At 32.8% G+C, this 72089-nt stretch overlaps 6 protein-coding genes and 1 pseudogene across 6 annotated transcripts; 2 read left to right on the top strand and 5 right to left on the bottom strand.

The window, feature by feature from the left end:
* Nucleotides 1-1418: 1418 nt before the first annotated feature.
* Nucleotides 1419-3486, top strand: LOC123206757 (glycosyltransferase BC10-like). Its single transcript, XM_044623983.1, has 2 exons — nucleotides 1419-1961; nucleotides 2834-3486. Exons 1-2 carry the CDS (start codon nucleotides 1419-1421, stop codon nucleotides 3473-3475), a joined length of 1185 nt encoding a protein of 394 aa, XP_044479918.1. The 3' UTR covers nucleotides 3476-3486.
* A 615-nt stretch (nucleotides 3487-4101) lies between these two features.
* On the bottom strand, nucleotides 4102-8137 carry LOC123206746 (probable leucine-rich repeat receptor-like protein kinase At1g68400). The gene is made up of 2 exons (XM_044623971.1): nucleotides 6646-8137; nucleotides 4102-4929 (listed from the first exon to the last, which is right to left on the bottom strand). The coding sequence occupies exons 1-2, from the start codon at nucleotides 7985-7987 to the stop codon at nucleotides 4253-4255; spliced, it is 2019 nt and encodes a 672-aa protein (XP_044479906.1). The 5' UTR covers nucleotides 7988-8137; the 3' UTR covers nucleotides 4102-4252.
* Nucleotides 8138-16235: 8098 nt separating this feature from the next.
* On the bottom strand, nucleotides 16236-18146 carry LOC123206739 (non-functional NADPH-dependent codeinone reductase 2-like). Its single transcript, XM_044623964.1, has 3 exons — nucleotides 17838-18146; nucleotides 17513-17758; nucleotides 16236-16640 (listed from the first exon to the last, which is right to left on the bottom strand). The coding sequence occupies exons 1-3, from the start codon at nucleotides 18144-18146 to the stop codon at nucleotides 16236-16238; spliced, it is 960 nt and encodes a 319-aa protein (XP_044479899.1).
* A 7902-nt stretch (nucleotides 18147-26048) lies between these two features.
* LOC123206763 (non-functional NADPH-dependent codeinone reductase 2-like) lies at nucleotides 26049-28958 on the bottom strand. Its single transcript, XM_044623992.1, has 4 exons — nucleotides 28611-28958; nucleotides 28188-28434; nucleotides 27795-27974; nucleotides 26049-26431 (listed from the first exon to the last, which is right to left on the bottom strand). Exons 1-4 carry the CDS (start codon nucleotides 28922-28924, stop codon nucleotides 26207-26209), a joined length of 966 nt encoding a protein of 321 aa, XP_044479927.1. The 5' UTR covers nucleotides 28925-28958; the 3' UTR covers nucleotides 26049-26206.
* Nucleotides 28959-45661: 16703 nt separating this feature from the next.
* On the bottom strand, nucleotides 45662-50015 carry LOC123206742 (probable protein phosphatase 2C 15). Its single transcript, XM_044623969.1, has 8 exons — nucleotides 48977-50015; nucleotides 48503-48674; nucleotides 48246-48399; nucleotides 48106-48169; nucleotides 47870-47977; nucleotides 47608-47733; nucleotides 47249-47481; nucleotides 45662-46169 (listed from the first exon to the last, which is right to left on the bottom strand). Exons 1-8 carry the CDS (start codon nucleotides 49199-49201, stop codon nucleotides 45950-45952), a joined length of 1302 nt encoding a protein of 433 aa, XP_044479904.1. The 5' UTR covers nucleotides 49202-50015; the 3' UTR covers nucleotides 45662-45949.
* Nucleotides 50016-64086: 14071 nt separating this feature from the next.
* Nucleotides 64087-65187, top strand: LOC123206744 (PR5-like receptor kinase). Its single transcript, XM_044623970.1, has one exon. The coding sequence runs from the start codon at nucleotides 64136-64138 to the stop codon at nucleotides 65123-65125; it is 990 nt and encodes a 329-aa protein (XP_044479905.1). The 5' UTR covers nucleotides 64087-64135; the 3' UTR covers nucleotides 65126-65187.
* A 646-nt stretch (nucleotides 65188-65833) lies between these two features.
* LOC123206745 lies at nucleotides 65834-71739 on the bottom strand (annotated as a pseudogene).
* Between the last annotated feature and the right edge of the window lie 350 nt (nucleotides 71740-72089).

Here is a 72089-nt window from a genome sequence, read left to right as displayed (position 1 = left end):
TTTAATATTATTTATAAAAAGAAATATACAATATAAAAAATAAAGTTTTTGATAACGATATGAAAGATGATTCAATTACTATAGTTGTAGATTTTTGGGTATACAAATTTGTTGTCAATTGGCATCTTTTATCACCAAAGAAAAGAAGTCTTCACCCTCCCCCTTTTTCATGTATAGAATCATTGTTCCATTTTTTTAAAAAGCTTTCCGAATTGAAATACAAAATGAAAATTATATTTCTATGTATTTTAAATGTGTAAGAGGTAGAATACATGTGATAACACATAATACAAAATAAAAGAAAAAAGAAAAAACAAATATGAAGGCAGAACAACCATACAATAATCATACAAATAATGTTTACACCGCCACAAAGTCGAAGTGATAACATTAAACTGGCTTGGGCAATTATGTCCGATGCATATTTTGACATTCTAAAAGGTAAACCTTAACCAACTTTCACTAAGAATCTTTACTCAAAAAACTTTATGAAAAGGACATAAAAGTCTTACTTTGAAGCTTTTGAGAAGAAATGCACCATCCAAAGAAAGTATTGAAGGTGTTGAAGACTTTCTCGTGCATATTAGAGTTTATCGAAACGCATGGTTTGAACAATTTTTTATAAACATTTTGAGAAAAAGCGAAAAGTGATCTAAACTATTTAAAACAATACTACGAAACGTGTCAACTATCTAACTATAAACACAAGACATAACCTACTTAATATCACAAGATTCTAAATTGACTCAATAAGTACATAATTCATACATGCGACACAATAAATGTTTGGTACCTATGACTATATTTGCCGTTGTAGAATCATGATTATTTATATGGTGTTCATTTGTGTATAAGAGGCGAAAAGTTTTTGTAGCACCAACCGCACTCTAGAAAACAAGGGCATTGTTACATGGTCAAAATTTTTTCTCAATTAAACTCATGGGTGTGACTTCCTAGTGGTGATTAGTAACTAATAGACAATCATCACTCTAGCCCATTAAGAGAAGCCTCTAGTAGGACATAATTTCCTCCAGAAGCCATTAAACATGAAATAAGAACCAAATCCACCATAACTTTCGTAATCCATCAAACATTAAATAATTATTTCCTATGGTAAGAGAGTCACCACCTATTGTTTGTATGGTGTTTTTTCATATTTTTCTATCAGAGTTCACTTGGATTTAGCATATTTCAAGTCGGTGCAAATTTTGACTCCAATGGAAAAAAATTCATAATAGAGAGGAGTCCAATAACATACCACATTAGACTAACCATCTAAGGTAAGATGTTCTAGGATGGTAACTTACCATAATCTAACAAATAATGGTAACAATTTTATTGCAGAAGAAAAAAATACTATACTCCTGAATCAAATATAAAGGCTTAAACTAAAAGTCCAAAACTTTGTCTCCAATATGATGAAGAACCAACAGAGCCAATCCCAAAAAGCCATGTTTGGCTCATTCACAAATCTCTTCAATGCAGAGTTTCAAATTCTCAATCTCCTTTCTCTTTTTCTCTTCTTTGGGTGCGGCGTCATTTTTGGAATCATTCTTGGTTTTTCTCTTAAAGACTTTTCTTTTAATCTTAAAATCACACAACTCTCTCAGCCTCCTTCTTCTTCTTCTTCTCCTTCTCCATCTTTGCCGCCTGGTTTTAGTCGCGTGTGGCTGAGAGAGTACTTAAAGGTTCCGAATATAAAGCATGACATGGAAGAAGAGGAGCTTTTATGGAGAGCTTCACTGAGTCCAAAGATTCACGAGTATCCATTTGAGAGAGTTCCCAAGGTTGCATTTTTGTTCTTGGTGAAAGGTCCTGTGTTATTGGCTCCGTTATGGGAAAAATTCTTCAAAGGGTATGAAGATCTGTATTCAATTTACGTGCATTCAAGTCCATCTTTCAATGAAGCACAAGGAGAGCCTCCAGGTTCTGTGTTTTACGGCAGAAGAATTCCCCGCAAGGTCAGTTCATTTGTTGATTTGATTAATTTGTAATATATATGAAAAAAAATTATTGATAATAGATTCCATCCAAACTGAATCTAAAAAATACAGTTCGACACCAGGACCCCTCTTAGCTTTAAAAAATAAAATTATTTTAATATATATAAAATATCAATATAATCCTTCAAACTAATAATTTTTTATAAATTTCTTATTAAGCAAGATTCTCTTTTTGATTTGGGATTTAACTTTAACAAAATTGTGAAAGAATTTTAACTGACATTGATATATAACAGTCGGGTCAGATTTATCTCAGTATGTTTTTACTTAATTGATAGTGAAGGCAAACTATTGCAATTGTTTCAACACCAAAACTTAATTGATGCACTTGTTTCTGGATTCAAAAGAGTCACATATATCAGATTAATTGTATGCAGAGAAGAGAACTAGGTTATTGTTGTTACGATTAAGCCTTTTTTAAGTTTTACGTATTTCTATTTCATCTTGTCTGATTTAAGAATTGTTAATTCCAGAACTTTATTTTATTAGAAATGTTAAGTTCTTCTCCCTCAGCTTTTAGCCATGGAATCAAGTTAGAGTTTGTGAAGCTCATAATATATTAGCTGTTATACTACCTAAATTATAGTTCAAGAACATGATAATCTTTAAGCATGAGAATTTTTCCCTCACTCATTAAATGTAAATAGGATATTCAAAGGATTTAGCAATGGTGTTTGACTTATTTTCTTTTTAATTTTAATTTTTTGTGGGTGGACCTACGGGTTTTGTTTTAGAAATGTAAAACTTTATGTGTGATTGTTTCTTTTTAATTTTGATTTTTTGCACGGGAGAACTCAACCCACCTGTGAAAATTGCATTTACTAATGTAGGAAGTTCAATGGGGAGACGTGAACATGATTGAAGCTGAGCGTCGCCTCTTAGCCAATGCACTTTTGGATTTCTCAAATGAGCGTTTTGTTCTCCTCTCAGAATCCTGTATTCCACTCTTCAACTTCACCACCATATACTCTTACCTCATGAACTCGACTCAAAACTTCGTGGAGGTCAAGGACGTTGAAGGTTCAGTTGGCCGTGGCCGATACATTCGTAAAATGGGTTCAAAAATCACCCTCAATCAATGGAGAAAAGGCTCACAATGGTTCCAGATTGACAGGGAACTTGCCTTTGAAATGGTCTCGGACAAAACTTACTTTCCACTGTTTCAGAAGTATTGTAAGGGAAGATGCTATTCGGATGAACATTACTTGCCAACATTTGTGCACATTAAATTTCCGGAGAAGAGTGCCAACAGGACGTTAACTTGGGTTGACTGGTCTTATGGCGGCGCTCACCCTAGAAAATTTATCAGAACGGGCGTCACAGTTGAGCTTCTGCGGGATTTGAGAGGTGGATACACTTGTCAATACAATGGAAATTCAACCAACGTTTGTTACTTGTTTGCAAGAAAGTTCATGCCTAACACTGTGGACAGACTGTTGAGATATGCAGCAAAAGAATTGCACATCAGATAACACTGAATAAAGTTTTCACCAAGAGGGGAAAAGATCATCATTCTTTATTTACTTGAAAATTTTTTCGGATAGAATTCTATATATTTTTTTATTGTAATGGTTTGAAGAATGGAAGGAGGAGGTTCGGGGCAATGGCTGCCACTCTGTTGTTTCATGTATGCCCGCACGGCCACCCCAACATGTACCTAAGATCAGCTTTGCTTTGATAAGAGTTGTTTTAATGCAAATCAGACTGTAAGTGGCTTTGCGAGGAAGGGTTTCAGAATTTAGAGCTGGAAAGTGGAAACTCACGTCACATGGGTTAACTAAAGTCAGAATTCAATACTTTGGCAAAAACCAATAAGTTATGGTCAAAAGCCTGTCACATATGAAACCTTTTCCGGCTGTCCTGATTGTTCAAAACTTTAGCTAAAAAGTTTAGATCTAAAACGCAATCTTTAATCTCGAATTGCTAAATTCCAAGCAAAACAGACAGAAAAAACAGATTAATTTGATTTTATCAAGCATTCTATAATGAGTTTGCTTTGCTTTCCGAGGAATGATTGATGAAATCAAGTTTAAGTTAATTATCGTATTTGTTTTCATAAAGTAAACCAAAAGAATCATCTCCAATTCTCTGCAAAAACTGTTTCCGGTACTAACACATTACTTCCACTATCCATCCATTTCCATATCCATAGCCTGTTTAAAAATAAACAAAATACAAGGAAGGAAACCCCATTAATTACAATAATAACAACTATTCTATTCTATTCTATTCAACCAAACTCAACTCCCTCACTGACTCACTCCCCCCATCGTCTCCTCAGACAAACAAGGTGAGTCAGATACCGACTCAAAGTTCTCATGACACGGCGACACCTCCACTCCGCGTATCTCCTCTATCATCTTCGCCACCTGTCCCATGCTCGGCCGTTGATCAGAGGACGCCGCCGTACAAGACATTGCAACTTGCAGCAATCCCACCATCTCCTCCTCTATGTCCTTGTATCTCATCAACTCCAAATCGAATACCTCCGCTGTCCATTCCTCCCTCACCACCGACTGAACCCACCGTGGCAGGTCCACCACGCCTCCGTACCCCACCCCGGCTCCGCTGTCTCCGTCAATCACAGACGGGCACTTGCCCGTCAGTATCTCCAGCAAGAGTACCCCAAACGAGTAGACATCCGATTTCTGGGACTGTCTCCGACCGTCCGATGATGTAAGTTCAGGCGCACGGTAGCCGTTGGATCTTTGGACAGTGTTCGGAGAAGCAAAGATTGAGAGACCAAAGTCACAGACACGTGCGTTGCCTGTCTTGTCCAGGAGGACGTTCGTAGACTTGATGTTACCGTGGAAAATTTTAAGTGATTTGCATGTGTTGTGAATGAATGCCAGTCCACGCGCCGCCCCCGCCGCAATTTTCAGTCTGGTTGTCCAGTCCAGCGGCATGCGCCCTGGTCCTCGATTACCTGTCGGAAATTAAGTGCAGTAAATTACTGTATGACCCTTTTGATTAATACAGAATAATACTATGTGAAGGACTGGATACCACAGGGCTCAAATCCGAAGGGGGTTCAAATTCGAATTTAAATTTATTTGATATAGTTAAAGATATTATTAAAAAATTTTAATAAAATAAATAATATTATTAATAAAATAGATAATATCATAAAAAATAAATTTAAATCATATTATTAAATTATAATTATAATCCAAATTCATCTTAAATTGAATTAAAATAGTTTGATTCCACCCAACCGTAGTTATGTCTCAATCAAAGACAAGGGATGGCAATGACTTTAACTTTAGATGGTGGTCTCAACTCAAATCAAAACAATAAAATAAAATAATGAGACGAATATAATGTAGACCCCATGAAGTTTGAAGAAGTATCAATGTCACCCCAGAAAAAGCCAAAAATAAAAATGCACGAAAAAGAACAAAAAGGAAAAGCTGAAAAAGATTAAAGAAGACAATTATCTGCTGAACATAGCAGAGCTGCAAACAGCACAACAGTAACCCCTGTTCCGCCACTGTGTTGTAGCCTTTTTCAGTAAATTGATTAATAGATGGATAAAAGATACCCCATAGGCCGAGGATTGGTGTAGCCATGCCATGCCATGCATGTTACACAACAAAACACAACTCAGGTGAATAGAGGGCTTACCGATTTCAGTTTGACTTTGACCTAAAACTCGAGTTCATCACCTCGAATTCAGCTTAGACAGAAGATTTAAATTTTTAGTCCTATTAGGATTGAAATTTTTTAAACACATAAGTTCAACAAATCAAATCAAACCCTTTTAATCAATCTCGAACTTAAGCTTAAACTTAATAATATAAAACTTTTAATCTCAAGATTGTTTGAATTAAAGTTGTTTTAGGTTTGTTAGAATTGAATTGACAAACAAATTCAAACAAACTCAATTCGAACTCAATCTTATTAAGATGTGATGACAATTCTAAGCTACAATCGAGATACAACTCACAAATTACTTGTAGCTTGGTGCACCCAATTTGATAAATTCTATAAATACCTAATGTTATATGTACTCGGTTTTCATAATATAATTTTTACTGACACCTTCAAATATTATTATCTTTTATATTAATAAACTCTTAGATCTTTGAAATCTTGGACTTACATCCCCTAAAACTTATTTAACCTACACAATTTTTATATGTTAACTATAACAAATTTCATCTGACTCTCTCATCTTTTAAAATTTACATGTACAACCTCCTGTCAAACTTTAATCTTTAAATATAAGTTAAGGCTGGCTTAACTATAATTTCTAGCGATTGTTATTTCAGCTTGCAACTCCAAAGTCCTACGTCTATCCTATAAACCTAATTGAATCCAACAGCACCTGGCTAGGGTCATTGCAGCCTGGTGCGGCGACCAGCTTTCCAATGCAAACACTTTATTTCATGCAAAACATTTTGAAAAAAAATATAGAAAAACAAAAACACATTTTTCAACACAAAAACGAAGCCAAGCAAAAAAAATATGATAATGGATCATCATTCATCAACCGCCTCCCTGAACCCGATGGGCCGCCACGGCACCGTCGCATCTCCCCCGCAAACAACCGCAAAGCCATTGCCATTATAGTTCTACTAATCGTAATTAAAACAAGAAATTAAAGTAAAGCTTATTGTAAATAAATGACTTGTAAACTTACCATGGAGCAGCCAAAACAAGCTTCCGTTGGGCATGAAATCAGAAACAAGCAATTTCTCTTCTCTGGCAAAATAATAAGCCTTCAAACCAACCAAATTGGGATGCCTTAATCTCCCCAGAACCTCCATGTGTTGTTCAAACTCTTTCTTCCCACCAACACTCGCGTCTTTTAGCCTTTTTACAGCCACCACACTTCCGTCATCGAGCACGGCCTTGTACGCCGTCCCAAACCCGCCTTTACCAAGCATTTCCGCCGAGGCTCTAAGCAAGTCTTCCAGCTCAAACCTTTTCACTCCCTCGAAAAACACCATGCTCCCCCGCTCGTTATACGCCGACTGAGCCGGATACGGGCTGGAAGAGTAAACGATTTTTTCACCCTCCATCAGCTTTGACCTCTTTCTGTCACGCACGTAATTTCTCCAGAAGTAATAGTAGAGTAAGAGAGAAATGATTGCAAGAACTACGAAGTCTCCGACGATTATGGCTATTACGGCGATAGAGCTTACTTTGGCATGTGTTTTGTGAGGGTTTTGTGGTGTGTTTGGGTTTGTGGTCGTGGGAATGGAGCTTGGTGACGAAGTTACTACACTTGATGGGTTGTTTCCTGGGTTGAGTGGCGAAGCAATGGCGCCATCGGATCCGGGTTTTTTGGGGTCAGATACGTCTGCTTTGCAATCTTGCAATGGGGATCCACAAAGCGCTGCGTTTTGAGAGAATGAAGACAAAGGGAAGCTTGACAAAGAGTCTGGGATTTTACCCGAAAGCTTGTTACCCGAAACGTTGAAGTCTTGCAGATTCTGCAGATTCAGGTCCGTGATTTGACCGGAGAACCCGTTCTCTTCAAGTCGAAGAGTCAAAAGATGTGTCAAATGGTTGACGGTCGCCGGAATCCACCCAGTGAAATTGTTATACGACAGATTAAGACGGTAGAGTCTAGACAGCGACTGAACCGACGCCGGAAAGTCGCCGGAAAATTCATTGTGACAGAGAAACAGAAGCTTCAACGCCGTGAAGTTAGAAAGGTCCGGGACAGAACCTGTGAAGCGGTTGTTTTTAAGGCTCAAAACACGGAGCTGAGTCAAAAAAGTGAGTGACTGAAACGAACCGCTGAGTTCGAGGTTCTCCAGGACGAGTCGTGAAACTCTGTTTTGAAGACAAGAGACTCCAGTCCAACCGCTACATGGGTCCGACGTGTCGTTCCAAGTGGTGAGCCTGTCAGCTTCGTCGGAAGAAGCTTTGAAGTCTAGAAGCGGTTTCAAATCTGGGTTTGTTGCGGCTTCAAGGAGAAAGAAATGGAGGGCTAAGAGACAGACAGTGAAACGCAGCGTTTTGTGTACCGACATTGTTGCGAAGAGAGAGAAGTGAAGAATATGTCTGTGTAAGGGAGAATGGAAGAGGAGTGAGACAGTGTGGGCTAGTATAGGAGACAAGTGAGGAAGAGGATATCAATGTAATTAATGAGAAGGTGGAGGGGCTTTGGGGAATAAATGAGAGATGATGGAAATGGTCAAAATACTCTCAACCTGTAGATTTTGATAGTGTATAGAAACATTCATTTGACAGGGATCCCCTCTGCTAGGTCTAATTGAAAGTTAATTTTTTATCCAAATAAAGTTAAATCGATGATACTAAATATAAACAAAATTTAAATTTAATAATTAATTTTATAAATAAATTAAAAGTTTAATAATGATATATCATCATCAAATTTTAAACTCGTATTCTTTTTTTAAGTATCTCTATTTTTATCATTTAAATTATTATTTAAAGATTAAATATATATTTTATGTATTATTGCTTTAAATCAAATGAATTTAAACTCAAATATTCAAATTGATTCGAATTTGATTTTGTATGAAAATGAATCTAATTTATCTCAAATGCTACCCGTCTAATCTTAATTGCGATTTAAGTTCAAATTGCTTTAATCAAATAAGACTCCTAAAGCATGGAATAATGAATATTTATGAAATCAACTTTTGCTTTTGGCTTTTGCTTTTTCATCCTTTTGAATGGAAACCCATCAATTATTATTTGCTTTATAAGAAGAAGAATATATTGTATTTGCTGTCCTACATAGTAAGTTATCAATCCAGGAGATGTTCATTCATCCAATTATTTTGGCTTGTGTGAATGAGGCATCTTCATATGTTAACAAAACTTATAATTAGTATTAAAGTTTGTTCTTAATTATTACAATATAACCAGTGATGGAAGTAAGATTTTTGTCAAGATTTAGGGCTCAAATAAATAATATATATATTATTTTAAATATCTAAATTACAATTATATCTTTTAAATTTTAGGGGCTATATGCCCTTTGCCCAATAATGGCACCGTTGTGTGACAATCTTATGAAAATTTGAAATTTATGGCATCATTTAGAATTCAAGTTTCTTATTAAATTTATTACATTCACTTGAATAATAATATCAAAAACTCTTTTAAGTGAGAGCAAATATGCACGGTATAATGTATGAAATCAATAAAGTAAACCATTATACTCATACCAATATAAATAGTAAAAAGAAAAAAGATATGAACCTATCATTCAAAATAAGATTACGTTTAATAAATAATATTATTTTAATATCTCATAATCTCTTTGCGTTGCAATGATTATAATTGCTAATGAATTATTATATTACTTATATAAAAAAATTAATATGTTTATATATTAAGATTTTTACCTCAAAATTAATAAGATTGTTATTATTAAGAGAAATTCCATTGTTAAACCTAAACAACTTATAGGGTTAGGGCACTATCCTTTGTCCCTCTGATACCCACATATCAAGCAACAAGACCCAATATGCATTGCCCATTATCAGCTAAGGGGTGATCAATTCTACCAATATAAATGTGATATAAATTGGGTATCTTTTCAAGATGATACGAGGCTATAAAAAGGCCAAAGGAATTTTTCTCAACTCAAGATTGCTGATTTCCCAAATTCTCACCCCTTAACTTTGAAAATTTTATTTATCCACCTATGAGTTATTAAATCTATTAGTTTTAAGAGTAAAATCATCATTTTATATGTAATATTAAAAATAAACTAAAATTTTATCTCCCCCCCCCCCCCTAAATATTAAAACTAACAAATTTCCTCCCTAAGCATAGTTTTAAAAAAAAAATCAAATTCTCCCCTAACAGTTCTTCTTTCTCTGATGCCTCAACGAAACCCTACCCTTTTGGTGCTTTGTGATGCTTGTTTGGGAAGATGAATCATCTTTTCAAAAGATAAGATCTCGTCTTTGTCTGGGAAGACAATCATCTTCTTAAAGGAAAGGTGAATCGTCTTCTTCTATTCAAATGAGTATCACCGAACGCCAGAGGGGTTAGAGTTTCGTTGAGGTAGACTGTCGGAGGAACATAAACTGTCAGGAGAGACAATCAGTAATGGTGTTGGAGAGAGTGGTTGGATATTGATGATAAACCCTGAGGGAGAAATATGATTTTTGGCTTGAAAAAAAATAATTAGTTTTTAGGGTTTAGGGGAGGAGAAATGAGATAAAATTTTAAGGGGTTAGAATTTCGTTAAATTTAACTATCCGTGGGTAGATAAATAAGATTTTCAAAAATTAAATTGTGAGAATTTGAAAAATTAGCAATCTTTGGGTGGAAATAAGGCCAAAAGACTCAAATAGACATTTGACTACGTATTTTAGGCTTATATTGACAACCTTTTTATTTTCTCCGGGAAATTGGATGTGAAGTTGGATCGAATACATATAAAAAATGCGTAAGAAAATAACATGGTGCAGTTGGGAAATGACTTTATTTTCAGTGTCTCCAACGTGGGGGTAATAACGAAAGACAAAGAGGATTCTTGAACGGGTTCATTAAACAATAAATCATGGGAGACATCATGATAGGAGCCTTCCAAATTTATTAAGATTTAAAGCCCCAAAAGCTCTCAAATTTCATCCCGAGGACTAATAAAAAGTTTCGGTTTTTGTAGAAATGACAAGTTGGTCCTCTCCTCCCTAAATGAGGAAGAATTTTGTCTGATAGAAACAAGATTACAATGAGGGTGAAGATGACTAAAATTTTTATAGTTAAAAACATGAATAGATATGTTCTCGATCTATCTCTTTCCTAGTGTCTCTCCTCCCTGATGTGTCCCATTTCATGCATATGTTCTAAATCTTTAAATATTACATTATTCTAAAAAATTTTAAACTATTATAAATATGTCTAATACATATTAAATATATGAAAATTTTTCTTTATAGAAATGAAGAGAGAAGGTGAGAGAAATTTTCTCTGTGAGAACTCATATCGATTTTTCACAAGACAAGGATACCCTTGTAGGACAGGGATGAGATTAGGGTATTTGAGCCCTTCCTATCTTGTTGCCATCCCTACATGTTTGAGTTATATTTTGGACAAGAAACGCATTATTGCTATTCAACCAACCTCACTGTATTTAGCACCCCTTATTTATTGATAGAGTATTTTATCCCAAACCAGTCCAGTAGGTATTATTCATTTTAATCTTAATATATTCCTTTCTATCTAGAATTTGTCAGGGTTGTAAATACCCTGGTGTTGGTCGGGCTTGCCCAAGTTAGCCTGGATTGCCTTTGAAATATACAAGCCCGTGTCAGGAGGAAAATTGGGTTTTTAACACAGAGACTGGTCCTAAACTACCCCTTTCATTGAAATTAGGTGTGGGTTCAAATCAAATTAAACTTAAAAAAAGGGCAAACTTGAGCTTGAATCCAGAATGGTCAAGTCGAATAAGGATGCACATTACCCAAGCATGTTCTCGCCTAATGAAACAGAGCAGTGAAGATGCAGAGGCTTGTTAATAGAGATATTAAATTTTGATCCATTTGTGACAGTTAAGACCGAAGGATCAAACTGATGATTATTGTATAGTCTTTGCACAGTAGGAGAGAAGATTGTTTATGAAGAAGATCCCCAAATGGGCCCTGCAAATCTATCATAAAGTTATTAAAGCTGCTCAACTATTTAAGATATTTAAGAGTAATAGAATATTTTAGGGTTTAAAAGATATATAATAGAAAATACTAATAATATATTATTAGTGAGGATGTTAGGCTTGGAGGGTGAATGGGACACCCTCACCTAAATTTCACATAAATCTTCGTGTATTCTCCTAAAAGTATGTATTGAAGGGGTGAACATAACACTTTAAATAAATCTCACATTAATCTCTACACCTTAAGCAAATCTCATGCATGTTGATTACCATGACGGGTTGAAATCTTAAAAACAATACTTGGTATTTAATATTAACAGTAGAACTATGCATCTCCAATTAATTATAGAATAATTTTAGATTATGATAAAATAATCCAATTATGGGATACTCAAAATTGAACTGAGGAATTGAGCTTAAATGGGGACTTTATTATGGGTGAGGATCCTATCCGGTCTTACATAAAATAAGGCTACGTGTAAACTGTTGGCAAGTAAATTGATTCTTTTAATTTGATTCAGTTTTTATCTCTTCTAACAAAATTTCCCCAAAATCCCTATAATTCTGTGACGTGCACATCAAGTCACCGAATTTTGGTGATCCAGGGTTTGTGCAATCTTTAGTTCAAAGAGCTCTCTCCTTCACCTTGTGATCTTCTCTTTATCTACTGCCAGTGGTTTTTACCGTATTGGGTTTTCGTGTTCTTGTTGTTTGATATCCGGGTTTCATAGCAGTTTCCACTAAACTTTGTCATATCAACAGAAGAGGAGAGGACGAGCTTGCTACCGCCGTGAGTTTTTCCCTGGACATGCTAACTTTTATTGAGAAAGTGAAAAGGGAGTTGGATCCTTACGATTATAAGTACAATTTTTCTGCAACATCTGGATGATTTTTGCATTGGAAAGATTGATAGAACTACAACGGAGGAAGAGGTTTTTCACACGATTGGTCAATATCCTCATCTTCTGAACATGTTTGGGGACATCCTGAAGCTGTATGAAGAGGAAGGTCCTGGATTCTTGTCCACGAAGGAACAAGACAATTCTTCGGAAGAATATATGTAAGTGGTGGTGTGTGAGTGGCAGCTCCTTGTCGTTCTTTTTTTATTCCAGTTGTTTCTTTTGTTGTCAATTTGATGGATGATATATTGGCTTGCAGTTTGTAGACTTGAAATCTTGATGACGTTTTATGTGTTGAAATTTAATTCCAAAGCATTAAAATTTTCTAGCTAATTTCTTTTGGTCTTATGTGATTTCTGTTATGAATGTAATGCTTTGGTTAAGTTTCTTAGGCATTGATCTAAATTGGGTTGATCTCGGTTGATGTTGCCTTGATATGCACATTACACTTAAAGCCATGTGATATTGTCTGCTTAGGACTTTGTTAGCCTCATTGTTTTGCTCTTAAACTGCCTCTTGAAAGAGGGAGTCAATGAGTTTACATTGACCAAAGCCCTCTGGTCCAATTAGATATGAGAATTTTGACATTAATTATCTCTTTAATTTATATTAAAAAGGGGCATTTCAACAAGCCTCTCAGGTAAGTAGAGGCAATGCATCAAGTCTCTCATGTGTAATCCCCCTTACATTATTTATTTAGAGCCCGAAGAAGCTGCTCAAATTAGCCATAGCTTACTAAGCTCCAATCTCAAATTTCATATCCATATGGCATATCCACTAAAGATCCCGGGCGAACACCTTTATATATGTTCTTTTTCAAAATTTTAACATTGTGAGCTGTATGTTCTTTTCTTGCTGTCATTCCTGAAACTTACATTGTGGCCCTGCTGAGACTATCCCGGAGTTAAGATTCCTTACAATAAAAAAACCGATTTCTTCTCAGAGTGTAGTTTCTATCAGTCTGTCATGTTCTTAAACCTGGAGAAAGTTAAACTGAAACAACAATTAGCATGTCGAGGGGCTCATTCAAAAGTTCTCATCGAGAATGTCACAAGACTTTATGTCAATGTAAAAACCATGTGGTTTGAAAAAGAGTTTAATAGATTAGCTTCAGATTGACTGCTTTTTGCTTTCCGTCCGAGTGTAAATCTAAGCACTATTTTTTTTTTTTGTGAGAGATGGATCATATAGGCTTGTTCATGTAAACTTCATCGACAAATTATGTTAAATGTTGATTTACATTTGGTTTGTTTGATGGTTTGTGAAAATTTGAAATTCTGAGTTGTTTTGTTGCTATCACTACTGATGTAGCAGACAATTCTACGGAAAGGTTAGTTTGAAACTTCCTTTTCAGAAGGTATTAATTCCACTGCATAATCAATATCTACAAAAACAAGAACTTCGTTATATAGTCGTGACCCGAATTCTTTCATGAGTTATCCAAATTCAGGAATTGTTAGTTCGAAATGTGGATTTTCAAAGAAATCTGTGATGGTAGTAGACACCGGTCAATTAATATTCACTTCATCACCGTAGATCACTGTTTGTGCAGCCTACTTACTGTTTGTCGCTATGCATTAATATAAATTTGTGATGAGTAGAGTAAGTCGTTGAGTTTGTTTTTGGATTTGGGGCTTCCCACAATTTCTTTATCTATTGTCAGTAGGTTTTTCCTGTTTTGTATTTTTTTTTATAATCAGGAATTCTGTCCATATTTATTGAACCGGTAAACTTAAAAAACATAAATAATTAGACCTATAATTATTATACTAGATAAATCAAAGTTTTATAAATATGACAGACGTTTAAATCTAAATTTTTATCTTAAATGTTCTAATACTTCATCTTAAAAGTTATAATACTCCACCAGTTTTATTATCAGTTGGGATTTGCTGTTTGATTAACATAATTCATGTTTCATCAACAGTCAGATGACTTTTCCCATATTTTTTTCTATATTTCTTCCAAAATTCCTAAACATTTTAACGGCAACTTCAAGAGGCACTACAAGTATCTTTCAATAGGCAATTCAATTTGCACAAAGAGGTCAGTGATTTGGGAAATCAAAGTACTGTATTTGTGGATCAAGAAACTTGCTCTTTTATGCAACGGATAAAGTCTTATCTGCAATGGATGTATATTAGAACCTATTAACAGAAATAATATAATTGACCTTAAATTTCTCTATTTCAAACTTGTAACATTCCAATCCCGTAGTGTCAAAAAAATTGTTCAATTTGAATTCTATCACTGTTTTGTTATTGGGCTTGGAAACCCAAAATGCATCTAATGTAATACTATTAATCCAATCTTGTGTTTAATGTAATATTTTTAGTCCAATCTTACATTAAAAAAATACTAGAGAAATGTTAAATATGTATGAACTTTTTTTATCGAAAGTCCAAAAGCAACCTTTACATTTTACTAGACTATCAAAGCTTTTCATAACTAAACTTGCTCCTTGTCAAGCATTGATTGTCATCCTTAACTTCAGACGGCAATATTATTAAACCAAGCAAATTACATCACTTCTCAAATAAAAAATTAAATAAACAAATAAAACCAAACAGATTAAGACAAAATTTACAGGTGCCTGGCCTCGTCATTTGGTTCTTATTAATATTTTAAGCACCCGAGTTTCTTGTGTTAGCTGATGGATATGTAAACAAATCTTTGTCGTAACTGATAATTTCTACAGCAACATAATAAATTAAATTTAATCGAATTGTACAACCCAACAAATTAAAGTCTTTGTTGTTTTCGGTTGGAATATGCACATGGTGTCTTATAGGGTTTGGAGACGTTGGCAGGAGTCTCGTGAAGAGTTATCTTTTTGTTTAATGGCTGTCCATCATCGAAAGGGCTTAGCCGGAGGTAGTGTTCAACGGTTGAAAGAGTACTGCATGTTATGTGGTGTTCATTGCACTCCCGACGGCATTTGAAAATCCAGAGGACTGAGTGCTTTCAATGCCCGATTGTAAATAACCTCTAGTTAGTGGATTAATGTAGCCAAGAGTAGTAGGCAAAATGGTTCGTAACTTTGGAAGAGGGATTGGCTCTAGCGGTTGTTCATGGGGGGCTAATCCTGAATCCATCAGTTGTCAGTGGACTTGACAAGAGAGACAAGGAGACAATAAAATAATATTAACTCTGTTGCATGCAGTATCATTTTGAGTAAATCAAAATAAATCAGGTATTGTTTTTCTTTACTGTTAATATTGATTTGTGTATAATACTAATAATAGTATGATTTATTGATTTCATATACCGTCTGGTTCATTCATTCTCCTCTTTCAGTTTTTCTATAAGGAAATTGTTCTAATTCAAGGAGGGTCTATCTGCCATTACTAAACATGGCGTCAGATTTCAATCCTTCTACTAATACAATTAATCTTTATCAATTTTTTTTAATCATTTTCCATAGAGATAACAATATTTTGAGATATGGGACTATTATATTTTTTTCATTGAAAAAACTAATCTCTTATATTTTCCTAGTAATGGTGTTTAACTTTTAAATATTTCTATTAAAAGGGATAGATTTTCAGTAAACACAATTAATATTATTTATTTTGTTTTATTTTGAAATCAAGGTGATTAGGTTGGTATCTATAATAATAAATAGTAAAACTTCATTCCATTCAATGGAAAAAATTTCAATAATCGGTTTTTTTATAAGAAAAAATTTATTATTTGATACATATAAATATTGTTTTTTAAATCTTGCACCAGAAAACATGCCTATAATTCTCCATCCCATAGATCCTCGACTGACTTAAAGGGACCATTTTCCGATACAAGTGCTTCAATAACATTCACTCTTTGCTGAGGAATTTGCTCAATCTTGTGAAGCTCTTCTGGACATAGCTTCCAGTCAAATATCTCCAGGTTTTGTCTCATTCTTTCTTTGTTAAAGCTCTTCACAACTAAACTCACCCCTTGCTCGTAAACCCATCTGAGGCAAATCTGAGCAACTGTCTTCCCTTTGCTGCTTGCAATCTCTTTCAGCACTTCATTTTCCAGGACTTGGTTACTTCCCCATAGTGTTCCATGGCCTCCTAATGGCGAGTAAGCTGTTATGTGGATGCGCTTCTCATCACAGAACTGTCTCAGCTTCTTCTGCTGCCAAATTGGGTGCATTTCCACCTTACCCGGAAAAAAAAGTAAAACATAAATATATCTGAAGTAGCAGTTTTCAGATTAATTTTAGTAAGAATGAAATGATGTTATACAATTCAAATTCAATAGTACATATAATATGCATCATTTATATCCGGACATCTAATTAGAAAATTACTTGGAGTGATAGATTCGAATTGAGTCAAACCCAAAGGGCTAGCTTAAAACCAAAACAACCCATTGGGATTGAGCTCAATTCGATCAGTTGGTGAATAGTAACACCAAGAAAGAATATGATGAGTTGCCAAAAATAAAGAAGAAAAATCATGGAACAAGAAAAAGACTCATCAAAGAAGTTAAAAAAGAATTACTGAACATGAATTATCAAAAAAGAAAAAAAATTATTGATGAGATGAGCTATGGTGCAGTGATGTAGGCAAGCTCTCGAACTCAAGTCGAACTTAATGGTCAACTAGAACTAAGCTAGGTTAGATTGAAATTGGCGTTTGACTCAATTTGACTCAAAGTTTCAATTTGATAGCTCAACTCAAATTTGGCTTGCATTCTCCTCTAATAATATTATTTATCCTACCTTTGATGCTATTTATCCCTACCAACAGCATTATTTATCTCATTAATAATACTATTCATCTTATTGATAACTTTCTGATGATGTATTTAACTAATTTGAATTCAGATCAAGTTTACCATAATGGATTTAAGTTAAACTTGAGTTTAGTACAAATCAAATCCACCCTAGCAAAGCTAGACTTTCAGCCCAAGTTCGATACATTTGAGCCCAACATGGATTTATAAACAAGCTGAATCGATTCGACTTCACCCCTGAGATTTAGCAAAATTTTTCAACATACATATTGTTAAGAAGATGGGAAACTAACTTGGTTAACAGCAGGAGGGATTTTTGCAATGGAGAGTAACTTCTCAAGCTTCTTGGAGGAAAAGTTGCTGACACCTATGGATTTTGTGAAACCAAGCTTTTGACAATCCTCCATGGCCTTCCAAACGGATTCCAAGTCCATTGGCACGATATCTTCTGTTTTACATGGAAACGCTGTTCCTGGTTTCAAGCTTGCAGGAAAATGAATCAGGTAGAGATCAAGATACTCCAACCCAAGATTCCTGCATTGAAGCAAAATATTAATAAAAAAATCGCATAAAAGTAGAGTCTCTTAATCAACGTTTAACCTGACAACGTACTTGAGAGTTTTTTTTTATTGCAGGGAGGACAAGTTCATGGTGTGCGTCGCTGATCCAAAGTTTTGAGGTGAGGAAAAGCTCATGGCGTGATTTTATGAAGCCAAGTTTTAAAGCTTCAGCTATGGCTTCCCCAAGAGGTTGCTCGCTCTGGTACAGTGCAGCCGTGTCAAAATGTCTGTAGCCGAGTTGAATTGCGTGGAGGGCAGCTTCTTTTACAGACTCAGTTGAGTTGAAAGGAAATTCAGCAGTGCCAAAGCCTACCAGGGGAATGGTTTTGCCTGTTAAGGCTAAGGGTGCCTCTGGAATCGTCGCCATTCTCTCAGGAGACTGTAATCAATTAAGCAAGTTATTGGTTATTATATATATGTATGCGCCGGCCGGGGTGAAGATGTGTACAAAACCATTAGTGCCCTATGTAGCTTCAAATAAGGGTGGATTGCAGTCTCAATTTGTCAATTTGACTTAAATTTGGTTCATTTATCTTCCTAATTATGTTTTTTTTTTTCTGTAATATTGATTATTTTATCAATAATATTATTTATCTTATCAATAATTTTTAAAGAAATTATATATTAGTTTGAGTTTAAGTTTAAACTTGAGTTAAACATTAAAGATTTAAACTGAGATTGAGTTGGTGTTTGTTTGGATTCGATTTAGCTCAAATCTATCATAGGAGTGGAAATAATTTAGAAAGATAATTAGAAGATCAGCCGGCGTATTAATCAAAGAACAAAATATCAAACCGGCTAAAATGATTCAATAGAACTAAACAATAGCTAAAACACAAATGCAAGAGCCTTATTGGTTGCAAGCTGAGACAATAAAAATCAAAATTAAAGAAGATAGAACCTCTTGTGCATTTTATTTATGACTAATGCTTCATCTACACTTAACTGATATTAATGGTTACACATAAATTAAATGATGTAGTTGTTTAATTTTTCCCTAATTTAAAATTATTAATTATTTAATGATATATTTATCTATTATTACCCACTTTATGTACGTAAAATATTATTTATTATTAATTTTTAAAAAATATGCATTGTAGAGACCTAAAATTAGACTTATAGTTCTGACCCATTTGAGCTAGACTGGGATTAGAGTTGTGGGTTTGTATAAGCTGAGTTCAAATTGAAAAAATTTTAGTTCATTGATCTCATGATCGATGTCTTACTAGCATTGTTGCATTGGAACTTGCTTTGTCGATGATTCATTTTTTTAGTCGATTCTTCTTCTTCTTACTCTTTGATGACTTTTCTTTTCTATTATTATTGATCACCAATTGAGCGAACCGAACTCAATCTCAAGTTGGCCATTCTAGATTCGAGTCAAAGCTGAGTTAAACCTTATTCAGATTTAGTTCGGTTGGAATCCACTTTTGATTAATCCATTTCTTATAAAAATTTGAACATGGAAGGGTAAAATAATTTTCCATATGTCATGCTGTGTCATGTAAAATTAATTTATATGACCATATCATATCTGATACTAGAATGAAGTTTATGATTCTATAATCAAACAAAATCTTTGTCGCCATGGCCATCAAGTTTATGATTCCAATTAGATTGTTGGGTAATTGCTCCAATTAGTTGAAGACGGTCCAACAACACAATATTTTAAGTAAAAAGGGCCAAAAAAGGGCGGCACAGAGACGGCTGGCCATTTTCTAGAGAATTTGTCGTATTTTAAAGGTGCTACTTGGTTTTTTTGATATAGTTCTGATAAGAAATAATCATTTTTCCACAAAAATAATTATATTTAATTCTTTAATGTTTTTAGTTTGCTCTATTTTTTGCACCTGCTGTGCATGCAAGTCGACAGATCCCATGTGAGGTGTGAGTAGAATATTTCTCAGCTACAACCACATACTTCCTTGAAAAACCACATCTCGAAACTGCACTTTTTATCCAGCTAAATTCCAACATCACCATTTTCACAAAAGAATTCTGAGAATCAATTAAGCATATTCTTAATTTGTTCGTATAAATATTTAGGGGGTGTTTCATTTGGATAATATTTTATTATCAAAATAAAAAAATTATCTTGAAGATAGATTATTTAGAAGATTACTAGGTATAAATTATTACTATATTTGATAAAATTTGATATGTATAAATAATTATTGTGTTTGATTAAAAGTAATAAAAGATTATTAATAAATTATTTTACTTAAATATCCTTGAATATAATTATTTTTAAATATTTTTTATATTATTTATCATATTAATTAAAAATAAATTTATTTTTATCTTAAAAAATTAATAAATTATAATATAATTATAATACCTAAGGTGAAAGTGGTAATCAGATTACCATCTATATTATCTGTCATGTCAGTATTGATAATAAAAGATTACTGTAATATTTTATTACTGACAAATCAAACAAGAAAATAAAAGATAAATTACTAAGAGAATCTTCAAAAACTTGAGCCAAATGCTCTTTTATAGGTGTGCACAGAGGGCAAAAATTCCGGCAGAAATTAATTAACATTGAGCTGTAACTTCCTAGATAGCTCCAATAAGAGAAGAGTAAAATAATTAACAAGAGGAATTTAAAAGAGCAGCCGGCAACCTGCAGCCGGCAGATATAATTGCTTAAGGAACAATATTAAATATACATATGTTAATTATATAAAATAGCTATATAAATAATATGTTAATCATATAAAAATAAAATAATATCAATTATATCTATTTTATATATTTAAAATATATATATATAATTTATTATTACTTAAAACTACAATAAATAACAGTAGTATGTGCGCATTAGGCTAGACCTTTGCTTTCTTCTTGATAATTTTTAACCACAATTAGCCACAAGCACATTAGGTACCTGCACTTGCCTGTCCTTAATTTGAATTTAATGTTTTTATCAAAGTGTTGGTCCACAGGTTTACTGTTCCAACTGGTGGGGTGGACCAATGACTTTAGCATGACATAATTAAAATTTTAAAATATTAAATATATTTATTGGATAATATTGAACATAAATGTTTTCAGGCTAGCAGTGCATGTGCCCAATGGATAACTACCAGTAGTTTTCAAGCCCTTTCTTTCACCATCCATCCTTTTATGGGCAGGGGTAAATGATTTGATCGGGTACCTAGCGAAATTGGTTTAACAAAGATATTTAAAATAAATCAATGTCTAACAAGTTTATTCAAATAATTAAATATTAATAATGCTCAACAATTTATTAAAAATATGTAACATAAATATCATGCATAAAGTAAATAGAGCAAGGAAAGAAAATGTTCAATAATTTATAGTGGTTTGGAGCTTTATATTTTAAGCCTCCTATATTCACTTTTTCAAGCAACTTGTTTAAAGTTTCGCTCGTAAATATAGTGTATCTTTAAAATAGTTTTTTGGAATATTGTCCATATACATTAGTTCTCTAAGATTGCATTTACCGTAATAGTTTATTTGAGATTCCACCCATGATTATTTGAATACAAAACAATGAATGTAAAATGCCTTAACAAGGCTTATACAAAGAGTTTTGCACAAAAGGTATCTCTCAAGAATATGAATTATGAGCTAGTGAGAGAAATTAAAGAAGATAATGAGTATACAATTTTACATATATATGATCTTTAACCTATTCTCCATCAAATAGTTTTTAATTTATAGTCTTGAATGGTTAGAATGACTCGTGTAACCATTGGTTGGGATAATATATCCGTTGAGCTTCGAAATCAACACTTTCTTCATGAATAGGTAAGACACATAGTTGTGTGTCATTTAAAATTTCACTTTGTTTTGCTTGGTCAATCTTTGGTTAGAGCTTCCAACGGTTGGATTTTCTTCTCTAAAAATGCATGCATAGGCTTTTTATGATGAAGCATGGTTGTTCCATCCTTTTCTCCCAAAATTCCATAAACTTGAATGGGGAATCGAATGGGAATGCAAACGACAAAATTTTTCCTATACATGGCCATGTATCTAGTTTGGCTTCTTTGACTTTGCTCAAAATAGCACACGGAGGCTATACGGTCACTTCTCTTTGTGTTTGGCTTAACACATGAGTGTGTAGGCATGATGCACGGGCATGCATGCTTTGTTTCTATATTTTTTAAATTTTTGTCCATTTGGTAATATTTTTCACACATTCCTTGGATAATGTTAAACATTCAACTTTGTGTTTTTAACATCATCAAAATACCTAAGGATATAATAGTAGTTATAGTACATGAGACCTAGAGACCTAATCATGTGATAATCATTGACACTATTTGAGCCTTTTGTTACACCATCCACCCCTCTTGGATAAAGGTATCTTATGTGATTGGGTATCAATGAAATCTATGCCTAAATGGTACCAAACTAGAGAAATCCTGAAAACCCTAGTTTTTGGGGATTTATTTATGGGCTATAGCACACAATTTTTTATGGGATAACCATCAATAGTTTTTGAGTCGTTTTTTGCATTATCCCCTTTTGGCTAGAGGTAGACTATGTAATCGGTCACTTGTAGAATTTGTACCTAAATCGATCCTAAAATAAAGATATCCTTAAAACCAACTTTTGTGATTTTTTGTGTGCTATAGCACACAATATTTTTATAAGATAACCACTGGTAGCTTTCAAGTCATTTTTTCACCATCCAATCCCTTTTAGCAAAATTTGGATGACATGGCTGGTCATTTACAAAATTTGTGCCTAAATTGGTCTCAAAAGGAGAGAAATCACAAATACTCCAATTTTAGTGGTTTTTTGCGAGCTATAACATGTGGTTTTTTGTAGGATACTCAATAGTAGTATTTGAGTTGTTTTTTTTTGGACCGCCTATACCCTCATAAATAGAGGTAGATGACATGATTAGTCACCAACTACATTTGTGCCTTAATTAGTCCCAAAATAGAGAAATCCCCAAAACCCTAATTTTTGCAATTTTTTGTGGGCTATAGCACATAACCCTATCATGGGATAACCACAATAGTTTTTTATCCTTTTTTTTTAGCACCGTCCATCCTTTTTCAGCTAGAGTTAGATGATGTGATCAATTACCTACTAAATGTGTGCTTCAAATCCTAGTTTGGATTTTTTATGGGCGTACGATTTTTTTATGAGATAACCATTGGTTGTTTTAAAGAAGTTTTTTACACCATCCAACCACTCTTGGCCAAAGTTGGATATTGTGATCAATCATCTATGAAATCTATACTTATATCAGTCCCAAAATGATTATGGGCTATCACATGGTTTTTTTTGTGGGATAACCACTGGTAATTTTTGGGCCATTTTTTGCACCATCCATCCTTTCTTAACAAGAGGAGGATCATATGATTAGTCATGTGTGAAATATGTGTCTAAATTGTTAAAACAAAGAAATCCCAAGAACCCCAATTTTGTGATCCTTGCAATAGGACTAGATTTGAATCGAGCTTGTTTAAACTCGAGCTCGATTTGAATGAGCACAAAACGAGCTAGGTTTTAAGGAAGCTTGAGCTTAAGCCTGATAATTTAATATTTTCAAGCTCGAGCTTTAAAAGTATTTGACTTGTAAAGCTCGTGAACTTGAAAAATTCGATATAAATAGACTAAAACGATGTTGTTTTGACCAATACGCATTAAAACAATGTTATTTTAATATCAATTGAGCTAAAAACCCAAACTTGAGTCGAACTCAAGGTTGACTCCTGTCAAATGAGTTAAACTCAAGCTCAACTCAACTCAAATCATACCTTACTTTGTAAGCTATAGTTCGTAATGTTTTTAGTAAAATAACCATCAATAGTTTTCATGCCATTTTTTGTACCATCCATCCTCACAGAGCCAAAGGTATATAAAATGATTGGTCACTTATGATATTTGTACCTAAATTAGTCTCAAAATGGAAAAATTCGAAAAACCTCAGTTTTGGTATTTTTTTTATGGCTATAGCACACATTTTTTGGAATAATTGGCTATGGTTGTTGAGTTTTTTTTTTTTTGCACCTTCCATCCTCTCTTGGCCAAAGGTAGAAGACATGATGCTTAAATAGGTCCAAAAATGGAGAAATCCCCAAAAACCTAATTTTTGAGGTTCTTCTATGGGTTATAGCACATGGGTCATGATTGTGGGATAACCACAGGTAGTTTTTTAACCATTTTTTGCACCATCCATCTCTTCTTGGTAAGGGGTAGATGATGTGATCGGTTACCTACAAAGTTTGTGCCTAAATTGGTCCCAAAATGGTGAAATCCCAAAAATTCTAGTTTATGTTGTTTTTTGGGCTATGGCACATGGTTTTTTTTATGGGAGCCATTTTGTACACATTCATCTCCTCTTTGTCACAGTAGATAACGTGATCATATTGGAATTTCTTATGTGGGTACACATTGATTATGCTTTTATTTGATTATAACACAACCGAGTAAATGTATAGTCCATAATAAGCTTATTGAACATTATGTGGTTATATTGTAAAAGCTGAGTATACTTTATATTGAGCCTTTTGATTTGAGTGATAAGTATGAATTGTTGTGATTTATTGGGCTTTTGATGGGAAAACCCAACAACATATTATATAAAAAGCTAGGTCCTCTTCCCAAAACATACATAAGCAATATACATACATATCCAAGTTATCACATTTTGGTTTTGAGTGTTATTGGGTAAGAAGACTAGTTTCACGTATTGATAATCGATCAAATTTAGAGTTAGATCGATATCAAATATGACATATCAGATTTGTCTGTATTCTCAAATCTTTTAATTATTGTATTCTATAGCCTATATATATATAGAGTTGGATAACTGTGTTGATATTTGATTGATTAATTGCATGGATATAAAGTTAAAATTTGTGTAATTAATCCTATAAATCGGTCACCTACAAAATATATGTCTAAATCGTTCCCAAAATAAAAAACTCCTAAAAACCTTATTTTTGCGATTTGAGTGTTAATACACATTTTTTAAGCAAGATAACCATCGATATTTATTTTTGTGCCTTTTTTGGCTCCATCCATCCCTTTTTGGCTAAAGGTAACTAATATGATAGTCACTCACATAATATGTGCCTAAGTCAAACCTAAAATGGAAAAATCCCAAAACCCTAATCATTACTAATTTTTTTATAGGCCATCCATGAATTTTTTGTGGGATAACCATCAATTATTTTTAAGGTGCTTTTTGCACCATCCATCTCCTCTTGGTAAAAGGTGGATGACATGATCTCTTAGTAAGATAACCATCAATAGTTAACAAGCCTTTTTTTGAACAATCCATGTCGTCATAGCAAAAGGTAGATGATGTGATTGTGCATCTACAATAATTGTGCTTTAATCGGTCCCAAAACAGAGAAATCCTAAAAACTTTAGTTTTTTGGTTTTTTTTTTTTTTGTGGGTTATAGCACATGAACCTTGATTGTGGGGTAACCATGGGTATTTTTTTATCCTTTTTTTGCACTATTCATCCTCTCTTGGCCAGAGGTAGATGATGTGATAAATCACCTGCAAAATTTGTCCCTAATTCATTTCCAAAATAGGGAAATCCCAAAAATCCTAGTTTTTGTGGTTTTTTATGGGATAGGCACATGATTTTTCTTGTAAAATAACCATCAATAATTCTTGAGTTGTATTTTGCATCATCCATCGACTCTTGGCTAGAGATAGATATTGTGATTAGTCACCTATGATATTTGTGCTTATATTAGTCTTGAAATAAACAAATACAAAAACCCCAATTTTCACAATTTTTTTTTATAAACTATAACACACATTGTTTTTGTGGGATAACCATAGGTAGTTTTTGAGCCATTTATTTTACCATCCATCCTCTCTTTGCCAGAGTTAGATGATGTGATTGGTCAACTATGCCTAAATTGGTCCCAAAATAGAGAAATCCCAAAAACTCTAAGCAATGTGAGATGCCCATATATACCAAATATCTTCCATGTTTTACTGATGTAAGATTTGCTCAAAAGTGTTATATATGTTGAGGTTTGCACCGTTGCTTAAAAGGACACATGAGTGGCTTGGACATCATTTGTAATATTCTAATCCAATAGTCAAAACTACTATAAAGATATTATTCATTTTGTATGCATAATTTATCACAGTTTTGTTTTTAAATTTTATAACCCAAAATGTATCTTGACAACTTAAGAGCTTACAAACTATTTAAATAGTCTTATCCCATAGTGTTTTAAAGACACAAGATTTGTCTAAGGGTGTTACATGAAAAGTACCGGTAAATTGTGATTTCTCAAAGATCTTTTGTATAACCATTCATCCCATTTCAATTGATCACAAAGCACAATGAATAATTTTGAATGACCATGAAAGGAAATTAATTTGAATTGCTTATTCGATGTTTATTTCTTAAACGACTATTAGCTGGAGGGAGCTTTCATGACATTAATAGTAGGATAATGAGCTTAAATTTCTCCATCCCAGAACTCCTGGATTGATTTATATGGGCCTTGCTCTGATACTGTAAACTCAGCAGGATTTCCTCGGCTTTGTGGAATTTGTTCTATCTTGTCCAGCTCTTCTTGATTTAATTTCCAATCAAATATATCTAGATTCTCTTTCATTCTCTCTTGGTTAAAGCTCTTCACAAGAACACTTACTCCCTGCTCGTAAACCCATCGAAGACAAACCTTCACATGCACCAAATTAAAATAGTTAATTAATAAGCTACTGTATATGTTCTCACACACACACACGCATATATATATATGTGTGTGTGTGTATAATCCCATTGACAATCCCTAAAACTTTCGGGTAAAGCTGGCTAAAACCCCAATTTTTGCAAATTTTATAGGTTATGACACATGGACCTTGAGTTTCGGGATAAAGCTAGGCCAATATTATGCTGTTTTTCACCCTATCTACCCTCTCATAAGTAAATATAGATAACTTAATTGAGAATTCCCAAAACCTGTGAACACAATTGGCCAAAATGTACGATTTTGCAAAACCCCCTATTTTTGTGGTTTTTATGGGTTCTAACACATGGACCCTAGGGTGGGATAGCTTTAAACTGTTTTTTAGGCCCTTTTTGCCCTACCTATCCTCTCAAGGGACGATTTTATCCACATTGATTGGAAATTAAGTTGAATGTAGGTATATAAGTGTGAGGGATAATATCACCCTTTGAGTTACTTTTTTGGGTAGGAGACCTAACACTTTTGCGGAGTCAACAAGGTATTGCCTTCCCTACTCTCGATTGGTTAGGGAGTTACCAGTTTGGAGGCCTAATTAGGGGAAGGTTTCGCCTTCTTTCCTGCTGATTAGCTGGGGAAATACTGGTCTGGAGGCCCATTTGAGGGAATGTTTCGTCTTCTTTAATTCGGTTGCTTGGTTAAGGGGAGGTTTTGTTATAAGTGGTGATCACTCAAGTCACCCGTTGAACTAGCTTTTTGAGTGGGAAAGACACTTATGAAGGCCTTAAAAAATATATACCCATACGAAGGACTCATGGAGGCCATAACAATATATATGCAACCCATGTGAAGAACTCATGGACAAGGTGTCAGTTTGAATTGGCAGGGACTTCGAGACATGGGATCAAGATTCTCCGGACTAAATTACAAATATTCAGGAACAAGTTGTCATTTTTTAATTATTTCATAAAGACTTGGAGATTCGTGATCAATATTCCTTGCTCTATTTTACAACTTTTTAGTGGACTGCTTTCATGAGGCTTTCACGTGCATGGAGTCTTGTGCACAATTTAAGTCATCTACGTTTATAAGTAGGAGAGAAATTTTCACCCTTTGAGTTAGTCTTTGGGTTGGGAGAGACCAATAACACCTAACTCTATCATCAAACCATGATTGTAACAATTTTATCCAAAAGTCGTTATAAGTGACTGATTTATGTGGAACTTCAACCAGTAACTAGTTATCCCTGATATAGTTAGTTATGAGGAGTATCGAATCGATAATCTAATGTGTGCGTAAAAGAGGTTGTTGGGTTATCCCAACTTGGGCGGGACTTAAAATAAATTCAATCATGTACCTGAGCGACTGACTTCCCTTTGGCACTTGCAATCTCTTTGAGCACTTCAGATTCCATGACTCGGTTAGTTCCCCAAAGTGCTCCTTTGGCTCCTAATGGCGAGTAAGCCGTTATATGAATGCCCTTTTCCTCACAAAACTTCCTAAGCTTTTTCTGTTGCCAAACTGGGTTCAACTCCACCTTTCATAGAAACAAAAACATACAGGGATAAACAACTCAACTTTGAGGGTTTTTTTTTTTTTAAAAAACCAAAATTATTATTATTATTATTTTTTGTTTCAGAAGTAAGCGGAGGGAAAGTGAAAGTTTAATCCTCTCTGCAGGAAATCTGAAAGTTTGGTAGCTCCAAGTGTTAACATCCCAATATTAAAATCTGTTAAAGAATTGACAAACTTGATTGGCAGCAGGAGGGATCTTCGCAATTGCAAGCAACTCCTCGAGCTTCTTGCAGGAAAAGTTGCTGACTCCTATGGATTTTGTAAGACCAAGCTTTTGGCATTCCTCCATGGCTCCCCAAACAGACTCAAAGTCCATTTTGATGATATCCTCTTTCTTCATTGAAAGGCTTGAATCTGAGCCAGGCCTCAAGCTTAAGGGATAATGAATAAGATAGAGATCAAGGTACTCCAATCCGAGATTCCTGTATTCAACAAAATATTGATTACAAATCGGGTTTTCTATCGAAGGGATAGAAATTTAAGAAATGATCACCAAATGAATCAAACTTTCAGATTTTCGAACAAAACTTTCACTATTGAAAGTTAGATGCTTTTTATAGAAAAGAAATAAAGTTGGGTCGTTTAATGGCTACGTTACTTGAGAGTGTTTTGCAGTGCGGGGACGACAAGGTGACCATGGGCATTGTTCAGCCACAGCTTGGAAGTGATGAAAAGCTCATCGCGAGACTTTATAAGGCCAAGGCGTAAAGCGTCGGCTATGGCTTCACCAAGAGGCTGCTCGCAGAGGTAAAGTGCAGCTGTATCAAAATGTCTGTAGCCGAGTTTAATAGCATAGAGAGTTGATTCTTTTACCGAGTTGGTTGAGTTGAATGGATATTCAGCTGTGCCGAAGCCTAAAAGAGGAAGGGTTTTGCCATTGGAGGGCAAGGTTATGACTGGAACGCTCACCATTTTCTCAGGCTATTTCAGTCACTAATATTATTACTTTTATGGTGTAGTGTGGCTTCTACTCGGGAGTGTGATGGTTTTATAAGTGAAGGGTAGGGCCAAGGAAAAGTCTATCCTCTATTAGAAGTAGATTCAATCTGAACTAATTTAACTCAAATTATTGAATCTACCAATCGATTTAAATGAGTTGAACTCGAACTAGTGCTCTAAGTTAATAACTTGGTATCTTATTGACAACTTTTTGATGATATTATAAAGTAGCTTAAACGAGCTTGAACTGACCTTTAGTTTAGCTCAACTCGGTTTGGATCTTAATCCACCTGAACCCATCACTTTTCCGCTATATGATTTATTTATTTTTTAATAATGTGAATCCCTTACTTGAGTTGGATTACTCATTTTAGGTCTAATCAAGTTTCACATTTTGTTGGGAGTGACCTTTTCAACCTAGTCAACTTGAGCTGACCACGACGAGTAGGGGAGAGTCTCAGATCTAATAAACATTTATACACCTATTTTAACAAATAAATTAAAAGTTTAATCTTAATATACCTCATTTTAATAATTAAGTCAAAAGTTTGTTTTTGTACGTCTTTTCCTAATTTCAAATTCATGTGCTCTTGTTGCTTGAGTCCCACCTATGCTTACTCAAACTACCCTGGGGGTAAACAAAAATCTTTTGCGTGAGTTGTTCCTGATTCTAAGTTATTAAATTATCGATCTACTCATGGTATTCAATATACATGTGGAAATCATAATCTAAGGACTTCCCACATGGAGTATCTATTATTCAAAGATTTTTGGTGGATACAAGAATATCAAATGATCTTTGGTATTAGTTGTTCCTGAATTTAAGTTGATAAATTAAGTTTTGATTTTAAAAAAGGCCAAATGATATTTTCCATCAAAGGTTCGATGAAATAACATATTCTCATCTTTTATTTGAAAAAAAAAATGTTTTATCCGTTTGTTAAAATCAATTGCTAGTTTTAACGCTCAAAGTATATTTATATTATTTTATCCAAATATCATTATATTGGGTGTAAATGTCATTTTTCAAAACTTATTAGGGTCAAATGGACATTACCTCCTATTTTGTTTAATAAATTATTATATTTACTTTATATATTTTCATAAGATATTTATAGTTTTAATATGTCATTTGCACCCGTACTTTATTACATTTCATTCATTTCTTTTGGATTGTAATTATAATTTTTGAAACTACTAAAGAATATATTAAAAATTTAAAAATTTTGAAGACAATCCAAACTTTTTATAATTTTAAAACATCTCTAAAATTTTAGTAAATTACAATTTACCATAAATATATAATTATATATTATTGACACCTCAATTTATATTTGTATTAGTAATTTTTTATTTTTAATTAAAATTAATATAAATTATGGACATAAAAGTTATTTAATGAACTTTTGGGGTACAATGTTAATTAGCTAGCCCTTTTTTTTTCAATATTTTTATTAAAAAAAATTTAAAGTGATTTGGCCTTTAAACAAGTCTCAATATTGATGTGAAAAAGGAATGCTTTTGGAGATGGGAAATTGAAATTTTTACCCTCTTTTTTTAATGTGTATACAAATATATCACACATCTCAAACCTTAAACAAAAATATCACAACAGTATTTTATTTCCTTAAATTACAGACTATAAAATTATTCGGTTAAATTATGTAAAATCAAATATTCAATAATTATTAATAAAATAAATTAGAGATTATAATTATAAATTTTTTTCATAAATAACTTACATGAATTGCAATCAAATTGCATTAATATAAATACATATACATATACATATATATATATTTTTTCAGGGGAATAAAGCATATATAATAATTTAATATTTTAATATATATTTTACAATAAATTAAAATCTTGGATGGGAGTATATATATAATAATTTAATATATATTTTATAATAAATTAGAATTCAAATGTAAACACGTCTGGAAGAAAGGATGCATTGAGAGAATGATTTAATGATTTAATATATATTTTATAATAAATTAAAATTTTTGAGAATAAAATAGGCACATGGGAGTATATATATAATAATTTAATATATATTTTATAATAAAAAAATCTTGGAAAATCTTGAAAAACTGACACACCTTCGAAGAAGCATGCATTGACAGAATGATTTAATGTATATTTTATAATAAATTAAAATATTTGAGAATAAAATAGGCATACGGGAGTATATATATAATAATTTAATATATATTTTATAATAAAATAAAAATCTTGGAAAACTGACACCTTTGGAAGAATCATGCATTGACAGAATGATTTAATGTATATTTTATAATAAATTAAAATTTTTGAGAATAAAATAGGCATATGGGAGTATATATATAATAATTTAATATATATTTTATAATAAAATAAAAATCTTGGCAAAATCCTGAAAACTGACACACCAAGCAGAAACATGCATTGACAGGGAATTATTCATTAATTAAAGTCTTGTATAATAAATTAATATATATTTTTCAAAAAAAAATTAATCTTAGAAGTAGAGATGCATATAAATGCGTTAGAACCATATAAAATAATTTGTATCATAAAATATAAGAAAAACGCACACTTGTTTGTATAGTTTATATGAGTTTTCTTTCTTTCAGTTTATGTGAATTAATAAGAGGGAGAAAAAAGAGTTAATACAAACCCAATTAGCCATTGTTAGGAGAAGAAGAAGATGTCTAGTAGATTGATAGCAAAAAAGAGAAGATAATAGGTTAGAGTCATTCACTTTCAGAATAAAAAGAAGCGAATTTGTTCCTCTTTTATGTATAGGAAACTGTTTCTGTTAAAGAAATGTGTTTCCCTTTTATTTAAAATTACCAAAATGGCCCCAAAAAGTTTCATACCAGTTTCGGGTCTTTTCAAAAATCAAAACGTTTCAAATTCATGGAAACGCACACTCCTGTGTGTTTCTATGCTTCTTAGGCAACAGGGGCGCCAGGCCAAGAGAAGAGGGCGCAACATCAAAAGTGGAGGGTAGGAAAGCATATCAGAACCAACCCAAAACTTGTCTTAAGAGTTTAAGTCGCTTAACCGATCAAATCCTCCTAAGGGGACATTTGGTTTGGGTAATATTTTATTATTAAAAAAAAAATTACCTTGGAGATAGATTACTGATAAAATTATTAGGTATAAATGATTATTACGTTTGATAAAATTTGATAAAAATGGATAGTATAAATAATTAATGTGTTTAGTTAACAGTAATAAAAGAATACTAATAAATTATTTTACTTAAATACCCTTAAATATAATTATTTTAAAATTATTTGTTATATTAATTAAAAATAAATTTATTTTTTAAAATTAATAAATAATAATATAATTATAACAAATCAAAATTACCTTACTAATTTTTTACTACTTAAGATGAATGTGGTAATCAAATTACTATTTATATTATTTGTCACGTCAGCATTGGTAATAAAAGATTACTGTAATATTTTATTATTAACAAACCAAATAAGGTAATATAAATAATAAAATATAGATTACTAAGGTAATTTTTAAAATATCCCAACCAAACGCCCCATAAAGGTATTACATATACCTTTTTTATAGGATTCGGACTTAGCGTATTTGCTGAAGTTTATCCCACCATTATTTAAGAGGATATGTAGACCCACTTTGATACCATTTTTTTAACATCCCTCGTCCATCAAATTCTCCTAAGTACACCCTTTTATGGAACTCAGACTCAATGTCCTGGCTTAAGTTTGCCTTACCATCGTTTAAGAGAACACACAGACCCATTCTGATACTATTTTTGTAATATCTTGGTCGAATAACCTCAGTCATTATTAAAATATTATTTACTTTGGATACATAATTTATCATGATTTTACTTTTTAACTTTGTAACTAAAAACACATTTTGACAGGAGTTCATAAATTATTTATTTAGTCAAATTCTTTCACTTTTAATTGATGTAAAATACATAGACAAAATATAGATATACTCAATATCTCTATCTTGATTTGTTGACGGAGGATTCGACTAAAGTTAGAAAGAAAAACAGAACAGACCAGCAACACAGGCCCAACCACCGAGAAAGACCAAAGCTCGACCAAAAGTAGCCCCCAACGAGCAACTAAAGAACCAACACAGAGTCACGGGAGGTCCCAACGGTGCGGCGAGACAAACACCAGACAACCAAGCAGAGAGAACACACAGATCAGGACCAAACGGGAAGAGGCACAGCGAAGCATCAGGGACACAACCAAGCAGAGAAGAGGACAAAAGCAAAAGTTAACAAAACAAGCAAGCCGAAGCCTAACTGAAACGCCTTACCCGACTGACGGGACGACAGCCCATACAGTTACATTGCGCCAAAAGTAGTCAGCAGAAACTTTGGAAAGGTTCTTCCAAATCAGCCCCCAAGAGATTTTTCATCTGCACTTCCAAGCGAAAAAGGTCAGTACGTATTAATCAATGTTCTTAAATAGTTTGACGGGTTAGCTTGATGGTTCACGGTTTGGTCAATTTAATCAGTTTAATTGATCAATTTCAATTTAAATTATTATAATTGAATAAATAATTAGTAAGAGTTGATTTAATATTTTTATAATATTATATAATTATTTTATTAATTAATATGAGTATTATTTATTAAACATTTTTAAATTTATCATATATTTAAATATGATTATTTATAATGATAATATAATATACAATATTAAAATACAAATAATTTATATAAATTTCATTTAATTCATAATAAACTTTTTAACTCCAAATTTTAATAATATAAATTCTTCTATATTTAGAATCAAGTATGAATAAAAATTCTTATATACTGAAATTTTATATTATTCATATAACAAATTTATATAAATTATACCAAGCTTATTTTTACCAAATTATTTAACTAAATTAATTCAAAATTATACCTAATACCAAGCCTACCTTCTGCCAGTGTAAAAAACATTAATAAAGTTGTTACGTTTGAAACTTGAGATTTGAAGTTTGATGGAGCCATCCATGTGAGAGGTTTTCTGGTTTTGACTTTTATAATGATACCTAATACATAGCATACCTTTTGCATCATACCTAGCTTCACTTCTTCTACATATTTATCGTTCAAATAGCTACTAGCTTCTCTCTCCCTCTGGTCTTTCTTGTCCCAGTTCCCTGTTTCCCCTGTCGTCAGGAATTGGTCGTTTCACTAAACCTTGGGTGGGAAATAGTCTTTTGGCCTTTCTTTGCAGGTAGACTTTGTCTAGTTGTGTCAAGTAAGTCTAAGTAGACATGCTGTAGCTGTCATCATACATCAAAAGTCGTTGTTGTATAAGAGTCTATGAGTAAGTTTTTCCAATCAGAAGAATGTGGAAATGTTTTATGAATCGTTGGTAGCACATAGTTGTTATTTACTACACATGTTATACTTACGCATAGTTTTTATTTTCTGAACTAACTCTTTTCCTTATTGCAACTTTTGTCGGAGGACGTGGAACATTAAGATTGAAGCAAGGCATAAGGAATACACCTTCTTTAACCAAAGTTCTCGGTTGCATATGCTTCTTTGCAACCTTAACTGAAAAATATTTCTGGTTTTCCACCCCTCCTTGAAATCGATGCTGGAAGTGGATGGTGTAATGTAAAACTTCAAAATCTCATATTGTTGACTGAAAATAGAAAAATCATAGAATCTTTCTATTTGAATTGAATCTCTCCGTGCTCAATAATAAGAAAAGAAATAACAACTTAGTTGTGTTTAAAATCACCTGGTTATATATAACCTTACAAATATTCAAACTTGAAATAACCAAAGCCAAAGTTCAAGCAATTGATCTAAGAGTAATCAAACCATAATTAAGAAATAACTGCTATTAAATGAAAAGTAACAGTAATTACATATCAGCAGCAACAATAGCAAAATATCAGCAGTAAACAGCAGCACGATATTCTTCATACAGCCACAGATATAAAACCCACGAATTCAATGAATTTATTCGATGAAACACCCGTCCTAAGATTTTAAACCGTGGTTGTTCAAACTGGATCGAAACCATTCCTCGAGTTGTTCAACATTCTGCCATAATTTGGAGATTCATTCTTCTACACTTCTACTATTGGAACGCGTAATCTGCACTTGGAATGTCTGCTCCATAATTCGAGTCCTATCCTATACTCAACAGGCATTATGAATTTCCAATTAAGGAGGCAAGATATTTCTTTTTTCTCTGTCATTAATCTAAACACTTTTAGCAAGCAGCAGGCAAGACAACTTGAAAGCCATCAGAAAGGTCTTTTTCAGGATAGTCTAGAGGTGTCGATGGGCCGGGCCGGGCTGGCTCAGGCTCGGCCCATCGGACTAACGGGCCGGGCCTAAAGCCCAAACAGTGATGGGCTTTCGGGCCGGGCCGGCCCATTAATATATGAAGGCCCAAGGCCCGACCCATATATAAATGGGCCTTAAATGGGCCGGACCGGGCTGGGTTTTGAATATTTTTTAAAATTTTTAAACAAATTATTTTTCAAATTATAAAACATAAATAAATATATATTATAATAATATTCAAATAGATTGAATTCATTTAATACTTAATCTATTTGTAATATTTTGTAATGATAAAATTAAAATAAAATTATAAACACAAAGAATTATTATTTACGAATTTAGATATATTTTGAAAGATAATTAATAAGAAAAAATGAGATTGAAAATATAATAAAATAATTGAGATTAGAGATTTATAAATGGAAGTGAAAATGAAGAAAAATTAAATAGGTTTATATAAAAAAAATAAATTAATTAAAAAATTAAAAAAAAAATAAAGGCCAAAGCTTCTGCTACAAGGCAGAAGCCTTGTTTGGCTTCTGCCTTGCGGCAGAAGGCAGCAGCACAAGGCAGAAAATCTGCCAATTAAAATTAAAAATATATATATATAAACAGTATCGGGCCGGGCCGGGCCAGCTCACGGGCTTAATATCAAAGCCCGAGGCCCGGCCCAATAGGCCCATGGGCCTAGCCCGACATGCTACAGTGTCGGGCTGGGCTTTCTCGTGCCGTGCTTTTTTTTCGTTTTTCGTGCTTCGTGCCGTGCCTCCGTTCAACCCGGCCCAATTGACGTGTCTAGGATAGTCAATCAGTCAAGTCTTTTGACAGTACTAATTAATAATAGAGAAGAAAATGAGAAGTTCACATTTGACTTTGGATAACCTAGATTCGAGCCACACTGAGTACCAAGATGAGTTGGCTTTTGTTTAGCTTAAATTTATTATAGCAAATTTGAGTTTAATTCAAATTGATTGGAGTCATCATTAAAAGTTATCGTAAGATAAATAGTATTATTAATAAGATAAATAATATTATTGAAGAGATAAATAGCGTCGTTGGTGAGACTATGTTAGGATTTCAAGTGTAAAATATGAAATTTGAATCTCACATTGAAAAGCATGAAATTCTAATATGAGATTTATATAACCTTAGGCTTTCCAATCTCAATAACTAATTTTTAAATTGTGATTCTTTTAAAATTCATATCATTTGATAAAACCTAAGACCCTTAGGTTTTATCAAAGAAAATTGAAAAGAAAAATAGGAATTTGATCACTTTGAGGGGATCAACCTCCCTATTTTTCTTTTTAATTCTTTTTCAATTTTCTTTGATAAAACCCTAGGGTTTTATCAGTTGGTATTAAAGAGGTTCTCTTAGAGTTTCTCAATCTTACTCAATGGCTATTGATAACTCCATGAAATCACAACAAGAAGCTGGTAAGGCAGAAGTTGATAGTATATTTAATTATTTAAGGAAGAGTTTGCACAACAAGATTAGTGATTTCAAGAAAAATTTGCTTGAAAATAGATGGAATTTTGATTTTGCTAGCAAACAACCAAAGCAATATGAAGTTGCAGGTAAAGGCTACCACGAGTATGATAATAGTTACACCTGCATGAAAGAAGAGTTCATTGAAGGAGAAAATGAAACAAGCGAAAAACGTTATCAAGATGCCAAATCCAATCCAAAACACAACCCAACCCAATTCACTTCTTCAAATTACATCATTTGTCCAAACTTAATCTATAACTCAAACACTTATAATCCAATTCCAGGCCTAACTTATCATATCAACTCAAACCAATACCAACCTAGTGTAATCTCTTTACTATTAAAACCAAGCCCAATCATTAGACTTGACCCAAATCCAATCCCTTTAAAACTAAAACCAAGTCCAATCATTTGACCTGACCCAAAACCTAATTGATTGCACCTAAATACAACTCTCCAAAATTTATTACTACTCAACCTTGAGGACAAGGTTGTATTGAAGAAGCACAGACTATTAAGATACCTTCTTTTTAGGGATTTGAATCCTAATTGTCTAATTTGGTTTTTCCTAATTATAGTAGTACTAATATATTATCCTAATTATAATATGAATATTATATTATATTTGATTTCCTTATTAGAATTTCCTAGTTGACTAAGAATTAGAAATACTATATATATGTAATGCCTTTTGGCTATTTTAAATCAATCAATAAGCAATAACAATATTATTCAAGCCTTTGGCTATTTGGAGGTTGATTCCCACCCAAGGTTTAGTGTAAACCCAAACTCACACTCACTAATTTTTGAAAACCTAAATATTCATCTATCTGTTACATTTTACTATTACTATTAGAGGTAAAAATGTCATTTAAAAATTTTATTTAAAGAAAGAATATTTTATACCTACTTCCCACCTTATTTTTTAAAATTAACAATTTTCCTCAACTTAATTTTAAAAAATTACTTTTTCACCCCATCATCTAGGTTTTCTAGGATTTGCATATTTTAAGGTTTTTAATTGCCTCCCTCAAATTTCAAAATATTGCACTTATACCCCCAAAAAATCATTTCCTCTTTCCAGTGGTTCACTCTGACATAGAAACCACCAAAAATTTTCATGTATAGGTTTTTACAAGTTTGCATAGATTTGTGTGATGTCGTTTGACTAATCTAAGTGTTAGCCAATGCATAGATTATGACATCAATTTTTGATGATTTTCGTATCGAAAAACCATCAGGGATGGAGGGGAGATGTCATTGGAGTAAATCATCAAGAAGAACGGTCACTAGAAAGATAGAATGAAGTTTTAGGGGTGTAAGTATAATGATTCAAACTTTGAGGGGGTGGTGTTAATTCTAAAATATAAAACCCTAGAAACCCCAAATGATGGGAGTGAAAATGTAACTTTTTAAAATTAAGTTTGGGGGAAAATAGTTAATTTTCAAAACTAATGTGGGAAAAAGAAATAAAGTTTTCTTTGTTTAAATAAAATTTATAAATGACAATTTTACCCTTGACTATAACAACCAAAATTAACTGAGAAGTGGGTATTTAAATTTTCAGAAATTAGTGAGTGTGAGTTTGGATTTACACTAAATCTTGGGTGGGAACAAGTCTTTTGGCCAAATAATAATGGCATTCTTCCTAAGAATTCTAATATCTTGAAATATATATATATATGTATGTGGATTTTAAATTAATTACCCAAAATTATAGGGGGTGGTGTTAATTTTAAAATATAAAACCCTAGAAACCCCAAATGATGGGGGTGAAAATGTAACTTTTTAAAATTAAGTTTGGACGAAAATAGTTAATTTTCAAAACTAAGGTGGGAAAAACAAATAAAGTTTTCTTTGTTTAAAAAAAATTTCTAAATGAAGATTTTACCCCTAACTATAACAACAAAAATTAATAGATAAATGAGTATTTAAATTTTAAAAAATTAGTGAGTGTGAGTTTAGGTTTACACCAAATCTTGGGTGGGAATAAGTCTTTTGGCCAAATAATAATGGCATTCTTCCTAAGAATTCTAATTTCTTGCAATATATATATATATGTATGTATGTATGTATGTGTGTATATGGATTTTAAATTAATTGCCCAAAATTATAGGGACTTAAGAAAAATGTCCCAATTTCAAGGATTTTAGTTTTTAAATACCAAGAATACCTTTTATCACTTTTATAAAAACTCTCACCCTCTTCCATTCTTCACACCATTCATATTTTCAATTTCACTCAATATCTCACATTGCGGGCTTATTTGGAAGGAAGAAAATTTATGTTTCTAAGTTCAAATCGAAAAAAATTGATTCATGATAATAGTGTATTTATATGAATCTTAACCAAAAACCTAATTTATTTGTTAAATTATACTTACATAGGATTGTGCTATAAAATGATTCTTGGAAAAATATATGAGACATTTTGATATTAAACAATGTATAAAATGTGTTAGATGAAATATTAGAAAAAAATAGAGACATCTTGATATTAGACAATGTATAAGAGTATTAAATGAAATGTTAAAAAATAGGGGCATGTAATATTAGAATAATATAAGAGGCATTTTGATATAAGACAATATTTGAGGCTGTTAAATGAACTGTTAGGAAAATATAAAAGACATTTTGACATTAGACAATGTATGAGGGTGTTGTAGGAAATGTTAAAAAAATATAGAGAACATTTTAATATTAGAAAATGTATCAGAGTGTTAAATAAAAATTGTCAAAATAAGTAACAATGTGAGGTTAAATGAAATTTGCCAATATATATGGTGTATATGGATCTTTTTTTTGAATTTTGGAAACTAAATTGATATTTGGCCAAGTTACGCGTAAATTGATATTGATATTTAAATATGGAGTTATTATAAAACGCTTTTGGGGTAAATTAATAACATAATTCTTGTCAAATTGATCATGAAAATCAAGTTGATTATATTGGAAAAGTTTAATGTGAATTTTTGTAATAAATATTATTTTTACCAATATTGGATTAAGTATTGAAATGATAGGTTATGTTGTTGTTCATTATGAAGGAGAATAGATTTAAAGTGATCAAAACATAATAAAATACGTTACAGGTCATCAAAAAGTGGTTAAAATTCGATCTGAAATAACACTTGAAGGATTTATCTAGTTATTGAGTGAAAAAAATGGTATCGATTCGATTGGAAACAAGATTTAGCTATGCCAAATGTCTCGACCTAGACTACCCTATAAAAATAAAAAATGATGAAGATGTTCAGGGTCTAATTGATATGTCTAAATACTTTGAAGAATGTATTCCAATTTTTGTTACATGTACCCTCATCGAAGTACAAGAAAAAAAAAAGAAAGCAGTGGAAATGATGATAGTGAATTGAAACAAGAATCTGATAGGGAAGCCATTATAGATTTTCATAATGATGCATTGTATACTATTGAAGAACGGGTTCATGGAGACAAAGAGCGTTCTAAATGAGGGTGACTTTGATGTGAATGAGATGATTTATGTTTTACTTGATGAGTCAAACTTTGAGGAGACATCACCTGTTAACTATGATATTAATAGTCTCTAACTTGCAAATCCTTTTCGAGGTGGCAAAAATTATGCTAGACCATTTTTTGATAATGTCTCCACTAATCCATTTAAATGGCTACTTAATTTTTCTCTGCAATTTTCAACATCAAGTAGTGCAAGATCGGTGCAAAAGGGGAACGTTCTAAAAATTAGTGACCTATTTGATAATAAAAATCACTTGATAGATGCAATAACTCAATTTGTATTAGAGAAAGGATTCCATTATAGAGTGGTTAAGTTAGACATGGGGAGATGGATGATTAAGTGCAGTAATCAGCAATGCGAATAGTATGCAATCGGAAGAAGATTAAAACCCAGTAACTTATTCCAAATCCGTTTTATGAATCCTATGCACATATGTTCAAGTGATCAGATAAAGCCATATCATAGTTAAACTGGGGCTTGAGCTTTAGACCAATTAATGAAATCAAACTTTGTGTTGGTTAATCATATTTATCGGCATAAGGAGATCATTATCGATATCATTGACAGGTATAAAGTTGATATATCATATTCATAGGCTTGGTGGGCAAAAATTGGGCATTACAATAATTGATGGGCTTACCCAAAGAGTTATTTATGTTCTTACTAGATTATTGTTACAATTTAAAACCTGCTAATCTAGGTACCATGACACATATACAAATAGACAAAGAGCATCTCTTTTAGTACTTTTTCATGGCATTAGATTGTTGAATTTGTGCATTTCAATAACAAATTTGATCGGTTATTTACATTAATGCTACTTTCTTAAAGGGTCGATATTTGAGACATTTATTTGTTGTCGAGGCCATGGATATTAATAATCAGATTTACCTAATAGTTTTTGGTGAGGGAAAAAAGGAAGATCATCCAATGTGATCTTGGTTTTTAACAAAGCTTAAAGATTAAATCAGTGAAGTAGTAGAGTTGGTAATAATCTCATATCGACATCACACCATCTACTTTATTATGCTTGAGGTCTTTCCAAATATATACCATGGATGTTATTATTATCACCTTTTTTGTAACATGCAATCGAAGTAGAAGTGTAACTCAAAAGTCGATTGTTTATAATGGATAACAGCTAAGGCCTATATATAGAGGTCTATTTTGAGGTCTTGATAAGAGCAATTGATGAGATACAACTTGAAATAAGCATTTATCTACGTGAGGTAAGGTATCATCGATGCAGCAGAGCATATTTTCAAGTCGTAGGTATAACATAATGACAACCACATCGTAGAGTTATTCAATACACTTGTCAAATATGTGCGGGGTTTACTCATCATGATATTGGTCGAGTTAATTCAGGACACCTTACAACAATAGTTTTACAAGAAGAGAAACCATGCAAGTATGTATAGTTTTAATACTAAATATTTAATTGACCATGTTTTTCCACACTTATGCTTATTTACTAATGGATATGTTGATGTTTTTAATATTGTAGCTGAATGCACACACAAGGTTACACCATAGACAAAGGAGAAGCTTGGATGCCATGTGTTGAAGTCTATGAACTTAGAGGTATGCCTAATTACAAATGTTTGGTATTAGGCTATAGGTTATGGATACATCAACCTCGTGGGCTATTGGACCTCTAGATATTTTGATTATGCCAAAACTAAGTTTAAAGTTGTTAGTTAATATTTAATAAGCTAATTAAGTCTATAGGATAAAATTCTTATGACTAAAATATGAGTGAAATTTATGTTTTTAATTTTTCATATATGAAACACCCGTCCTCAAATATGGGATGTTTGTCCCTTATGGGATACCGATTACTCTGATCTTCTCATGCCCATCCTTACAAGTTTGGAGCTCTCGAGAAATTTCTTTAAATAGATAAAGACGTTTGTCCAAGCTTAAAAGATGACCATGTGATGTTTGCCCTTCTCTAATGCATTTGAAAACTAATTTGGGATGGTCAAGAAAGTTAACATGGTGGGATGCTCGTTCTGGAAAAAGGGACATTGGTCCCTTGAGTGATGCATTTCAAAAAATTCAACCAGTGGATGTCTAATTCAAAGCCATCAAAGTCGAAATATGTAAAAGGATGCCCATCCTTCAATAGAGGATGCCCGTCCCATCATGTTTTCAAGGCCAAAACATTATTTTTGAAGCTTAGCATATACAGTATCTCAACCAACGATCATTTGAGACATTTTAGCCATCAAAGACTATAAATTGAAGACCCTTTGATAGGGAATAGGTTAGAGATTACTAAAGTAAAATCTTATACTCTTCTCTTCTCCAAAAGCTTATAACTCATCATTGAGAGACACCTTGCACTTGTTCTTTATATCAGCCTTATAAAGGCATTTTACGTTCAATCTTTCTATATTAGAACAAACTTGAGCAAAATCTTGAATAACTATTGTGGTGGGTGAAATCCTAAATAACTATTGAGTTAGATGCAATCTCACATCAACTAGTGAACGTGGGCGAAATCATAAAGAACTATTGTAAATAGATGTTATTTTCACGAGTGAAACTTCAAGCGGGTTATTCGAAGAAATAGATGTAAGCGACTTAGAAGAGAAAATTCTAAACCACTATAAATTATTAAGCATTTTATTTCCCTACTCTCTTTACTTTATACATTATATTTATGTTAGATTTTTTGATAAATTGTTGAATATTATCTATGTTTGATTGCTTGAGTTAACTTGTTGAACATTGATTTAGTTTGAATATCTTTGTTGAAATTGTTTGTGAAGTTGTGATTGATTAGAAAGTTGTTCAAGATTGTTATTTGATTAAAAATTTTTAAATAATCATATTCACCCCCCCTTAAAGATTATTAGCATTTGGGGTTTTTCATGGACTTTCATGAGCAAGTATGTGTGTGCATAAAGTTGTAACTTTCATATATTCCATACAAGCAAATCGTTGTTGCCGCAAGACATATAAGGCTCACTAATGTCTATCTATGGGTTCATCCTTTTCTACAACACCAAATTGTACCATACAGTGTATGTAGAAGTTGTCAATCCACTTAGGGATCAATCAGAATGGTTACCTGCCAAGGAGTAGAGTTATCTAGCTACCCTTTTATTGATCATTGCTGACCAAATCGTCCTTCAAATGAAAACTAATGTCCTTCGCAATGTGAGGTCATTATACTAAAGGTTTGCAATTGATGTAATCAACCTAGGCATGTACAAACAAACTACAAGAGCCTAACACCAATGCCAAGCTCTATTCCATTAGGTTTACTTAGAAGAGATAAAGGCAAGAGATTTTCACAATCTCGACCTTTTGTTTAGTATTATTTATGTTTAACTTGTTGATATGCTTGTTTAAATTAGATATAATCCCTGAAATATTATGTTAGTATTATTTATGTTTCAAACATTCCTTAATTTCTATTTATCAATTATTATGTTTCATGCATTGCTTCAGTTTTGATTCATACTTATTGAGTAAATTGTTATTACTAACATCAATCATAATTTTGCTATAAAACATATATAACATGAAATCTTATGCATAACCAATAAATATTGTAAATAAAACATATACAAAATAAATAAAATCATAAATAAACATACATGTAACCAATATACAAAGTCATGGCCACATCTATAATGCGTGATCTACTTAATGCAATAGAAATATAACTCTATGGCCAAACGCCAACGCATCGATTTAGAGAACTCACGGGGGAAATTTAAACTCTGCCCAACTATTATACACTCTATGAAGCGTAACATAAATATATCGTAATTGTTAGAGCCAAAGTCTTGTTAGGGGACATCTTTCTCTCGGCATGCTACTAAGTCATCATATTGTGGTATCCTCTATGCGGTGGTCCAAAAACTCATGGCCTATAGTAACGTTGATATGTAGCTAGTATATGGTCTCATCTGACGCACAAGCTCATTGAGGTTGCCTGTAAAACTCGTATACGAATCGTATACCATGATCGTCCACAATTAAAAATCAAAGACCCTAACAACCTAGTGAGCGTAGTCAAAGTTTACACGTATGAAAACCCACAAACATAGGAAAATTATAATGGAGACATGTTAATTATATAAATAACTAATGATAACCCACATGCATATACAATAGCTGATCGATCGTCCCCTATGGTCTGTAAAATAATCTCGATATGTAATTTGTCTCTACCATCTTCATAAACAGCTCAAGCCACATGTACTCACCTATTGGGGTGGCATGCCACTTGTTGTTCTCATTGTCAATGAGCCTAACGAAGAATGTGTGGGTTGTCATCTAATTCAATCAGACGATAGCCTACTACTCATTCTAGTGTTGACATAGAAGTGTCATCAACAAATCCACATATTGGTAATCGACATGAAAGCAACAATTGTTATGTATACATGAAACATTTATATAAAGTCACTGGATAAAAGCCACTTGCATCAATGGTTAACCACTAGCCTAGCTCGACAACCGTGTGCCAAAAGGTTGTTTTGGTCTTTGCTTCAATGATGTATACCTCTTGCTCATCAGATGATTTTGCTCCCTCGTACTACTTTGTGAATGCTTCTTTACGCTCAGTGGTCATAGTTAGAACCATGTGAATCACTCGTCCAACCTTCGATTTCAGTGGATTTCTGTATGAGGTGCAAACAAACAAACCCTTCTTGACAATTGGACCATGAGCAGTCCTCACCACCTTCACAAATAAAGAAATTTGTTAAATATATAATAAATCTTAATTGACACACCTGCTGGAATGAGTAATGTTACTTTATGTAGGTAAGTATAAGGTTTAGCCAGAAATCCTCTTATGCTATTAAATCAACCATTTGTACCCTCATGATTACCTAGAGAAGGAACATAATGTTTATAAATAACCTTCAATTTTTTTGTTTGGCAAACATATATAAATAAATCTGCATCTTATTTATGTGTGTACCTCATAAGGATCACCTTATGATGAGAGATCAACCAACTCATCCCCCTATAAGACAATGTCATTCACTCCTTTCCTAGCATTGGGGGGTAGCTCTACAAGGAAGAACAAACATTTATCCTAAAAAGATAGAATAAAAAATTATTAATCACCCTTTTAAACTGAATTGCATTCAACTGACTTAAGAACAATATTGTACTTACCTCTATGATTAGGGATAGTGTACGTGAAAAACTCTCAACCGATGATCTCTCATGTCCAATATCTTGTTCAAAATTAATAATAAATGGTTAATTATTACAATCCAATATACATAGGTTGTAACAAATTATTATGAACCTCAACTAGGGGGAGGAGATGTTATAACATGACCCACGAGCAAAGACCTATCATCACCCTCATGAGAAGGTTATACCAAGATATACGGTCAGTATACAGAGCCACATTCCTTGAGCTGCCCCATGATTGAATAGCTAGAGATTAGTTAGAAATGAAATTAATATAAAGTAATACTGCATTTACAAACAGTGAATATCAAAAGCGCACAACGAACTCATTTCCCTTGAGAAATCCGAAAATTCAATTAGTGTTATCCTCAATTAACTCTCTTTAACCAGTAAAACTTATTTTACATTATTTTGTATATTACATATACAACTGATGTAGTAAGGTTCAATAAATTGGCTATCCTAGAGGGATTTGGGTACAAAAAATTAGAATGCAGGGAGAAAGAATAAGGGAGTTAAAAAAATAAAATAAAAAAGGAAATTATGACACTTTAATTCCGCTAGGACGTTTTCCTTCCATGGCATCCTTCTTATTACGACAATCAGCACAAAGAAAAGGTCCTTGCCAGGGTTTTGAGCTGGTAGAGAAAATGGAACCAGCATGAACTGAGATGCCTTCACTTGGTGCAAGGTCAACTTGGCATACGGCACACATGAAAAGACCGGACGTTGATTGTGTGGTAGGTTCATCGTTTCCCAGTCTACAAGATATTGAAAAGCAATGAGTTCAATGTTGATAAACATACAGATCACAAGCTTATCACAAAATAAATATTCAGTTGACAAGAATCGAAGTATTGGAAAATTTTTAGATTAGGCAACAAAAGATGCATGATAGTTACAAAGAGCAAATACTTTCTGAAGTTTCAGCAGAGGCATTTGACGCATGCACAACTTTTTCAGAATGGCTATCATATAAAGCAAAACCAGTCTTGTTCTCTCAAATTAATTCCATGATTCCACTTCAAAAACTATGCACTTAGGAACTACCTTGTGCATCCAGGCAAATTCCATATGACAAAACATGGAAGAAATCTTAGGTATATATAGACATCCCATGTCGCTTGGGGATGATTACAGAATATTGGTTAAACAATTTGTGAACTCCCAAACTGTTAAGACACTTTCTAAGTTGTAATGTTCAAAAACAAAACCGTTATAGAATGTGTCAAAAACGAACAATGTTTTGATAGTTTGTTGGACCAAAATTTACACAAACCCTTCACTGACTAAGAAGTCCTATGATATATATACCGGTAAGATTCAAATTTAAGGCTAATGTCTTTTACAGTGGTTGGGAGAACCTATTATCAATCCTGGAAATGACAAAATTAAGTCCAAAGAAAAGGTTTAAAATTTTGCACATTCAAAAAGATGTCGCAAACATGACTTTTAGTAGGACATTGGCCTTATCTACTGCTTTTCTTTTCATGTGTCTCATCAATTCCAATTGAAATCCTAAACTAAAGAGTAATACAATAGGTGCAAACAGTGGATATTAATGGATACAAACAAACCAACATATCATCATATAATTAGATAATTTGATTATTTACTTTATATCACATGATAACACGACAATTTGTTTATATCCGTTAGTACCCAACCGTTTATACATGTATTATTGTAGACTAGATACCCCTAATTTAAATTTAGAACAAGCAGCATTCTGACAAGCAAGAACCACAGATGGAAAACCAGATTAGAAATCAATGCACAGTCATGAGCCTCTACAATCAATCACAAAACAAAAATTCAGAAAAGCAGAGGAACTACTAACCTTTCATCTAGCATTGCTGACCCTTCTTCAAACAGTTCTTCAACTATTCCTACAGCTGAAAGTTTCTTAGAGAGTTTATTTGCAGAATCATTGGACTTCTTTCTAAAAAGAAGTGCCCTAAACTTGTTCTGCTTTTTGGGTGGAGTCAAAGGCGGTACTGAATTGTCTGGAGGAATTATGTCAACAACTATGCAAGTCGTGTCATCTTTTAGGCCCCTTGTCCGTAAGGCTTCCTGAACAAATAATTGATCAAATGGAATAAGAAACTGGGTTGAAAATCAGTTAAAACAAAAGTTAAGCACCTAACTATATACAGAGCTAGCACTGCAAAATTTTAAAGCATCAAATTCTTAATTCACCTTCACAACTTGTCTAGCAGCAAGTTCAGCTGGCAATCCGTGGCAAGATTGTGCAGCCATTTCTGAGGATAGGGCATCCCAGATTCCATCAGAAGCAATAATGAGCCTCCCCCCCGCATTAGATAGCTTTTATAAAAATGAACAATGTTAGAATTCATTCTAAAGACTTGTGTAGTATTTTCAATCTCAAACGCAGAGGATTCATAGACAAAGAAAAGAAATCAATGCTTCACAAGTTTACAACATAAAATTAAATGGATACCTTCACTTGTTTGACATATGGTATCGGTACTATAAACTCTCCAACATCCATATCTCCAATTGACCTCGAAAGGCATAAACCACCAGGCCAACAACGTAGTGGACCAATCTGTACAGATTAAGCAAATATTATAACACCGCAAAGGATAATAATATGAAAAGGGAAGAAAGAAATCATGTTGTTTAACATTAATGAAAGAAACTTTGGTAAATGAGGAATATGTGAAAGCATCTCACCTCAGCACCACCAACAATGCTAAGCCTCCCAACTTCACCCCCGCTTGCAGTTACGCGTTCTCTCCTGCAGTCACAGAATAACCAATTATTATTTCCATCCAGATTACAGGAAGAAACTAAGCTTTGAGGTAGATACACACTCTTCCACATTCTCTTCGAGTCTATGGTCAACCGTTAAGGTGGTAATGACACCACCTTGGGCATCTAATATGCAACGAGAGTCTCCTACAGATGCAACCGTCACAGTCCATCTGTCAACTATGACAAATGTTGCTGTGGTTCCAGACGTTTCTCCTGAAGATGATTAAGCAATTATAGATAGTATTAGTTAGTTTTCCTTAAACTCATGACAAGGAAGTTCAAATATAAATAATAAAAAAATAGGCCAATTCCATGCCTCTGCTCTGAAATTCCTTGTCTGCCTTCACAAATCCCGCAACTAAAGCCCGAGGTAAAGCCTGAAGCCACTCATCCCACCCAAGCCCATGAGGAATAGCGCCCAACACATGATTCAACAAATGTTCTCTTGTATAAATTGCTGCAGCATTCCCATTGTGCCCATCAAAGATCTGAAATTAGGAGTAAACAGTAAATCATACCGAACAATAAAGATTAATACAGCTAAAGAAGGATGAAATCTAAAACTCTACATCCTGGAAAAATGAAGCACATCTATCGGATCCATAAATCTAAATAAGGTTTACTGTAATTCATTCAACAAGTTAGATAATTGGCTAGAATATTTAAATTAAGTGAAGGTAAGCTAGAAAGATAACATAAAATTTATGACCCTAGGCATCAACAAAACAAGATAACATGGCAGTCAATACATAAAAACTAAGATCTCCACGAGAAAAGGGCCAAGAGTTACCGCAAAGACAGAGAAAGTAGATGACGAATTCCCAGGTACTCTTTGACAATCTGTCTTAATCAAGAAATAATCCTCTCCTTTCCTAGATTGAGCCGCATGCCCATATCTAATAGTCGGCTTCTCCATCTTCTCACTCATCATCTCTCTGCTGATCAAAGCAGCAAGAGGCACAAGATCATGATGATGATGATGATGATGATGACGCTTCCCTTCTCTAGATGCCATATTTACCACTTCAATGTCTTTGGCTGCAGCACAATACCTCAAATTCACCAAACCCTTACCCTCACAAGCGTATTATGTCTCAACAACTTGAGATCAAACTCACTCCTACTCAATCAAAATCCAAATTCTTTCTACTAAAAAATTCACTATCTTGACCCAAAACTTCAAACTATAACAAAATCACTTCTTGAAATTCAACACTAATTAAGTTCCCCACTTGATCGGCATCATCAGCCACAAAACCAGAAACAAATATAAGCTTACCCAGATAACAAAACAAATCATACCTTCAAAACAAAGAAAATTCACAAAAACTTCACTCAGAACAATAAATCAGTGAACCTAAAACCACCACATTGCTCTAATATATTTATTAAATTAAAATCAGTCAAACAAAAAACTTAAAACTATACCATAAATAACAACTAAAGATGCCAACTTGAAACAAAAGATTTATAAAGTCTCAAAACTTTTTGCCTCATTTTTCTCAACAAGCAAACAAAGAACAAACTTCCAAAGGCATTACCAACGAGAATGTCAAAGTGGCCTTTGGACCAAAGCCAAAATGCAGATCTGCTAACAACAACAAAAGCAGCAGTATTCACGTTGCAGCCAAACAAAAGAAAGAAGAAGAGGAAGATATCAACACGGAAACGCAACGCGTTTTGGTGACAAGATATGAACTGTAAAGCCCATTAACTTAAAAAATGTTTATATTGAATATATAATAAAATGAAAAAAAAAAAAAATCAGTTCACAGAATGAACAAAGATTGAATCTTTGCATACAAGAACGAGGATCCCATAAAGAAATGCTTGGTTGCTTCAAAAGACAGCTCCGTTTATTATTATTATTATTTTTTTTTGGCTCGGGTTATGGTTTACAGTGAAAGGGAGTCCGAAAGTAAAGCTTTGCTGACATTATAAAGTTGATCTGGCAACAAATCCGCATTCAATTTCTGTCAAAGTTGTTTTTATTATTTGATTTTTATGTTTTCACAAATTATTAAAAATTACCCTTTTTTCAGTTTTTTTGTAAAAATGTTTTAAATAATAAAAAAATGTATGAAATGATGTGTCATAGGTAAAATCAAGTGCATGTGATAAAAACTTTGCACTTCAGTATTCCACAAAAATATTACCAAAATAATATTATTATCGTTTCAAACAATTTAACAGGGTTTTGTTTACTGTATATAAAGAGTATTCTGATATTTTATATTTTATTATAAAAATTATTTTATTTAATTTATCAATAATAAAAATTTTAATAATTTTTTAATTAAAAATAGTAACGTAACAGATATTTTAAAAGTTACTTTTATTATCATCTCTATCTTAGGTATTTAAAGATTATTTTGATAATTTTAATTTTGTTATTACTTATTAAATTTTTAAGATAAAAATACCTTTATTTTTAATTAATATAATAAATAATATGAAGTATATTTTATAATAATTATAAGCATTTAAATAAAATAATATTTCAATATTATTTTATTACTTTTAATTAAATATAATAATTATATATTTATTAATTTTTATCAAATTTTATAAAATATAACAATAATTTATACTTAGTAATCTTTTAAATAATTCATCTTCAAAATGGTTACCAAAAATATATATATCTTCAAAATAATTTTTCAATTTTAATAATAAAACATTATTTAAATTAGATACACCATCAGAGGTCAAGTATGATTAATTAAAGTTAAAATTTATTTTAATTAGACTGAATTGACTTTGAATCAATGGTCAGTATGATTGATCAAAGTTAAAAATTATTTTAATTAGAGCAATGTTATGTGTTTATATTTTGGGTATATAATTTAGGTACACAGATGATGTGTTATTATGTGTTAAATATTATTTTATCTTTAATTTAAAATCATCTAATTATGTAATAATATATTATTTATATACTCAAATTATGTACTAAAAGTATATAAGTATAATTTTATTATTTTAACTATCATATCGGATTATTTGATTCAATTATAAGGTTCAAATCTGGTGAGATTGTCTTTTTCTTTTCTTTTTTTTTTTAATTGAGGATGAAAACAGTCAAACTTGGGCTTGAGGTAAGATAGTTCAAGATATGGTTTAGGCCGAAGGACTATTTCCTATTTAAGTTTTAATGTACTATCAAAATCATATATATAAAGTTTCAAAAACTTAAAATCCTATTCATTGGTCAATTGTAATAGAAATTTTCTATTAGAGACATGGGTGAAATTGTTATTTTATTAATAATATTAAAAAATAATAAAATTATTACACTTTCCCCTATAAGTTTTAAAAACTAATAACTTCTCCTTAACGTAAAATTTTTTAACTTTGAAAAGTTACATTCCCACCCCTCTCCCCCCCCCCCCCAAAACCTAAGATTTTATTCTTTACCCTTCCGACTACCATCTTCAACGTTAACGACCTCCTATCTCAACTCTAAACTGTTGTCGGCTTTATCTTTTCACATATTCGGTAGGATCCACTCGTCGATGACACCAAATTTCATAAAGTCTAGATGCGTCAATGGCACTAGATTTCATCAAATCTGGATGAGTCAACGATGCCAAATTTTGTCAAATCTAGATGCGTCGATGGCTCCAAACAAATCATTTAGTGTCATCGACATATCCAGACGAATCATCTAGATGCATCATCATCTAGACAATGATTTGTTTGAATTTGACAAAATCTTGCACCATTAAGGAGTGGATCTGATTGGAGAAGAGACAAAGCTAGAAACAATTTAAGGTGGAGAGGGGAGGTCATTGACGTTAGATATGGTGGTTGGAGGGTTGAAGAAACAAACCCTAGGTTTTGGGGGAGGGGAGAGGGATGTTACTTTTCAAAATAAGAAAACTTTAGACAAGAGTAAAATTGCTGGTTTTTAAAACTTAGAGGGGAAAATATAATATATTTTATAATTTTTAATATTATTAGTAAAATAAAGATTTAACCTTACTTTTAATAGAAAATTCTAATGACAGTTGACCAACAGATGAGATTTTAGATTTTTCAAACCCCATAAATGTTTATTTGTCTTGGCATTAAAATTTGGGTGGGAAATAGTCCTTGGCGTATGGTTTAAGTCTAAAGTTTTAGGGATGTAATTTTGTCAATTAACTTCATCTTCTGGTCTCATGAATGAAGGATTATGGAGAGGTAGTGAAGTTGTAAAACCTAGGGGTATATATAATTTAACTCAAAGTATATAATCAAACTGAACCACTTAAATATTATGGTTTGGATTGGTTTGGGTTTAAATTTTCCAAACTTTTTTTTTTTCAGTTGGGATTACGATTTGTATGATTTTCAAACCAAACCAAACCGTAAATCGTATTTTTTAAAAATATATATAATTATATTTGACAGAATTTTCTAATAAGCAATTAGGTGTACAATTTATTTTGTCATTTTCTTTATATATATTTTATTTTTATTTTATATGTATATATTATGTTTTAGAAAATTATAATTTAATTAATTTTATTAAATGATATATATATTTAAAAATGAATGATTTCAAAATATTATACCAAAAATTTAAATTATCATATTGTATATCATATCATATGATATGTCTTTTAAAAATTAAAATAATAAAAACTAATAAAATATTAAATTGACATGTCATCCATTAAAAAATATGATAAACATCCTTAATATTTAAAAAATTTTCATGTACACTCCTCATGCACCTTATAATAAGTATTACTTTTCATTTGTATCGTATCATATGATATAATATGCATCGTATATCATAAAATACTAATAATTATGATTCAAATCGTAATCTAAACTAAATTAAACTGTATTTTTCAATTTAGTTTGATTTAGTTTAAAATTTAAAATAGTTTAATTTGGTTTAATAATTTTTTAAACTGTTTATTTAATTTGATTTAAAAAACTTTTAAACCATATTAAACCCGACCATATACACACCTAAAAAAAACCCTTACGAGGGCTCTTTCATACGATCTACAATTTGTCTACTACATTTTGGGCAAAAGAGTAAATTACATAATAGTGGACCCATGCTACCGAGCAATGAGTCAGGTTACTTTAAAAAAACACTACTTCATTTCTTCGGTTGATTGCATACAATTACACATTTATTTCCACACACTTATTATCCTGTAGTAACATCACGCCTCTGTCTTCTATACTCATCATTTGTACAAAATTTCACATCAACAGTCACATATTTTGTATAATAAAGATAATAACATTTGAAAATGTCAAATTGCCACACTATTTTTTTGAATTGTTATAATTTCTTTTTTTTTTTTTGAACTTTTAAAATTTTCTACTAAATAAACTAATTTTCTAATTTTTTATTAAATAATTAAACTTTCACAATATCTAATTTAAATTATCAAATTAATCATTTGACTTTAAAAAAAATTCTAATTATGTTTATTTAGTATTTTTTAATAAGAAAATTAAAAGTTTGGTTATTTGTATAGAAAATATGAAATTTCATAAAAGTTTAATTTTTTTAATAAGAAAATCTAATCAATAAAATTATATATTTATTTTGAATATATAAATAATTATATATTTGATATATGTCATTATATGAGTAAATCATTTTAAATTAAAGATAAAGTAATAACTATATATTTAATAATATATAAGTATATATTTTTTAATATACTTAAAATAAATATATATAATATTATTTAACTTTAATTCTCTAATTTTTTAATTAAAAAATTTAATCTATTTAGTAAAAAATTAAATTACTTTTTAATTTAAAAAAAAAAACAGAAAAGGAGAGTGGAAGAGTAGTGACCGCTTCTGCTGTGGACGTGTAAAAAAGGTGACACGCGAGTAAAGGGTGTGCATGTGGTGGCAAATGATGTGTACTTTACTCTGACTTGCATAATCATTTTTGTACGGTGATTACTTTATTTTTGTTGGTCTTCACCTACACCTTACCACACTAGATTGTATTTTAAGATTCCGATTCCACGGGAAGATTATTTTACGGTCAAAATCACAAATTTGACACGAGGAGGTGGGGTGGCTAGTCTTGCCAACTTGTGGGATGATTTAAAGGTGCTTACAAGAAATTTGTACTCTGTAATCTCTTCCACCAGTGTTTTTAAAATTAAATTGATAATCAAAATAAGTGATTGCACTTCCTTGCAATTTAACCAATTCAGTCCAATAATCAACCAGTTTAATCTATTATTAAATTATTATATTTTTATATAATAATATTAAATATTTATTATATTTTTAAAACATATTAAATATATAAAAGATAAGTTTAAATATATTAATTAAATAGTTAACATTTCATTATACCGATAAATAAAAAATTAATTATAAATTCGGTTTAAGTTTGGAGGCATTGATGATTCTTTAATATATCTATTCTTTTTTAACGATTCTTCTCTTTTTTCGACTTTTTCTTCGATAATGATTTTTTTTTTTTTGACAATTTGTCATCTTCTCTAATGTTAGTATTCATCATTTGAATCGGTTCAAATTTATCGTTTTGGATTTAAGTCAAATTCAAGCACGGCTTAGTTTAAATCCACCCCTACTTATCTACTTAGAGTAATAGAGATCAAACATTTGCATCATAGAAATGATACCATATCTCCTGTTTTGTGATGAATTTAATATTTATGGGGCCACTAAAAACCCGAGGGGTAGGTTAGTTTCACAAATTTTGTTCCTTGGAAAAGCGTCATTTTTCATCATTAAATATATGTAACCACATTTAGATTCTGTGGTTTCAGTGCGGCAAGTGCATGAATGTCCACAGCATGAAAAGTCACGAACCCTGACAATAATGCTAAAAATATATCACAAAAATCTCTCACAAGATTATGCCAATAAATTTGGTATCCAATTATTCTCCTTGATATCAAGTTCATTTATTTTGTTTAGGGTGATCTTCTAGAGTTGCAATCAATGGATATGGATTGTTTATGTAGAAAGAAAGTAGAGAGAAAACAATAGAAATTGTTTTTTTTTGGGATTAATAGTACATGTTCTAACGATTAATATTAACGAGTATTTAAAACTAACTTGTTATCTTATAATTCAAATATTTAATTATTTAATTTATTTTTAATTCAAAATCATTCACCATAAAATAAAACATCAACCTGTTAGTACTTATTAATACTCATCATTAATATATTAATTATTACTCATTTTTTATAGTTGAAGGGAAACTTTTGAAAATCCAAAAAGCAAGAGCTAATTCTACTCGTTTGTTTGATATGTATTGATAAGATTTTTTACAACCAATTAATGTAGACAATTTACAATCTTTTACAAGATAAATTACAATACCAATGGTAAAGATTAATGAATCAATCATGCCATTCACTACAATCATATAAACAACCGGTTGTGCGAAATTATGCTAATGTATTTGCGGGCTTCATTAAGCTAGCAAATTGGGAATAATTTTTGAAGAAGCATTCAATCAGTATAAGCTTGGGGCAGTTAGATAATAAATTGCAGAAACTAATGTTGGTTGGGAGATAAAAATCACTTCAGCTTTTGAATGAAAATAACTTGAGATTGTTCTCCAAAAACAACTCAAGATTTTTGCTATTCTATCTTGCAACAATTTGCTTATTCCTGTGGCTCAGATTTCTTAAAACATCACAACTCTTAATTAATTTCGTACCAACTATAGGATTTAAAACAGGAAGCATGTCTTGTCCTCGAAATTCATTTCTTTGGTTTAATATGGGTTTTAAAACCTAGACCAGATTGACTAGTTGAGTTGGTTTGATTGAATACTTGATTTATGATGTTATGTTGACACGTGTAATCTTTTTAATTTTGCATCAGAACAACTCAACAATTATAAGTAAAGTTAGATTCAAACTGAATTAATTCGAGTTTATGTTTAATTTGATTTGAATTAAATTTAAGTTAGAGCTTCAACTTGATAACTCAGTTCGAATTCTCCTCCAACAACACTATTTGTTAGATTAGTTATACTATTCATCCCGCCTTCCCATTGACAACCATTAGTCAACTTCTCCAACCAACTTGAGCTTAAGCTGGCCATTAGGAACTTGAGCCAACCTATGTTCAAGCTCCTTTTGTCTCAGATCCATCTCTAATTACGCAAAATATGCACTGTATCATCATATCATAATTCTATTTGGTTATACACTGTTTTAATTTTTGTCGGACCAATATCATTTGACCAGGTCTCTGCCCAGTCTAGAAATGAAGACATTGTTTTGAATTGTTGAACTTTTTCTATTCCATAGTGTCAAGAGACAAGTGAAAAAAAAATTGACAAGTATCGTGATTCTATGAACCTATGCTCAACAATTTTTCTTTTTTTCTTTTTACCATGAAAAAACAAGTTTTGTATATAAATTTCCGGAAACCATTTATTAAAAGAAAGCCAAGGCAGAGTTGTACTGGATAATCTAACTTAAAAATGTCTCAATCAAACTTTTTCCTGCTGGATTCTTGTTTGGATCAACAAGAATTCTCAGATTTGCAATGGGTAATGTGAATATTCTTTTATTTTTTTCCTATTTACATAACCTCATCTCTACGCTATTATGCGATATAATTCCAAACAATGTGAAAAAAAAAAAAAAAGCAATTCAATTTGGGGGTGGTCCTAAACGAAGCTCAACTTGAATCGACTCAAAGAAAAGAAAAAGAAACTAACTCAAAATGGACTCTGTTATTGATATGATTCGATTTAAACTTAAATATTTAACTTGATTTGGACTTTGACTTATTTTATGAAAATAAAACTAATTCTTGGCTAGAACTCAACTCATTTGTTTTAAGCCGAGCTCAAGCTCAAATAGTTCAGATAAAATGTAATCCTATTAAAATTGAAATCATCTATTTTCTGGGAGATTGCAAGTGGAAATCAATATGATAAAAAGGCAGCATGGATCCCAATTTTCACTGATTAAGAAACCTTCACCAACCTAAGTTTTTTTGCCCCCCTTAGAATATCAAAGTGAGCAGGTACCTTGGATCTTTCAATTTCGAAACCTTTCGCCTCTTTCCATGCTTTGAACTCAAGTGAGATGTATTGGCAACTAGAATATGTGAAAATGGACCTTTCAGGGCCCTACTTGCCTGCCCATTTTGCTACAGAAAAAATTTAATGAAAATCAACTTGGGGTTGAGGTTATCAATCAGATAATAACCTTATGAGTGAATTTGTAGTTGGAATTGAAACTTTGTGCACACTGCACTTTGTATGGACATTTCTCATCTTGTTGCACTTTCCAAATCTTGTAAAAAACTGACAGTGCTTCCGCCTTCTGGCTAACTGCAATCTGGCAGTGTGCAAACTCCAACGTACTTCCTCACTTGCCAGAACAAGAGTTCATTTCGTTAGATCACTAATAAGCTGGTTGCCATTGCAATTCAAACGTATCTACAAAAATGGGACACCCTGGTCACCTCCCTTATCACATAAGCTAATCGAAAGGTTTAGTCCCTTTCCTTATTACATAAGCTAATTGAAACTTTTGTCAAAACCATCATAGCATGGCCTCTACCATGGGTACATATATGATGCATTCTGCTGACCACATGAGAAAATATCTGAAAAGCCACAATTTCTTACCATGCACACCTAAATTAAACTAAGTGGCTATGTGCCTTGATGTCATGTACAAAATACATCATATCTAATCCTATTGCTTTCACGTATCTTGTCATTACTTCATATAGTTGGTGGCTATCTAGATGTGAACCACTTTCCTCAACTTTTTTTATTTTTGACCTGGATTTGACTCAATCAGGGTCTCGTGTCGTCTTCTACATAGTCGGATATTCTTTCTAGTTCTATCTGGCTTGTCTTACTTATTAAAGTATTTTATTCTTTCCTTTTTCTTCTTCTTCTTCCCCTTCATTATGCTCGAACTAGGGGTAAAACAGTCTTTTAACTTACTACACGAATGTGTGCCTAAAGTACACCCTTGTGTGCCTCTTCTTAAGTGTGGCATCCACTTTTGGAAAGTCACACCGGCGTGTGTCCCATACACATGGTCGTATATGACTTTCCTCGAAACGAGTGCGTGAAATTGTGAAACTACTTAATTTAAACTAAAGATATACGGGCGTGTAAGAGGTCATACATGGTCATGTGTCGTGATTTGGAGATAGCAACGTCTACAGTTTCTGCATTGTCTAGCTAATTTTTCTGGCAACCCAACATGTGTACAAGCTTACTACACGAATGTGTGCCTAAAGTACACCCTTGTGTGCCTCTTCTTAAGTGTGGCATCCACTTTTGGAAAGTCACACCGGCGTGTGTCCCATACACATGGTCGTGTATGACTTTCCTCAAAACGAGTGCGTGAAATTGTGAAACTACTTAATTTAAACTAAAGATATACGGGCGTGTAAGAGGTCATACATGGTCATGTGTCGTGATTTGGAGATAGCAACGTCTACAGTTTCTGCATTGTCTAGCTAATTTTTCTGGCAACCCAACATGTGTACAAGCATACAACATATTTCTAAGCACCCTAGATCAATTTCCTGTATGTATGTATGTATGTATGTATGTATGTATGTATGTATGTATAGGCGAGTTCATCAATTTACATGAATCCTAAATGAAATCAACATCTCAACACATATAATCATCAAAATGACCAGTATAACATCACTACTAAATGGAAACATCATACTTAATGATCAGAATTCGCAAAACTATCAAAAATCATGCTTAACTTAACCAAAGGGTGCCAACTTGTCTTTTTAGGTACAAGCAATTCTGCACATGGCTATAGTGATTTCCGATGACCAATGACTCCAATCCAGTGATTGCAAGACTTTCCACTCACTGCTCTCTCGTTTGGGTGTGGCTGGGGTGAGAAAATAATGAGAGAATTAGATTAAATGCATTTTTATTTTTGTCTATTGGATGCAATACATGGGCGTGCATGGACTCTACGCGAGCGTGCATCGTATCACACCACTAGGAAATCCTCCCATTTCACTGCGATCATGATTTTATCTGATAAATTCAAATTTGCTTACGATACACAACCATGTATACCCCTATAAACAGGTGTGCATCACTCTGGAAAATATTAATTAACTCAATTTTAAAACAAAGGAAAAGATTAAAATGCTTTTAGGTTTACTTGTGGGTATTATAAATTTAGAGACATATTTTCTTGGGATATTAATTAAAATAAGCAAAAAATTTTCTACCTAAACCTTTCTAGGCCAACTTTGGCAAACATTTACTTTTATAAGCAAACCTATATTTATTTCCAATAATACCCTTTCCATTTACTTTACTTCTTTTAACCATTATTACTTCTCAAAATACCCAATGACAACACACGCCACTAGTGATTTTTCTGCTACAACATTATCACATTTCAAGTAAGTAAGTTTGTATCTTATATTATTATAAATCGAAAGTTTCATTCAAAACTTGTTGTGAAAACTTTCATGGATAAAGTTAAAGCTTTGAATGCTGATTTACGAAAAAGGTTGATGTTTTTATTTTGTTTGTGGGTAGTTACCAATTATTATATTACTTGTAGACAGTCAATATCTATTGTATTAGTCAAAGAAGAACAAGTTTTTATGTCCAGATCGGGAAAACAAAACTAGAAACACGATTTCTAGGAAATTGGAAAGTGTTGGTGCATGCATTTGAGCTTTGCACAATTGTAGGCATATTTATTTATATAAATTTTTTGCCTTTTTTTAAGTTTTTAGTTTTTTGGTTAATTGTAATATATGTAGATTGACTGAATTTTTTTATTCAGCAAAATGGTTGAGATAATAGATATGTTTGGATATGGTGGGGCAATGGGTTGATAGAGGCAATAACACTTCGAAATACACAATAGATTTGTAAAAGCAATGTGCTCTCATTTGGGCATTGATCGAAGTTGCAACGATGTAAAAATTTATATGTCAAATCCAACGAGTTGTAGAAGTAATGTCCCCCCTACTAACTTGTTAGAATGGTACATAATGCATGAGAGTCGAGTTATGTCCATGTACTTCAAGATCCAAGTACTATCCAAAATAGCTTTGCTTGAACATTTCCTTCTGAGTTTGACTTAGCTAGGTCTTTATGTGCTTAATCATGTCCTTGCGACTGCGAACATTTATTGAAACCTTAAAACTATGAGCTGGTATCACCTCTCCCCAGTCTACTAATTAATTGGAATTCTCTACAAAAAGGAACTTAGGAATGTTAATTAATTAATAAAAATTCAAATTGCGCGTAAAAAATCCAAAACAACATTCTGTCAACAGTGCATTTTGCGTGTAACAGTAGTATTGTATAACTAAATATGCAAAATAAATCATTACAATACCAACTCCGACGTTTTACCTAAAAAATACTAACCAAACTGAGACTATATCGACCTTCTTACATAAACCCTAACAGCTGTCAAAATTACCACAACTGGCCTTATTTTCATCTAACCCTAGTTCATACAAAATACTATTGTTATCAGCAACATCATACCAAATCGGGGGTTATTGGATAGATAACAAAAATCAAATAAACCCATTTCAGCCAACCCTTAAAAAGCACAAAAACAATCCAACTTACCTCAGAATTCATTTGCGAAGGGTAATGTGATTGTCGGATGTTTGAATTGCAAGAATGGAGTCGGCAATCATGACTTTCCGATTTGCTATCTTTGGCCACTGATTGTATTTACGGTTTTGCATTTGATTAGAAAAGAAAATTTGTTTGTTTTTGTTTTGCTTATTTAACATAAGGGCAAAAGTGGTACACGGGGGCTTTAGTTTGCATAGAAAAGTTACTCCTCACTGTTTTGGTCTAAAAAATTTAGGCAAAAATTGTTTCACCTATTGTAATTAATATCCCTATTTCCTTCAAAGTTAATAATAGAACAGTGATGCCGTGGAGGCAACCAGCCTTTGTCTGGTTGTGTCAAGTTAAGTTTGATTAGCTAAGTCTTATCTTTTCTTTGCGGGTAGAATTTATCAAGTTGTGTCAAGTGAGTCTTAGTAGACATGTTGTAGCTGTCATCATAAATTGGATGCCGTTGTTGTGACAGAGTCTCTGAGTAATTTTTCCAATCAGAAGAATGTGGAAATGTTTTATGAATTATTGGTACCACAGTCTGTTTCTGCGAGACTTCCAAGAAAATTTCCAAGTCAACTAACGTATTATAAGCAGCTGAAAAAGAAGACTCAAAACAAGAGTTAAATATTTTACTTCCACATAGTCTTATTTTCTGAACTAACTCTTTTCCTTTTTGCAACTTCTGTCGGAGGACATGGAACATTAAGATTGAAGCAAGGCCTAAGGAATATATCGCATATGCTTCATTGCAACCTTAAATGAAAATTATTTTCTGGTTTTCCACCCCTCCTAGAAATTGGAGGTGAAAGTGGATGGTGTTATTCTAAAATTTTAGAGTCTCACATTGATAGAAAATAGAAAAATCACGTAATCTCTCTATTTAGATGGAATCTCTCCGTGTTGAATAATTAAAAAAAAACAACTTAATTTTATTTAACATTACCTACCTATATATAGTCTTACTGATAGTCAAACCAGAAATAACCAAAACTAAAGTTTAAACAATTAATCTAGGAGTAATTAAACAGTAATTAAGAAAAAACTGCAATTAAAACCCTAGTCTCTCTTGTAAGCCTCCCAAAACCTACACAAAACCCATGAATAAAACGAATTTACATCCGCAAGAGAACAGTCGTTCTATTCGATGAAATACCCATTCTAGGATTTTAAACCATGGTCATTCAAACAGGTACAAAACCGTTCCTCAAGTTGTTCGACATGCTGCCATGATTTGGAGATTCGTTGCTCTACATTTTTATTACAGAAACGTGTCATCTACACCTGGAATGCCTGTTCCACAATTCGGGTACCTATACTCAACAGGAATTATGAATTTCCAATTAGAAAACCAAGATCTTTCATTTTTCTTTGTATTGAACTAAACACTTTTATCAAGCACCAGGCTAGACAACTTGAAAGCCATCAGAAAGGTCTTTTCAGAGTAATCACTAGTCAGTGCTAATTAATAACACAGATGAAGTTGAGAAGGTTAATAGCCCAAATTGCACTCGTTGATTTCCCAAGTCTTCTCTATGTAATTTCCAAGTCAACTGCCGTGTTGGGATGGATAAGGCATTTCAAGTTCCACATTGAGAAAGAAGTAAGTGCAAAAGTCTTCGGAAGTAGCCATAGTTTGAGCTGCTTGTTACTTCTGTTGCTGACTGGAGATGGCTCATATCTCTTACGTTCTGGCTTTTCTTTTATCAGTTCTTTTCTTTTCACTGCTTTGCTTGGCTCAAGAGGACAGGAGGCTGAATATTCCGAGATGTCCACGTTTTAGCTGTGGTTTTCTCGGCAACATAGGCTTCCCCTTCTCCAATCGAACGCATCAGGAATGTGGGTTGCTGGTTGTAGATAACTGCACTGAACCAGTTCCGAGTATTCAGCTGGGGAAGCAGAGGCAATGGTTCAATATCAAAGGCATCTCTCAGGATAATACATTAGAGCTTCAAGACAAAAATTCTGAAGAAGAGTTTCACAAATGTAGCAGAAAATCCTTAAAAAACTTAACTCTTCCAATCTCTCCTTTTCTCTCATTTAATGTGACCAATAAAATAGCAGCGTTCGAATGCCCCCTCAATTACACTTCCCCGAAAAACTTCAATCATCTCTGCAATGATTCCCAAAACTCCTATATCCTTTACTGGGGCCCATTTAATGTTTTTCCACGCCCTCCTCATTGTTCACGGATTAATTTCCAAGTGAACAAAACTGAAACAAGTATTGATTACTCTTATTTGTATACCGGCTTCTTTTCTGTGCAAGTGAATGTGACTGATGAATGTTATGATTGCTTTTTGGCGGGAGGACAATGCAAAACGGATAGCAATGGAAACTTTAATTGTTCTGTGACAGGAAGAACAAACTCCTCAGGTATCACTACTTATGGTGAAGTTCTAGGACTGATTCCTGGCTGCTACATATCTTGCTTTCCACCACATATCTTGCTTTCCGTGTTTTACATTTTGGTTTTTATCTAACTTATTAGTAGCTTTCACTGATCTATATATGTTGCGCAAATTTTATTCCCATAACAAATCCAAGCCTGATAGATCAATTCTATAGCAAACAATCACTCAAAGAACTAATAACATTTTGTTTCTAACTTGCTACAGGGAATGGGAAATTGCGATTGAAGCTGGGCATAGGAGTTGGTAAATACACTTCTTTAACCATATATCTTTTCTTCTACTCCTATTTTTCCTGGGAAGTTGAAATCTAGAGAATTGTTTCAATGCACTGTAACACCTTAGACAAATCTCATATTAACAAAACATAAGAAACATGTTGGGGAAGTTTAGATATCTCGTATTGCTTGTGAACGATAAAATAAGACTAGTTAAATAGCCTACGAATTCTTAAACTATTAGATACACATAATGAATTGTGTGTCCAAAGCCAACAACATCTTGACTGTGGTTATGTTATAAATGGTTTTATGTCTCAGATAGTAGGGCAAACCCCATCTAGGATGCTACGTCCCTCGCTTAGTGTCCTCGTTTTGAGACAATAGATGGACCACTATCTTGACAATGCTCTAAGCTATAGGATCAAGGATGCTACATACATCAAAATTTCTTTAGTATTATGGTCCTATATTAATATAAAAGAACTTATCCAAAGGTTGCAACCGGTAATATATGGTCATCAAGTTCTAGAAATGAGATTTTATATTTATATGTACAAATATTGGTGGCATTAATGTCTTTCTAACCATTAAAATTTGTCAATATAATTTTCCATTGGGATGCTCTAAAGACTCATTTTCTTAAATTAATTGCAGTTATATCACTCACCATACTTGGAATGTTCATAGCTGTAGCCTTTTGCATCTACAAATCATCACCATATACTTCAATGGTGTTCTGCAACAAGAAAACTAAGAGTCACCAAAACATCAAGGAATTTTTAAGGAAGCATGGATCACTTGCACCTAATAGATACAGTTATTCTGATGTTAAAATTATGACCAATTCATTTAGACATAAATTGGGTCAAGGAGGATATGGAAGTGTTTACAAAGGTAGGCTACATGATGGTCGTAATGTCGCAGTGAAGGTCTTGATTGAGTCTAAAGGTAATGGTGAAGAATTTATCAATGAGGTTGCTAGCATCAGTAGGACTGCCCATGTCAACATAGTCACTCTTTTTGGCTATTGTTTTGGAGGTCATATGAGAGCTCTCATCTACAAGTTTATGTCGAATGGATCTCTAGAGAAGTTCATAGATAAAAAGAATCCATTGAAGTCGGAAACATTGTACCAAATTGCAATAGGCATAGCTCGAGGGCTGGAGTATTTACACCGCGGTTGTAGCACAAGAATTTTGCACTTTGACATAAAGCCTTCAAACATTCTCCTTGATGAAGATTTTTGTCCAAAGATCTCTGATTTTGGTTTGGCCAAAATTTGCCCCAACAAAGAGAGTATCGTATCAATGGCAACTGCACGAGGGACTATTGGTTACATTGCTCCCGAAGTATTTTTAAGAAACTTTGGAGAGGTTTCTCACAAGTCAGATGTTTATAGTTATGGAATGATGATTTTAGAAATTACTAGAGGAAGACAGAATAGAAATGTTGAAGTTCAAAATACCAGTGAAATATACTTTCCACAATGGATTTACAAATGTCTTGAAGAAGGTGAAGAGCTTGGATTGGATGGTATTTCAAATGAAGAGGATAAAAGCTGTATAAGAAAGATGATAATAGTGAGCTTGTGGTGCATACAGACTAACCCCTCAGACAGGCCAACAATGAGCAGAGTGGTAGATATGTTGGAAGGCAACCTTGATTTGTTGCAAATCCCACCAAGGCCTTTCTTATCTTCCCTCCAAGATCGCAAGTAGATTCTTCAACACAGTGGTTAAAAGTAATATTTTTATACTATCATGTAACAAATTGCACCAACAAAGAGAGTATTGTATCAAGAAAACTTGAATTCATCAACATATAAATGGATATCAAAGTTTAAACTATCAAAGACTCAACTATTTTCAGTGATAGAATGCAGGTTGTTAAGAATTGTTATTGAATGCAGGTTGTTTTCTAAGTGTTTGCCTTCGATCCACTGCAAAGGGAATTGCCCCCTTGACCACCTTCCATTGACCGAGCAATTGGACCCTTTGACCATCTTTTTTGTTGCTCTACCCAACAATGACTCTGGGCTAACCCTATAAAGATATTCTTTAAACATGATCAAACTCTACACTAACACTAAATATATCCCATATGAGGAACTATTGTGGCTATATTACACCAAAATTATTTAGTTGAGACATTGGAGAAGCTTCTTACAAATCTGATGTTTGAAACCATCGAATGGTGGTTATAGAAATGGTTGGAAAAGAAAGAATTTTAAAGTTCTAGTTGATTGTACCATGGAAAAAGAAAGAATTTTAAAGTTGTAGTTGATTGTACCAATGATACATATTTTCTACACTAGATTTACAATCGCCTCAAAATCAATGAAGAACTTGGCTAGCAAAGGATTAAAAAATGTGCAAGGAAAATGGTAATTATATGTAACATCCAATCAATATTAAACTATAGTCAACTTTAAATATAGTACATCACGATTTACCAATTTTCTTTTATCATTCCCAAAGGATACTCAACATTTTTCCTATGTTTAATCGGTGTAGAATTTATATCTAAGTGTGCATACAAACTATCCCTTTAAACAGACCCAGAATGGGCATAGTGTTGGATATGTTTGAAGGGAGCCTTGGTTGTTTGCAAATTCCACCCAAGCCTTTGTTATCTTCTCCAAGATCAAGACCAAAGATGAAGATATTTCCGCCAAGAAAAGTGAACATAAAGTAAATCAAATTCTTCAGTTAAGATTTTTACAAAAAATTATGTGAAGTATTTAGTTGATGAATGTTCTCAATTATTTCATTGTTTTTGTCTTAGTTTAAGCTTTGAGTGGTGGATTTGACATCCACCTTGTATTCCTTGAGCTGCCCTATGATTGAATAACCAACGATCAGTTAGAAATGAAATTAGTATAAAGTAATACTACATGTATAAATGGTGAATATTAAAAGGACATAACAGACTCATTTCACTAGGGAAATCCAAAAAATCGATGAGTATTATCCTCAACTAACTCTTCTTTCACGACTAAAACTTATTTTACATTATTTTGTATATTACAATATTTCATAGACAATTGATGTAGTAAGATTCAATAAATTGACTATCCTGGAGGTTTTTGGGTACAAAAAATTAGAATGCATGGAGAAAGAATAATGAGAGCTACAAAAAAGAAATTATGTCACCTTAATTCCACAAGGGTGTTTTCCCTCCATGGCATCCTTCTTATTTTGACAATCGGCACAAAGAAAAGGTCCTTGCCAGGGTTTTGAGATGGTGGAGAAGATGGAACCAGCATGAACTGAGATGCCCTCGCTTGGTGCAAGGTCAACTTGGCATACAACACACATGAAAAGACTGGACGTTGATTGTGCGGTAGGTTCATCGTTTCCCAGTCTGCAAGATGTTGAAAGCAATGAGTTCAATGCTGATAAACATACAGATCACAAACTTATCACAAAATGAAAATTTAATTGACAAGAATCGAAGCATTGGAAAATTTTTAGATAAGGCAACGAAAGATGCATGATGGGTGTCGAATCCACCAAAAATAAAATTTTCTACTCTCTCAATGAAAACTTGTAGATAGGACAAGTAGAATCATATCCACAGAGATTGGGCTATTTATCTGAAATCTAACAAAATAAAGCAAGAGAGATTTTGTTGTTTCGAATCTTACCAATAAACAAAAATAATTTAATTCAAAATTAAATAATCAAAACAATTAGAAAACTACATTGAAACAATAATAAGGCGAGTTTTAGCCAAGTAATTCAGGTATAGTTCAATTCAATTGATTATCGATAAAAAGATTAATCTTTCCTTTTAAATAAACCAATTATAAAACATCAAGACGTGTGTTGTTCTACTTTTCCTCGGGTGTCAGTAGTTAAGAAACGTTCTTTAATTACTTCACTTATTTTTCAATCAGTTCTATATACGATCTTAAAATTTAAATTGAAAACAAAATTAAGAATTAGAAAAACCATCGATTCTAATCAACAAAACACAGACGCTGTTTTTGTTTAAATTAGGTTAACTTATTCCACAAACATACAATAGTTATTCTACTTCACCAGACATGCTAGTTAGCCACTTATGATTAAACCATCAAACAATTACGGATTCAATAATTTAATCTAGCAAAGTTGTATTTAATCCAAAGTAAATAAGACATCTCCTATTTAATTGAACAAGACAATAATAAATAAAATAAGGAATAGATTAAATATTTAAAAAAAAAATGGGTAAAGAAAATCTCACAATCGTCGTAGAACTATGATCCTGATTACTTGACTAAAGAAAAGAGTTAGCCACTCATGATCATGTTCATGGCTTCACAGAAAAATAAAATAAAAATCCTATCCTAATTGAAGAAGAACCAGCGAAGGGTTACGGCTGTGTTTATTTTTGAAAGAAAAAGAAGCTAAAAAAAACCAGATCCCTAAAACAGAGAGCAATTTTCCTTTTTATAGTGTCAGGTCTACTTCAGTCATTGAGAAATTTTTTGTGCCAAATATCCTCCAAAGGACCTTAACTTTCTCCAATTGTCAGTTAAGTCTCCAACTGTGAATTTCTCAACAAAAAGCAAGATTCTCTCCTTTCTGCAATCAGCCATCTCTTATGTATTTTGTCGTCTTTCTGTCTTGATACGTGACAACTCTAAATTCCTTTTATTTCGCATATTTTCTCAGAATAATGCAATTAATGCCCAATTAACTAAAACAAGCAATTAATCGAATAATTAACGAATGAAATGTCACAAATCAAGGAAATTAAATGCCAAAAAATATGGAATTTCACACACTAACAATGCATAATAGTTACAAAGCGCAAATAAGATTCTGTTGTTTCTAAAGTTTCGACAGAGGCATTTGATGCATGCACAACCTTTTTCAGAATGGCCATCATATAAAGAAAAAGCAGTCTTGTTCTCTCAAATTAATCCCACAATTCCACTTCAAAATCTATGCACTTAGGAACATAACATGTGCGCCCATACTGTAATACCTCTAGACATATTCTACATTGACAAAACACAGAAGAGATGTAAAATATGTATAAACATAGCACGTCGCTTGGGGATAATCTCATAATAATTGGTTAAACAGTCTGTGAACTCTGAATCTGTCAAGATGATTTATAAGTTGCAAAGAACAAAACCGTTATAGAATGTGTCCAAAGCGAACAATATTTTGATAGTTTGTTGGACCAAATGTTACACAAACACTTCACTGACTAAGAAGTCCTGTGATATATATACCAGTAAGATTCAAACTTAAGAGTAATGTCTTTTACAGTAGTTGGAAGAACCTATTATCAATCTAGGAAATGACAAAAATAAGTCCAAGGAAAAGGTTAAAAATTTTGCATGTTCAAAAAAGATGCCGAGAACATGACTTTTAGTAGGACATTGGTCTTATCTACTGCCTTTCTCTTCACATCTCTCTTCAATTCCAATTGAATTCCTAAACTAAAAACTAATACAACATGTGCAAACGGTAGGTATTAATAAATATAAATAAATTGACTTGTTATTATATGATTAGATGATCTAATTGTTTACTTTATATCACATGATAACACGTTAGTTTGTTTATGTCCATTAGTACCCAACCGATTGTACATGTATTATTGTAGACTAAATACCCCTAATTTAAATTTATAACAAGCAGCATTCTGACGAGCAAGAACCACAGATGGAAAACCAGACTAGAAATCAATGCATTGTCACAAGCCTCTGCAATCAATCACAAAATAAAAATTCAGAAAAGCTGAGGAACTACAAACCTTTCGGCTAGCATTGTTGACCGTTCTTCAAACAGTTCTTCAACCATTCCTACAGCTGAAAGTTTCTTAGCTAGATTATTTGAAGAATCATGGGACTACTTCCTAAATAGAAGTGCCCTAAACTTCTTCGACTTTTTGGGTGGAGTCGAAGGCAGTACTGAATTGTGTGGAGGAATTATGTCAACAACTACGCAAGTTGTGTCATCTTTTAGTCCCCTTGTCCGTAAGGCTTCCTGAACAAATAATTGATCAAATGGAACAAGAAACTGAATTGAAAATCAGTTAAAACAAAAGTGAAGCACCGAACTATATACAGGGCTAGCACTGCAAAATTTTAAAGCATCAAATTCTTAATTCACCTTCACAACTTGTCTAGCAGCAAGTTCAGCTGGCAATCCACAGCAAGATTGTGCAGCCGTTTCTGAGGATAGGGCATCCCAGATTCCATCAGAAGTAATAATGAGCCTCCCACCTGCATTAGATAGCTTTTATAAAAATGAACAATGTTAGAATTCATTCTGAAGATTGGTGTAGTATTTTCAATCTCAAATGCAGAGGATTCATGGACAAAGATGCACAGAACGGAAAACTAAGAAAAAAAATCAATGCTTCACAAGTTTACAACATAACATTAAATGGATACCTTCACTTGTTTGACATATGGTATCAGTACTATAAAGTCTCCAACATCCATATCTCCGATTGACCTCGAAAGGCATAAACCACCAGGTCAACAACGTAGTGGACCAATCTGTACAGGTTAAGCAAATATTATAACACTACAAAGGATAATAATATGAAAAGAGAAGAAAGAAATCATGTTGTTTAATGTTAACGAAAGAAACTTCGGTAAATGAGTAATATGTGAAAGCACCTCACCTCAGCACCACCAACAATGCTAAGCCTCCCAACTTCACCTCCACTTGCAGTTACGCATTCTCTCCTGCAGTCACAGAATAACCAATTATTATTTCCATCCAGATTACTGAAGAACCTACTTTGAGATAGACACACAATCTTCCACATGCTCTTCAAGCCTATGGTCAACCGTTAAGGTGGCAATGACACCACCTTGGGCATCTAATATGCAACGAGAGTCTCCTACAGATGTAACCGTCACAGTCCATCTGTCAACTATGACAAATGTTGCTGTGGCTCCAGATGTTTCTCCTGCAGATGATTAAACAAGTATAGATAGAATTAGTTAGTTTTCCTTAAACTCATGACAAGGAAGTTCAAATGTAAATAACAAAAGAATAGGCCAATTCCATGCCTCTGCTCTGAAATTCCTTGTCTGTCTTCACAAATCCCGCAACTAAAGCCCGAGGTAAAGCCTGAAGCCACTCATCCTGCCCAAGCCCACAAGGATTAGCAACCAACACGTGATTCAACAAATGTTCTCTTGTATAAATTGCAGCAGCATTCCCACTATGCCCATCAAAGATCTGAAATTAGCAGTAAACAGTAAATCATACTGAATAATAAAGATAAATACAGCTGAAGAAGGATGAAATCTAAAACTCTGCATCCTGGCAAAATCAAGTACATTTATTGGATCCATAAATCTAAATAAGGTTTACTGTAACTCATTCAACAAGTTAGAGAATTGCCAATAATTTTTATATTAAGTGAAGGTAAGCTTGAAAGATAACATAAAATTTATGACCCTAGGCATCAACAAAACAAGATAACATGGCAGTCAATACATAAAAACTTAGACCTCTACGAGATAAGGGCCAAGAGTTACCGCAAAGACAGAGAAAGTAGACAACGAATTCGCAGGTACTCTTTGACAATCTGTCTTAAGCAAGAAACAATCCTCTCCTTTCCCTGATTGAGCCGCATGCCCATATCTAACAGTCGGCTTCTCCATCTTCTCACTCATCATCTCTCTGCTGATCAAAGCCTCAAGGGGCACAAGATCATGAAGATGATGATGATGACGCTTCCCTTCTCTAGATGCCATATTTACCACTTCAATGTCTTTGGCTGCAGCCCAAGAGCTCAAATTCACCAAACCCTTACCCTCACAAGCATATTATGTCTCAACAACTTGAGATCAAACTCTCTCCTACTCAATCAAAATCCAAATTCGTTCTACTAAAAAATTCACCAGCTTGATCCAAAACTTGCAACCAAAGATTTATGAAGTCTCACACTTTTTGCCTCATTTTTCTCAACAAGCAAACAAAGAACAAACTTCCAGAGGCATTACCAACGAGAATGTCAGAGTGGCGTTTGGACCAAAGCCAAAATGCAGATCTGCTAACAACAACAAAAGCAGCAGTATCCACGTTGCAGCTAAACAAAAGACAGAAGAAGAGGAAGATATCAACAGGGAAACGCAACGCGTTTTGGAACAAGATATGAATTGTAAAACCCATTAACTTAAAAAAAGTTTAATTGAATATATAATAAAACGAAAAAAACATCCAGTTCACAGAATGAACAAAGATTGAATCTTTGCATACAAGAAAGAGGATCCCAGAAAGAAATGCTTGTTGGCTTCAAATCCCAGAAAGACAGCTCCTTTATTTATTTATTTTGGCTCTGGTTTGGTTCACGGTGAAAGGAAGTCTGGCAGTAAGGATTTGCTGACATTATAAAGTGATCCGGCAACAAACCCACATTCTATTTCTGTCAAGGTTGTTTTCGTAATTTAAGTTTCCACAAATTATTTAAGAAAAAGACCTTTTTCTCAGTTTTCTTGTAAAAATGTTTTAAATAATAAAAAAATGTATAAAATGATGTGTAATAGGTAAAATCCAGAGCATGTGATAAAAACTTTACACTTCAATATTGAATAAAAATATTATCAAAATAATTTTGTTATCAAATCAGAAAATATAAGAAGTCAAATCAAATAAATAGTCATCTTTTTAGACTTAGACTAAATTGATTGTGAATCAATCAAAGTTAAAATTC

This window comes from Mangifera indica, unplaced genomic scaffold (assembly GCF_011075055.1).
Source record: "Mangifera indica cultivar Alphonso unplaced genomic scaffold, CATAS_Mindica_2.1 Un_0048, whole genome shotgun sequence".
In the NCBI taxonomy this organism is placed as follows: domain Eukaryota; kingdom Viridiplantae; phylum Streptophyta; class Magnoliopsida; order Sapindales; family Anacardiaceae; genus Mangifera; species Mangifera indica.
Note: the sequence above shows the minus strand (reverse complement) of the source record. Positions and strands in the feature narration are given on the sequence as shown.

Excerpts from the sequence above, each read along its gene's own strand:
- LOC123206757 (XM_044623983.1), top strand. The coding sequence starts at position 1,419 with ATGAAGAACCAACAGAGCCAATCCCAAAAAGCCATGTTTGGCTCATTC. Across the intron at positions 1,962-2,833 it reads GCAGAAGAATTCCCCGCAAG|GAAGTTCAATGGGGAGACGT; the intron begins GTCAGTTCATTT and ends TTACTAATGTAG.
- LOC123206746 (XM_044623971.1), bottom strand. The coding sequence starts at position 7,987 with ATGTCGGTACACAAAACGCTGCGTTTCACTGTCTGTCTCTTAGCCCTC. Across the intron at positions 4,930-6,645 it reads CTTGTTTTGGCTGCTCCATG|GTAATCGAGGACCAGGGCGC; the intron begins GTAAGTTTACAA and ends AATTTCCGACAG.
- LOC123206763 (XM_044623992.1), bottom strand. The coding sequence starts at position 28,924 with ATGGTGAGCGTTCCAGTCATAACCTTGCCCTCCAATGGCAAAACCCTT. Across the intron at positions 28,435-28,610 it reads GCACTGCAAAACACTCTCAA|GAATCTCGGATTGGAGTACC; the intron begins GTAACGTAGCCA and ends TGTTGAATACAG. Across the intron at positions 26,432-27,794 it reads AAGGGAAGTCAGTCGCTCAG|GTTTGTCTTCGATGGGTTTA; the intron begins GTACATGATTGA and ends GTGCATGTGAAG.
- LOC123206739 (XM_044623964.1), bottom strand. The coding sequence starts at position 18,146 with ATGGCGACGATTCCAGAGGCACCCTTAGCCTTAACAGGCAAAACCATT. Across the intron at positions 17,759-17,837 it reads TCCCTGCAATAAAAAAAAAC|TGCAGGAATCTTGGGTTGGA; the intron begins TCTCAAGTACGT and ends ATTTTGCTTCAA. Across the intron at positions 16,641-17,512 it reads TCCCTCCTGCTGTTAACCAA|GTGGAAATGCACCCAATTTG; the intron begins GTTAGTTTCCCA and ends TTTCCGGGTAAG.
- LOC123206742 (XM_044623969.1), bottom strand. The coding sequence starts at position 49,201 with ATGGCATCTAGAGAAGGGAAGCGTCATCATCATCATCATCATCATCAT. Across the intron at positions 48,675-48,976 it reads CTACTTTCTCTGTCTTTGCG|ATCTTTGATGGGCACAATGG; the intron begins GTAACTCTTGGC and ends TCCTAATTTCAG. Across the intron at positions 47,978-48,105 it reads GCATTGTTGGTGGTGCTGAG|ATTGGTCCACTACGTTGTTG; the intron begins GTGAGATGCTTT and ends TAATCTGTACAG.
- LOC123206744 (XM_044623970.1), top strand. The coding sequence starts at position 64,136 with ATGGTGTTCTGCAACAAGAAAACTAAGAGTCACCAAAACATCAAGGAA.